Source organism: Catharus ustulatus, chromosome 10 (genome assembly GCF_009819885.2).
Source record: "Catharus ustulatus isolate bCatUst1 chromosome 10, bCatUst1.pri.v2, whole genome shotgun sequence".
NCBI lineage: Eukaryota > Metazoa > Chordata > Aves > Passeriformes > Turdidae > Catharus > Catharus ustulatus.
The window spans coordinates 23750484-23821999 of NC_046230.1; the positions used below are offsets into that span (position 1 = coordinate 23750484).

General features: G+C 45.4%; 1 protein-coding gene and 1 long non-coding RNA gene across 9 annotated transcripts; one reads left to right on the forward strand and one right to left on the reverse strand.

Moving 5' to 3' along the window:
- Positions 1 to 7651: 7651 nt before the first annotated feature.
- Positions 7652 to 50805, reverse strand: LOC117000604. 5 transcript variants are annotated; one of them, XR_004418825.1, is made up of 3 exons: positions 50386 to 50805; positions 10293 to 14088; positions 7652 to 9470 (listed from the first exon to the last, which is right to left on the reverse strand). It is a non-coding gene; the product is annotated as an uncharacterized LOC117000604 (long non-coding RNA). The 5 variants fall into 5 exon arrangements; XR_004418827.1 differs by lacking the exon at positions 50386 to 50805 and having other exon boundaries at positions 10293 to 11739; positions 12558 to 15457; XR_004418824.1 differs by lacking the exon at positions 50386 to 50805 and having other exon boundaries at positions 10293 to 10597; positions 11472 to 15457.
- SLITRK3 (SLIT and NTRK like family member 3) lies at positions 50056 to 56959 on the forward strand. Of its 4 annotated transcripts, none has more exons than XM_033068375.2 (2): positions 50056 to 50142; positions 53181 to 56030. In XM_033068375.2, the coding sequence occupies exon 2, from the start codon at positions 53199 to 53201 to the stop codon at positions 56028 to 56030; it is 2832 nt and encodes a 943-aa protein (XP_032924266.1). In that variant the 5' UTR covers positions 50056 to 50142; positions 53181 to 53198. The 4 variants fall into 4 exon arrangements, with proteins under 4 accessions (XP_032924266.1, XP_042635529.1, XP_032924264.1 ...); XM_042779595.1 differs by lacking the exon at positions 50056 to 50142 and adding an exon at positions 56429 to 56959 and having other exon boundaries at positions 51187 to 56237; XM_033068373.2 differs by lacking the exon at positions 50056 to 50142 and adding an exon at positions 51187 to 52237.
- The last annotated feature ends 14557 nt before the right edge of the window (positions 56960 to 71516 follow it).

A 71516-nucleotide genomic window follows, 5' to 3' on the forward strand; every position in this document is an offset into this window, starting at 1 on the left:
GATTAACCTCTCTGTGCCTCCCAGCACTTCCATGCAAAGATCATGGAATTATGGAATGTCTTGAGTTGGAAAGGTTTCACAAGGATCATCCAGCCCAGCTCCTGGCCCTGCACAGACCCCCCAGCAATCCCACCCTGTGCAGCCCTGGGAGTGTTTCCCAAACCCTCCAGGAGCTCTGGCAGCCTTTGGGCTGTGCCCATTCCCTGGGGAGCCTGGGCAGTGCCCAGCACCCTCTGGAGGAAGGGCTTTTCCAGGTGAAACAAAAAAACCCTCCTTGTGGGAATATAAGTGGGTGGAAATGCTTTGTCAGTGAAATAACTTTTAGAGGTTACTCCTCTGAGAGAGGTAAAGCCACTGGTGACCCTCACACAGCGTGTGCTGAATTACTGATAACTTCTCCATGGGTTTCAGAACTCCAGATTTGGGCCCCCAAAAATGTCCAAAGCCAACCCTAAAAACTGAGCTCCAAACTACCCCTAATACACACAGCTCTTGGGGAAGATCTTTGGATGAATGCAACCAGCAGAGCAGCACTTTGTAACATCTACTGCAGATTATAATGAATTCATTGTCAGGCCTCCTCTCCACTAATCCTTCCTGTCCCAATCCAACATAATCCAGTCTAACAGCTCCTGTTCTGGACACATGAAGCCCTTTTTAGCAGTGGTTATCTTCACATTACCAGATAATATTGGCTGAGCCCCTCTTTGCTTCCCATGGCCAAGATTTTGTCACTAAATGTACAGAGTTTGATTCCAATGTATGAATCCCTGTCTCCCTTGTGTGCCCTGTCTGGGACAGTTTCCAAGCTGCAGCAATTCCAGGATTTACCATGTCCAGTGACAAAAGGAATCCACACCCAGAAATCAGGCATTTCCAGGGTCTCTCTGCTGGGGTGGTGACTGTGTGTGCCAAAGTTTGTGTATGGAGCCACATCTCCCATCATGGTGAAACAACCAAAACAAAGGATGGAGTAAATCAAGTCTTTAAAGATTTTTTTTTAATGTAAGAGGTCATTGCACAGAGACTGGTGGTGACAATAAATTTCAATACAGGGATTGTGTGAAAAGCACCAGAAAAACCAGGGTTAAAGAAATACCATTTTTAATTGCTGTGGAAGATGGAGGTCAAATGATATGAAAATAAGATGACAGGACAATAAACAACAGAATGAGAAGCATGAAGAAATGAGGCAAAATATCCTGGCCAACATCATTGCAAAGCCAGTTTTAGATTGATAACCAGGATATTTTTAGTATCACAGCTATGGATGGTCACTTGCAACCCAGGATTTTTTTTTTTATTGGATTGATGGGGACACTCTAAAAGAATTGTTGGTATTTTATGTGCTTTTAGAGAATTGAAAAGGCAGTTTATGGATTAGTTTGAAATAAAAAACTTATGGCAGATGAGTTCAGCTGCTCATTCACTCCATGCACTCAATTATAGTGCCCACAGTGAGTTGTGTTTTATAATTTCACTAATACATCAGAATTGGTTGATTTCCCTTCATTTCCAGTGTCATTTTGAGCTTTTATTGGATTATTAAAAAAAATCAAAGCACCCAAACCCCACTATGTGTATGAAATGATTTTATTCTCGATGAAGATTTTAACATTGACTGAAAAAACTTCATTTATTCTTCAGCATTAGATGCTTTTAAAAGACTGATTTAAAAGTGTGTCACTGACAACTGCATTATCTAATCCATATATTGGGTAAAGAACAGCTGTGCATGTTTTCCACCAGAAAAAAAAGTTTGTTTTTTCCCTCATTTTCTAATATTTCTTTTAAAACTGTGCAAGGGATTGAGAGGAACCTCATGAGATTGGCATTTAGGTGTTGTCATTTGGAAATGAGCTTTTTTATGATGAGGGATAAGAATAAAAATCAGGCTTGTAGGGGGGGGAAAGGAGAAGTCCTTGCAAATGGTTGTGCCAGCTTTATACCTCTATACCTTTATACCTCTGCAAGATTAATTTCTCTACAAAGTGGAGAGAGAAGCCATGTGACTTTTCAGATGCTGATAATCTATTTATTTATCATCTTGATGTAAGAACTAGAAAACCAGAGCCTCTGATGAATTTCTCATTCAAAGCAGTGATAGCTAATGGTGGTTAATGTTTTCTCCTCCAGCTGCACATGTGCTGGTCTTGAGAGGTTACTAAATGATTTTTCAGGAAACACTGAATGATTTTTCAGGAAACTGCAATATTCTTTACAGTTGTCATGCTCATCCATAAGGATAAAGTGGCTAATCCAGCCTTTGCCAATTCAGCTGAGTGGAAGGGGGAGAGGAGGAGAGGATCAGCAGCAACTCAAAAAGAGAAATTAAATAAGCATTGGTCATTTTGGACAGAGCACCCTTTAGGAGAGCTTGGCTGCCCAAGGGTTTGCCTGCACTGAGCTGGGTTTGAAGTGAAAATCTGGCTTTGATGGAGCACAATTATCAGCTGAGAGATGGGAGGATTCAGTGGCCTGAGTGTGTTTAAAAACATCCACCAGGGCATATGAGCATGGCACCAGCAGTGCTGATCTTAACCTTGCAGAACTGACTAATTACCTCTCCCTTTCCCTGTTGTCTTGGGCAAACAAATTGCTACCATTGTTTTCTGAGATCATGGAAAAATCCCTGCAAACAGAACATCTGCTTTTGATTAAACACATGCAGAGAGATTTCAGCAGATACCCATTAATCAAACTTAAACTTTGTTTTACCTCTTTTTTAATTAGTCAGTTATCACAAAGATCTACTTCTGTTCCTATTTATCAGTGGTTAAAGAGGTACAGGGCTATGATGTCGTTAGGGAAGAACCTGAAAACATTGAAGACATTATTTTCCCATATATTTCCCTCACTTGTAAAATTCATTTTGGTTTAATTTTCGAAATGGGTGAGCAGCTATTTGAGATAACACAGCCAGGGCTGAGTGCTTCTAAACCCAGCGCTTGCAGAGGTCCATCACTGCCAGCTTTATTAAGCTCAAAGCTGAGGAAAGAATTATTTTCTGCCTGCAGAGTCTATGGCAAAGCTGATTTGGGAGCCTTGGGAAGAGTCATATGAGGGAAGAGCTGAAGGAAAATTTTCTGTCTCCAGCTTTTCTGAGTTTTGGCAGAATTAGCTGAGGAGTCAAAGCTGATGATGCTTTAAGTGTGAAAGTGCTAGAATGACCTAAAATGCAGGGTCAGAATGTGCTAATTAGGTAACAATTAATGTTGAGTGACCTCTAGTGGTGCTTTCTCACAGTTTATCCTCAGACTGGGATCCTTGACAGGAACTGGAGCTTGGGATCTGTATTTAAGAGCCCTCCCCCACCAGTAGGTTAAACAGTCTGTAAAAAACGGGATTTGATTTTCTGATAAAAATGGGGTTTGTTTTTCTGAGAAAACTTCTGATAAATTGAAAAAGAAAATTTAAAAATTTGTATTAATTGCTTTGTGCTAAAATCCTTTATTGTCACACTAGGCAGAGCAGCAAACCAGAACCCACCCCTGGACACAAGTTTTGATATAAAATTATTTTTTATTACCCCAACATTTGAGAAGACTCCAGCTGTCAGAGGGTCAACTGTGAGTGCTTTGTGGTGATTCCATTTTCCATATTCCATTTCCCATATCCCACAGGAAGGCAGGACAATCATTTATTTGCTAAGTGGCCATCAAACACACCAAGATCTGTGCAAACACCAGTGGCTCTGCTTCTTTCCTGAGCCCTTCTCTCTCCTGGGATTCTCCCACTGGCATTTGTGCCATCAAACCTCTCATTCCAAAACCACACCTGGTCCCCAGGGATGTGCCAAAGGATCTCCTGGAGGTCACCTCTTGTGATGAGAAGTGAGAGCAGACCCCTCACTGCTTATGATAAATTAAAAAAAAAAATAATAATAATCCCACGAGGTAGTTCCTAAACAGGGCAGAACGAGCCCAAATGTCTGGACAAACAGGGTCAAATCTCAGCCTCCATGTGAAATGCTCATATGAATATTAATTCCCAACACCTCCAAGTGATGTTGGGAGAGGCTGCAGCCAGGGCCATCCTCGGAATTCCATGTAAATCTGGAGTTTATTCAGGTGAAAAGAAGGCTCAGGGAAGACTTTCTTGCTCTCAGCCTGACAGGAGGTTGTAGCCAAGTGGGGGTCAGGATTTTCTCCAGGGAACAAGTGACAGGACAAGGGGAAATAGCCTCAAGTTACAGCAGGGAAGCTGCAGGTGGATATTAGGAAAAAGTTATTTACAGTAAGAGTTAAGCATTGGAACAGGCTCCCCCGGGAAGTGGTGGAGTCACCATCCCTGGAAGAGTTCAAAAAACAAGTGGACATGGCACTTAAACTCCATTGTTTTTAGTGGGTTTGATGGAATTTGGTCAATGGTTGGACTTGACGATCCTGGAGATCTTTTCCAACCTTAAGGATTGTGTGGGATCACCTGGGATGGCCTTACAGCAGCTTCCCCACAGACCAAGCTGCTCCCCAAAGAGAGATAAACAGATATTGAATCACAGGAAGCTCAAAGGATTTGCTCAGGGTAGCAAATGATGGGGATGGTGGCAGTGACCCTAAGTACAAGCTTCAGCTAAACCCAGAAAATATGATTTTTTCAAACCTTCCAGAACACCAGCCGGGCAATAAATGAACCCCCTTGATTATCCCTAAATTCTTACCTGAGGGTGAATCCTGAAGCACACCCCAAGCAGAAATTGTTGACGTTTGTTGTGGATGAGTGAGGGGCAGTAAAACACCTCAGAGGCCTGGTGTGCAGCAGGCGAGGAGTCCAACCCGTAAAGATTTACTGTGCTCACCGTTACAGCCCCATGAAAAGCCAAATATACGAGTTAGTTCTGCTGGGCAGAGCTGCAGGTTTTCAATCCGCCCAGGTGCTGCCTTCCAAACGTGTAAATAAAACTTCAACACCTCCCTGCGAGCGCACCAGGCCTCGCCGCGACGCGGGGCCTGGCCTGTGGCTGCCCATTCCCGTCTCACATGGAAAAAGTCACTTTTTATTCGCTTTCCTTCCATGCAGCAGCTGCTGGGGAAGATTTTCAGTGCAATCTCAGCTGACTGATGCTTTCCCTCACACCAAGATGGGAGTCTACAGACACTGGGGGGATATATGACATAATTATTTTGCCTAATGGAAAAAACATTCATTTCGAAGGCAGTCCTAAATTATTGCTGCCTTAAAGGCAAATGCTTTCATATATTAAGGATTTGGAAATTGGGTGATTAGTAGAGTAAATCTTGAGTAGGGAGGGCAAGAAAAGCCTGTGTTTAGTCCTTTACTTAATTCAGCACTGAACAACTTGCAAGAATTTAATCCTCTCTATATTTCTTTTTCATTCGTGCCCTGCTTGTTTTATGGGCTGAATATATTTGTTTCTTCCTTAATTAATATCATTTTAGCTCTTTAATTTCATGAATAACAGAGATACCCAATAGAACTCTATGAGCAATGTAGAAGTTCTGCTAAAAATCAAAAAATTGATAATTTGAATAATCTGGAGGTGAAAGTATTACTATAATTAAACCTAACTCTGTAAGGTAAAAGGTCACAGTCATTTATTTTTAAAATATGCTTATTAATTCTCAGTTGTTTCCTAATAGTCTTGCTTGGCTTTAATATCACTTTTATTATTTTTATTATTATTAACTCATTTGGCCCTCAGACAAAATTGTGATGCTTTCAAAACACACAAGAGACAGAAAATGTCTCTGTAGCTTTATGGCAATATAAAAGTAAGTAATTTGATCTGTTCCTCTAGAATCTTGCTGCCCTGAAAAGAGTTTTAAATCTATTTTACTTTCAGTCAACGGTGAACTTTGGTGTGACACATGTGAGTTTGCTCTTAATCCATTTTGTGGTGACCTGCTCCTTTATTGCTCTCTGCTCCAGCGTGGGAGAAAGATGGTTAAACACCATCAGGAGCTGGTGGAAATGCCTCAAATGAAATTTCATCTTTCAGAGCAAGGCAGGGCAGCTCTGAGAGCCAAATTTGTCTCTTGTCAAAGGAGAGAGCTGCTCTTGGGAGGCACTGACTGCAGGCAGAAAGAGGCACGAGGAACTTAGGCAAGGGTTTAACTCAAAAAAAGGCATAATCTGAACCTCTTGGTTTCACTCGGTGATGATTTAAGTTTGCAATTGTGTGGCAGCCGATTCTCAGGTTTGTATTAGGATCCAAAATTAGAGCTTTCCATTAAAAACCTTCAGCTTTGGAGCAGCTCCTTCTTAGGTTGCCACTGTCTTTTCAGTCTGTTTTGTGGGGTTTGATGGTTATTTTTTTAGCTCATCAGAAAAACAGCACTGAAAAATGGACTTTAAAAAATAAACTCATAGATAAAAAGACGTTTATGAGACTTTCCAGATATATGAAAAGAGTGGAAGACTTCAAAACCTTCTTATTATGAGCAGTATTTTATGCAACTGCTGTCGAAAACACATCTATGCAAAGAAATTTTTACTGGTAAGTAAAAATACAGTTTAAAGATTTATGCTGCAGTTGCAGTGCTCAGCCTTGGGTTTTCCAAAGGCAGCAAGATGGATTCTGAAGTCCTTACAAAGCCTCTGCAAAACATCATGTGCCTACCACAAATTCCTGCTTAGAACAATTTAAGTTGCAAATAAGGAGCCAGCCCAGAAATTCTGCATTTTTGGCTTGCTTTAAATGACTGTCCTTGTTGTTATGGTAATTCTACGAGAAAGACTTTCAGAAATCAATTTGTTGTTTGTGTATAATTCCCCAAACTGAGAAAGAAGCTGCTGGGTGTTGGGTGGATGAAGGAACTGCCAGTGGTGAATGTGTGGAGCTCAGTTTAAGCCTCTCAAATGTGGCAGCATTTAAAAATCAATAATGTTGGTCACACCATGTTCACAGGCTGGGAGAGAGTGAGGATGCTAAAGGCACTGCTTGGATCATCCCAGAGGTTATCACACAGCGTTTGCCCCAGAAAATGGGATGCACAAATCCCAGGAAGGGCAGGAGCACTGGAAGCTCTTGGTACCTTCGCTGTTAAAGCTGTTAAATTACAAAAATCGGGCAAAAACTTGGAGCCAGGTTGAGAAGCAGCACGATAATGCCAAGGGGAGGAGTGAAAGCTGGATTTACCAAGCCAAAAACTGTGCTGAAGGAAAAGTGGCAAGAATATTTCCACTTGTTAGAGGTATAATTGTGCAGAACACAGGCAAAGGCACCGTGCAAAAGCAATAACAGGCGTTGGAGGAGTGGGACTGATTGTACATGTGGAAGTCAGGGCAGGTTCTGCACTCTGTGTGCCCATTAAAATCCCCAAACCACAGGATTTACCTCGGGAACTGGCAGAGGGAATAGACTTTTCCAAACTGTGCCTGCCCAAAGCCTGGCAGCACCGTAGGAATCAGAATTTTAAAAACACACTAATTCTGACTGAACTCACACATTCGTGCCTATTGAAGTGGGAAAGATTACCCTGGGGGGAGCCAGTTACCTGCAGGATTTCAAAGACGAATGGATTGAATCCTGCAGAGAATAAATAGTATTTTCTGGTTTTTGGATGACATACTAATACCTGGGAGGAATTCAGACGAGTATTTACAAAACCTTGAGGAAATTCCGGCATGTTATAAAGCTATGCTTTAAAGCGAACAAAAATAAGATTGTAGGCATAAGATTTTTTTTTTGCAGCTCCCTAAAACCAAGTTCCTTGCATAAGCTTCAGGAATAAAGGTTTTAAAAAGGAAAATAAAAACTATGGAGCATGCATAAGTGTCTCAATGTTACCCAACTTCTGTTGTTTTTATCCATGTGAAAGGTTTCTTATGGAAGTTCCAAATTATCGTTGCTAATTAGGTTGATGTTTTCCTGATAAAGGAAACATAAAATAGAGCATTAAAATAAGATTTTTCTGAGGAAAAAAATAAAAAACCTAAGAGCTCTATAGCATCCCATAATTCGAGACCATTCAGGAGAACCTTAAACCACAATATCCTGAAGGAAAATGGGCTGTTGCTTCATAAGACTCTAGCATCCAAAAAAATTCCCAGTTATTTGCCTTTTGGGTAATTTTCAAAATCTGAAAATACTGTGAGGAGAACCTGGAACACATTGTATGGAGCTCAGAGTTATATACTAATGCAGTACAGAATATGGAAAATATGGAAGCTAAAACTTTCATAAAACTTTCAAAAAACTTTCATAAAAATTGTGAGAGCCCCTTTTGTTATCTCCGTTCTCTCCCCAGACTCAAGGGAGATGGGGTCCTGCATACTTGAGTACAAACTTGTGTCCCGTGCTCAGTAACATGGAGGAAAAGAAAACATTATTGTCCTCAGTTAATTGCTTCTTTGTGACAAACACACTTCAAAGGCACTTTAGTCTCAAGTGCATCTTAGCAGAGAAAAACTCACATTACTGATTTTAACCCCCACTATTTCCAGCCACCAAGCTGAATGAATTCCACATAATAGAACCTGCACATGTGGAAGTGGAATGTGAAATTAGTTTGGGGTTGGGGTTGGGGTTGGGTTTTCTTGGTTTGTTTTGTTTTTTAAAGTACTGTTTTAATGAGGTGTTTAGTTTAGCACATTTGGCTCCTCCAAATTACCTCAAGGGGATTCATATGTTAACGAACTCCACAGCTGTTGTTTGTGAAACCAGCCTAGCACAAGCAGAGCATGTTGTGCAAAGATTTAAATGCTCTGTTGGAGAGGTCACTGCACTCCTTTGTCTGCTGTCAGTTATTAATAATGTGCCTAATACTTAATATTAAACAGTGAGCTAATTTTTTTTTGGCATCAAATATATTCTAGGTGAGTTCAGTTTGGGATTCAACGCCTGGGTCTACAGAGGGAAGCTGCAATCAAAGGATGACCTGATTTTACGGAATTGATGAAACATTTCGGGCTGGGGATGACTGGTGATGAAGTTTCAGGCTCTGGAGGTGGCCTGAAGAGGCTGCATTGAGCAGAGAGAACGTTTGCAATGATAATTGTTTTATAAACATGCCCCGATATGCTTCAAAAGCTTTAATTCTGGATTTCTTAAATTAGGCTGGCTTTGCTCCTGGCAAGCAATAAACTGTTTTCATTTTAGATGTCACTTTACATTTAAGGAAATTAATAACTGGGAAAGAAAAAAAATCCCGTTTGCTAAGTTAGGGCAGACAATCCGTTTATTTCAAGTATCCAATTAAAATCCACAGCTCTCCTCGTTGAGCAAACCCTGGGTTTTTAAGGTCTGGAGTGACAGAATTTATATGCTAGAAGAGTAATCCCAGTTCTTACCATCTCACAGAAGCAGAATGTGCTCTGCTGTTCCTGGAGCCCACCTGGCCACATCCCAGCCTTGGAAAATCCCGTGGGCAGCAGGTTGTCCAGAAGACTTGGGTTAGGGACTGCTGCTTCCCAACCTACTCCCACATGGCACATCCCATGGCATTCTGGCTCATCGATGGTTTCATCATTTCAATATTTGTGTTTGATTTCCTCCGTGTGCTTTATTACTGAAAATAATGAATGATTTAATAATGAATCATTAGCATCAGAGCAGCCTCTGCTGGCTGGTGGAGACAGAGCTCTGATGCACAGCCCCACCGAGGATTTCATTTGCATGGACCAGGCTTTATTCCCTCCCTCAAAGGTAGCAGCATTTAAGTGCAAGGAATGATATTTTGCCTGGAATTTAGGCAGAATATAAAATAGATGTCCAACGGGAGCATTGCCAAATTCAAGCACTCCATATTGGATGAGATCAGGGCTTCTGTCAAACAAATGCAAATGTGGTGTGACTTTCTTGCACACAAAGCAAGAATTTCATCTGAGCGCCCATGACACGGCTCTGAAAACATAATTAAGCTCAGACAGCAGAATAAAACCTTTGCCTTCCTCAAGACAGGGAGGTTACTAATTATTGTAAAGTGGTTTTGTTGGTAAATCAAGTTTTTGGAAAGATTTGGCATTGCTAGAAGAGCCTTTTTAAAAAGAGAATAATCCGTGTCGAGCGAAAAGACAATAATGCTTTTCCAAAATCGAGTCATTTCGCTTGGGAACAACGTGGGATCAGTGCAAGCTCCCGCTGGTTCAGAGTTAATTTTTAAGATTATGGGATACTTTCCATCCAATGCCACCTGGGAGGGGTGGTTGGGATGACATTTAATGTCACCTACAGTGGCTGCTCAGCAAATGGTCCTCTGTCCTCGAGGCAGGGGGGTGAAATCAGCCTTCATTTAACACAGGCCATTGAAAACCAGCCATGCACAGGCTTCTCACTTAAGCAGATGAGCTGGATGCAAACGGATAAACTGGATTGCTGATATTGTACTCACCCTCTCCCGTTTGCAAGCCCCATTTCCAAATGTCCATTGAGTTGGGATAGATGTGAGAATTTTGCATGATTTTTATTGCTAGCTCTGAATAATGGAAGTGCAGCAAATGCAGCATGTGGGCCGTTCTTCGGACACTGTGAACATTCAGCTCAAAAATATTTGTAACACAGTGAATAAGAGGCTGTTCCCTTGCTCAGCATGGAATTAGAATGACTGCCAGTCGGGGATGAAGTCACCTTCCATTTCAGGATCTTTCAGTGAAAAAGGACGAGTTTTCTGTGGATCTGGATTTGTCATGTGTGTTCCTGAGGAAATGTTAAGAAAATGAATATTTCAGGAAGGTGGAAGGCTTGGAAATACATTTACATCAAACATTTCAGGAAGGTGGAAGGTTTTACACTCTCTTCTCCTTTGTTCAGTGCATCCCAGCCCAAATCTTCTCCAGAGCACAGCCCTTGTCCCCACTGTTACTTCGCTGTCCCCCAGGACATGTCAGGATTTCCAAAGGGAGCTAGGGCTGGGAATGGGTCAGCAGAAATCACAGCACCCCAATAAATCACCTTGTTCATTTATGGATTCCCCAGAATAGAAATTAAAAGAGATTAGAAATTCAGGAGGGGATGGATGGATGGATGGATGGATGGATGGATGGATGGATGGATGGATGGATGGATGGATGGATGGATGGCAGGTACTAGAGGTACACCAATATTTCTAAAAGTAGAACCCCCTGACCAATGTTAAAGTAACAAAATTAGGTGTTCCTTTAATGAGTAATTCCAATTTTCTAGATATTTCTCAGATATTTCTAATAACAAAAAAATAACAAAAATATAATGACATCTGAAGACATAGCAGGTCCTGTGGAAAGCAACTTTGTCAAGTCTTTTGGAAAGGAAGAGAAATGGTGATAAAGGTGCAGACTCACCTCATTTGTGGCCATTTTGCAGAGCAGCAACACACAGAGACATCTCCCCACTTATATAAACCACATTTACATAACCCTTGTTAGACCCTTTTAAATACTCCCTGACACATCCCCACTGATGCAGTGCCATCTCAGATAAAAGCCCAACTCTTTTCCTGTATCAAAATGCACTCATTGTGCAGTAATTCAATGACACGGCTCTTCCTCTTTATGAGCTCTGAAAATATCTCATTAAGAGTTTCACAAATTACCGCCATAACTTCTGCTGACGCGCTCGTTCCTCCTCGGCTCCAAATAAATCCGCTTGACAACTTTAATGGAACAAAGCAGGGCTTCCCCAGGCTGTGATTCAGCACTCAAACACCTCGGTGGCATCTCGAGCTCGGAGGTTTGACAGAGCCAAGGTGTGAGGTGCCACTTGAGACGAGCTGGGACGGGAGCGTGAGGGAAGTGTGGGGATGTTTTTCCTCCCCTCTCGCGGATCTACGGTTTCAGCACTCTTCACCATCTGGTGGAACACTTCAGAGAAGAAAACAGTTCTGCAATATCTAATTTTGCCATGTTTTTGGAACATCATTATAATGATCTTTGTGTCATTTAAGTGTGATTACTCGTCCTCCAAGGCTTTTCCTGTTTACACTTAAATAGTACTGGAGCATGGCCAGATACGCTTGAAATGAAATGGTGCAAAATACTACATTTTTATCATAAAGGCTTAAAAGCAACATTTACAATTAGGGGACACAGCCTGTACTTTGCATTCTGGTAGGTTTTTTGTTTTGATCACATTGTAGTAGTAGATAAATAAAATTAATTAAGCAAGCGTAATTGCCAGTTAAATTTTACAAAATCCCAAAGAAATGGAAGGCCTAATTCAAAGTGGCGGTAATGGTGTAAATAATTAAGTCAAATTGTTTTCATTTTCATGCTGCATATTGTTTCCTTCAGCGTGTAATGGTACAAGGCAAAGTGTACGCAGTGCTCGAACTAGACAAATAATAGATAAATTTATTCATAAATACTTCGTGGATTGTAATTAGAAGTTCACTGCTGCAGTGTCTATAACACCAGTCTATTTTTTTCCTTCAGTTTCTGTAAATATTTGCCTGGGTAAATCTGTGCTTTGAAGAATGTAGAAAGAAGGAGAATACACCACAAAAAAGTGTTGCAGAATCATCTTTTCTTCTCGGTTTGAGTGGCATCCCGGGTCCCAGCAGCATGCAAGGTCTGTGTCCTCTGCCTGCAGCAGGCTGAGGTGGTGGGTGTCAGATGAGTTTCCCTTCTCTCACTGCTTGGTGCCCTAAATAGAGTTTTTCCAGCCAGGAGATACAAATTACCTGGCAGATCCTGCCAAAAAACCCACTGGACATCAGGGCTGCAGCAGAGATTGCCTGGACAAGGGGCCAGGCACAGCAGTGATTGTGCAGGGCAAACACACAGTGGGAGGAGAATGGGGTTGTTTCTCTTCAGGGCTGGGGAACTTCTCCTCAATTAATTCCTTCCTGTGATAATCCAGGATGGGTGGAAGCTCAGAGGGTCTTTGGGGTCAGCACTCGCCGTGGCTCAGCTTTGAACAGTGGGCAGCGACTCTGAAAGGAGCATTTGGGAACAACCCCCCGTCAGCAGCTCCTGGCTGAAACCCATTTGTGTCACCAACCCTCAGCTCGTTCTCAGCACAGCACAAATTTAATAAAACAGCAGTTTGGAGAATTCAGGCGCACAGAAGCTGAAACCTGTGGGATAAATCTGCCATCCAGCACACTCTCAATGCATTCCCATTGAGTGAAATCAGGGATTGCATTAGGATTACCGGCACTCCCTAAGGTTTGAGGGACCTTATTGTGCCCCAGTGCATCCACCTGAGTGCTGAGAGTGTTGTTAGGTATTGGAATGAGTGGCAGAAGAGGCTGTGGCACTGCTTGGAGCTGCCACATGCCAATTCCTCAACCACCAGAGCACAGAGAGCAGCACCAGGCGCTGCAAACAAATCCCTGCAAAGCTCTGCACGGGGGTCAAAAAGACTCCTCGGTTCTGCTGGTTCTTCCCACGTTCTTCCAGCAGGAGGGAGAGCTGAAAAACACCGCGGAGCTTTCGTTCACCCCTCGCTGCAGTGGAGCAGAGCTTCTGCATAGCACTACTGGCCTCTGCTGCCAGCATGGGAGAGGAGGAGAGGAGAGAGGCTTCCCACACCTCTGCCTCTCCAGAGGGCCTCCTGATCCCTCAGTACAAGCTGCAGGAAAACCAATCTTTCATCTTTACCTTATTTTCATGCTTACAAATAAAGGTCAAGGCTCCCGTGCTGTAGCCGGCGCCGAACGAGCTTTGAACAACCACCCTGAAATGTGATTGTAATTAGTTTCCTTTCAATCTTGATGTGAACAGTGATCTTAAAATGCCAGGACTGTAGCAGTGCATATGATTAACAAGCACAGAGAAAGGCAGTCTACGGAAAAATATGGATAGAAATGAACAAAATGCAAATGTTGCACTGCTTTAAATTTTATTATCCTCCCAGCTCTTCATAAAATACTGTAGACATCGTTTGATTATATTTTTAGTCTAGGGAATTAATTTTTAACTAGGGAACTCGTTTCTGTCTTATGATTACTCTTCTCTGCAATGGCCTGTAGGTCTGAACTAAAAAAAAGAAAAAAAATCACAGTTTTTATTGTACTGATGATGCCCAGAACTCGAATCAATCTCACTTACGTGTGTGCCATGCCATGCAGTATGTGCCAGAGCTGCAGGCAACCTGTGCATCTTCCCATATCAGTGATTTCTCCAGGAGCCAGGTGTAAAGGCTGGCCAGGGGTAAAGCTGTGTCCTCTCAGTGTCACTGCCTGGGAGACTCCTTGGGGGCAGCTGATTCTGTGCAACCAGTGGAGGGGAAGGAAGAACAGAGCCAGTGATATTTCCTGGTCACTCCTCTGATTTCACTTCACTGTCTCAAGAGTAACTCTCAGCAGAGCCCAGGGGAGGGTGAGGAGGAGTTCTGAGCACTGAGCTCTGGTCACATCCACGCACAGCCCCTGGTCCAGCTCCTGTCTGCACCCAGGGGTGGGTGGGAACTGCTCCCAGGGAGGCAGAAATTCCCTCACCCAGACAAAAAGGACTTCAGGGCTGCTCCTCTGCTTGGAGCAGACGGAATGGGAGGGAGAGAGAAACAGAAGAAATTACATGGGGAGTATTTTGCTTGAGGAGCTACCAAGCTGTATTTTCTACCTGGGAAAAAAATTGGGTTTTTTTTTCCAGCTGCCAAGTAAATTCACTTTGTCAAAACACACAAAAAAAATCAGAAGAAGAATAGAGCTAGAAGGCCATGGTGGAGGCACAGAGGAGATAAAACAGAGAAGACTCTTCAGAGGAGGAATGTGGTTTAACACTCTGCAGGTCACTGTGGCTCTCCTGCCCTTCAGGCTGACTTGTCCTGCAGCATCCTGAGCCAGACAGGCAGCAGTGTCTCAACCCTGACATGGTTGTGAGCCAAGACTGCACTCCAACACCTACTCAAACCTTATTTATTCTCTTCTCCAAACAATTTCAATTCAGATTCCCTGTTTCAGAACAGCAGGATGCCTTGATACAGCTGAGAGAGCCCTTACTCAGAGTTTGTGGTACCCAACCCCTCGAGAGCACAGCTCTGCTCAGCTACCTCATCCCACTGCCTTGGGCTCTCACTCTGCACACTGAACTCCACTTCAAATGGAGTGCTGAAAATCCAATTGTTTGCTGTGAAAAAGTTTCCATTTTGTGATGAAAGATGTGACCTTTCTTTTCGGAGTGATTTGTAAACATGAGGTAAAACGCGGGAGCACGCCAGTGTTAACTTGATACTGCCACAGGCTCTGTGCATCAAATATTTCTGCTTTATTCTGAACGTCCTGTTAATGAGAAAAATATTCAAATCAAAGAAATGTCTTTCCTTCAATTCTCTTCACAGTGTAATTTGGAGCTTCAGAACAGCATGCTCAATTATGTCTATTTTATTCCTAAATTAGGGGGGAAAATGTGTCAGAAAACTATTAAGTAAACCTCTTACAACTGTTAAGCAACATCTAGTATTAATTGTTTAATCACTCTTTTATTATTTTTCATTAGGTAAGAAGTTAATAACACACTTGCTCAAAAGATTTCTTCCACAAAACACTTGGAACACCAAATTCCAAAGTCAGGCAGATTCCAATGGCAGAATGTCTTGGGAGATGGGCAGAAACCTCTCCTTAAAAGCTGCTGGAGACATTGGTGTGAGCAAGAAGAGGCATTATTTTAACGTGTTTTGGCACTTCATGGGATGTCTGGTAAAGGCAGGGTTGCAGCAGGGATGTGCCAGTGCTGCAGAGCCAGCAGCAGGTGGGGGCTCCTCGATGCCCAGCAGCTCCCCAGGGTGGGCATGAGCCCTTTGGGCATTGGGTTTTTTTTCTCCCAGAGCTGGTACTTCCCCTCTGGATAAGGATTTATTCATCCCAGCTCCCCTGGGCTGAGTGAACAGCATCACACAAACCCAGTGACAGCACAGCTCAGGGAGCCAGCGTGGGCAGGGGGCCCACCCAGGGGCGTTTGGGGGGCTTGCAAAGCAGGCATCCTCCCAAATTTCCCCAGAGCCATGAAGAATTAATCCCTCAAATATTATACAAGCTTCTAGTATCAGCTAACATGGCACAAACCAAAGGAAACAGATGGTCAGTGCTGTTCCTTTCTTTTTGCACAGGTTGAATTTTCCACATTCACTCTGTGTGGGTTGCATTAGCCAGAGGTTGGATATCAGGGCTCTTCCCCCAGAGGTGCTGGGCACTGCCCAGGCTCCCCAGGGAATGGGCACAGCCCCCAGGCTGCCAGAGCTCCAGGAGGGTTTGGACAGGGGGGGATTGTTGGGGAGTCTGTGCAGGGCCAGGGGCTGGACTGGACGATCCCTGTGGGTCCCTTCCAATTCAGGGCATTCCATGATTCTATCACAGCTTTTGTTCCTCAGCATCCTTAGGGCAGAGTGCTGAGGCCACCAGGCAGGACCTGTGGGCATTTCAGCCCTGAAATGAGCCCTAAGATGCACCTTCCATCTGCACCTGTATTCCCCAGGTGCACCTTCCATCATCAGCATCACTGCTGGCATGTACTGCAATTCCCAAAAAATGCATCTGGACAAAGGCTGTGAACTGATGGGACACTGAACCACAAATGCCTGAATGAGAAGAGTCTTGAAAATTCACTCTGCAAAGACTGGGAGGACAAAGGACCATGGATTCTATGAATTGCTGACAAAACACGAAGTTTTTTCTCGCATCTATAGATTTCTTTTTAGAATCCTGAAAACTCCTGGTTGTCTTGTTTCTCATAAGGAGGAGAAGCTTCAAGTCCGCATGTAAATTTGTTCACAGTTCAGCAGTCAGATTTTCCTAGACTATCTCCACCAGCACCCCTGAAACCCTTTTTAATACCTGGAATGAGGATCCCTTATCCTAATTTCTGCCAGGACAAATTGTGCCCAAACACACCATGGCTCTGTAGCTATTCCTGTGGGTTGGAAGTTGCCATCTAGGTCAGGACTAATATTTATAAAAATCCAGGTATGGCAAGTTCTGCACCTGAGCTGCCTGGCTTATATTTGATTTTTTTCTCCATAAACATGCACTTATTTCCTAAACCTTTTTTTAGAAGTATTACCATAAAACAGCTCCTTCAAGAGCAATAACCAAGTCTCCATATTTTCAAGTCCATCAAAAAGACTTTGTCACATTGCAAAATAGAGGTGTCTTCAGAGATAAGCCTCTTGCTCCCTAAAATAGTCCCTCTCTAAACATAAATACAGAGTCCAAACACCTTCCTGAGTAGTTCACAATTCTGCTCATATAAAAACTGTTTACAGCAATTCCATCAGCTGTCAACTGACAGCACTTCTGTACCAAGTCTGTGATTAATCCCTCATGTGAAAGTCACGAGTTATGTCAAAATAAATGACAACCAACCCGTCTCACTACTCACAGCAGGGGAGGAAATGCTGAGAAAGAGGAGCTGGGCACAAAAACCATCGACAGGACGAGGACCAGGTACAGAACAAGGAACTTTCAGATTTCCACTGGATGCTGTTCCTGGGTGAATTCACATCCATCTGTCAGCCTCATTTGCAAGCACGCTCCCTGATTCGAGCTGATGGCAAGGATCTGAGTCAACTAAGTGAGTATTTTTGTTAAATGTTGTCTGTCACATCCTGTTACTCCGCGCTGGGTTCCCCTCCACACATCCACGGTGTGGTGTAACACAGCATGATGCAGCAGGGATGATTTCATGGGACATGACAGAGCAGCATCGCTGCAGCTTTTGGAGTAAACACCTGCTTTTAGCAGTGATCTCACATGCTGGAAGTGGTTTCCCAAAACACCTAACCTGGGTCCTGCTACACTCCACTCTGCTCTTTGTGTATCTCTAATATCTTCCATAATACTTTGGTCATTCTCTCTGATTCCATAAGCCATGTTCCCTTATAGGGTTGGGTTTTCATCATTTTTCTTTTCAATAGAAGTTCAAAATAAACTTACAAACTTACAAAATCTGGGAGAAAAGGAACTACTCCAAACCATGATGGAGACACATGGAAAAAGTCCTTATTATGGAAGGAAAACTCTGATTCTATTAACAGCAAAGAACATATTTACAGGTAAAAATAACAGGAACAAAGTTTAGGAGACTTGTTCTTCCTTCAGAAACTTCAGCACAATGTTAGAAGTGAAATCTGGGTAAAAATCTTCTCTCCTTGGAGAAATACGGACACAGAAAAGGCAAACATTTAATTGTTGATTTTGTACTTGCAGATGTAGGTTTTATGAATGGAAACATTTGCAATTAAGAAAAAAAAAAAGCCAAGGTTTGGGTGACCCTTTCCAGAATTTTGCTTCATTATCCTTGACCAGACTGACAGAAATATTAGCAGTAGGGAATAAAACTGCTGGTTTAGTTATTTAAAAACTGAAGTAATTTATTCATCTTGAATAGATTCTCTCCTTCCAAAAATCCTTCCATCTGCATGTGAATGCATGAGAGCTAATTAAATTGGCAGCCATGGCTCTGTACTCTCATTTGGAGGACCTTCATCTCAAGCTAGAAGAGCTTCATCCTCCAGGAGCTCCTTGGAGAAGAGGGACAAAGAATCAAATACAAGTGCAAAGTTCAAAACAGAAAAAAAAAAAAACCCAACAACCGAAAAACAACAAAATAATTAAATTTGGATCACCCCAGTCTTCTCAAAGGGAATAAAACTGGTCCCATGAAGCTCCAGAGGTGTTTTCTGCACAGTGGAGCTGGCAGAGGGATTTGGAATGTTCTTTGTGTACCTGGCACTTGTGATGGGAAAGCCACAACTGTCCCTGGGTCCCTGTCAGGATCCCACCTGTGCTTCCTACCCCTGGCCAGGACAAGCTGCCACCTGGCTGCCTGGCAGGCAAGCCCAGAGTTAAATTTCAGAGAGGGATCACAAATCCTGGCCTTTGATAGCACAAATGGAAATGGCCCCAAATTGCAACAGAGGAGAGGGGTTGGATATTGGGAAAAATTTATTCAGAAAAAAAGAGTTGTCCAGCTCTGGCACTGGTGGAATAATCATCCCTGAGAGGATTTGAAAGATGTGTGGAGGTGGCATTTTTGGACAGGACTCAGTGGTGGCCTTGGCAGTGCTGGGGGACTGGTTGGACTTTTTAATGGCTCTCTGCTAATGTAAAAAATTCCTCTGTAAAAAAATGCAAAAATGAAAAAATTGACTCTGTAATTCCATAATTCCATGAAAGACAGGCTGAGCTTCTGGTCAGCAAGGAGGAGAGGGCCTTGAGCCCTGCCAGGAGGGAGAATTATTATTATTATTCTGCTGATTATTGTAGCAGAAGTGTCCTGCCAGGGGGACTGTGCTGCTGTGTCACCCTGTGGTGGCCCTGGGGACCCCGGGGTCCCTCCCTGAGCACACACAGCCCCAGCAGGAGCTCAGTGCTCCTCACCAGAAACAGGAGCCACACTGGGATGCATTTTCTCCAAATGCACAGCACCTTTTGACCTTCAGTAAAAATTAAACACTCGGAGGGACTGGGCAAAGCAGATTTTAATTTATAATAAATCAAGGCCGCCGTTGCCTCTCTTTATACAAAGGCCCCGAAGAGCTCCAGCTCCCTGCGAGCTGGCAATGTATTTTAATGTATTTATTTGATGATGCATTCATTCTTTCATTCATTCATCTATTCAGTCATTCATTCACACACTTGTTCATTCATCCCTGTCCTCTTGCAGGAAGAGAACATAAGCCAGCAGTGGCATACTTCTTCACTGTCCTGATTTACAGCCACAGCTCTGAGTTGGTATCAATAAATCTCTTTGGCCCTCCTCAATCCAGCATTATCCCTCATTAGTGACTGGGATTTAAAAAAGGGATTAAAAATAATATCAGATTATAGATAGATGGGTAGATGTGTGTATTGGTTGCAGTGCTTTGATTAAAGTGCTGGGTTGCTGGTGGGTTTTTTCTCTTTTATTTAAGATCTCTCATATTCACAGCTCTCTGGACCTTGCAATTATTTTCACAAACAGTCCCTGATGTTTTATTAACTGGTCCAATAATTTTTTCTATCAGTGATGGATAATAAGGTCCCCACTGCCCTCCCAGTGGTGGCTGATGCTGAGGGGAGCTCTGCTGAGCCTGGCTCTCACCTTTACGTTCTTTGCCTTTGGGAGATTTTTGGTGTTTTCTGGCTCAGGGAAATATTTATTTTAAAATATTTAAAAATAAGCTTTGTGGGGTCATCCCAGCTCTGGCTGTGAGACTGTGTGGGTTGTGTCTAGAATTGCTTCCCCATCACTGCTCTTCTCAGCCCAAACATACACATTTTATCTGCCTCTGAGCATGCCTTAAACATGGGAATATTTTCTCTGAGGAGGACTGAACTGAAGGAGAGTTACTCTTCGAGTTGGGATTACTCACCCCCTAACAGCTGCCGGAACAATTTTTCTCCCATATCTCTGAAATACTCTAATTAATCTCACCAACAACTTGCAACATAATTTTGTCCCTAAACTGTTAACCTTGAAAAATATTTGACAGTGTATTACCATCTCAGAAACTTGTTCTCACAGGGAATAGAGTAAATCCATAAATATCCTGGTTTCTCTCAAAAGTCACAGAAAGAATAATTCTTTGTTTTCACTCTTTTTTTTTTAATTTTTTTTTTGTCCCCTTTGTTTTATTGTTGACCTGATGGCAGGAGATGCAGGAAAGAAAGAGGCCATGTTAGAGAAAACTAACCAACAGCAGTTTGGTAGAAAAGGTGGTTATATATTATGCATAACATAGTGTTTTTTATACAAAGGAGCTGTCCCTTGCATTTCTTTCTCATTTGCATGTCTTCAGGGCACCAGAGGACAGAGACACTGGGTGGCACCAGCTGCCATCTGCAATCGGGTCACAACTGGTCCCTGGTAAAGAAAAACAGACAAAAAGACAACCCTGAGTCCAGGGAGTGCAGAACCTGAGCTGGCCCATCCACACAGCTGCTGCTCCCCAAAAATCAGCTCCTGCTCATGCCTTCAGTTTTAGTTTTCATATTTCCAGACTCTGTCCTGCACTGGTGTGTGACTCTGAGCTCCACACAAAGTGTTCCAGGCTCTCTCCCAGCTCAGGCACACAAACCAATCCTTTTCCAGCCCCAGAACCAAGGACACGCTGCAGCTCCACCCCAAAAAGTGCAAACAGGGAATGGAGGAGAGAATCTGGGAGGGTGGGACTGCAGAGCCTGGAGCTGGGATGGGACAATGAACCCAAGGTGGGAATGGAACAGAACTGATGAAAGTGTGAAACTCCTGACTTGGGTCCACGTTTGGGCTCTGGCACTGCCCAGGGTGAATCCTGTGAAGGGTTTTAATAAATCCCTGCTTTGTTCCTGTCACTCTGCCCAGCCTCTGTCCCAGATGTCACCCCAGGAAGATCTTGCAAGAGATTTTCAGAGAAATCCTCCATAAAAACACTGCTGCAAGCCCAGATGACCACAGACAAGAGGTACAGTCCAAAGAGAGTGGCAGAAACACCTCCTGCCCTGTTCTTGCGGGCTCCAGAGGTGTCCTGATCAAAATTTGCAGCAACTTTTCAGTCCTTTTTTATTTGTCCACACTGCTACTGGGCTAATTCTGCTGGTGGAAAGGTTCAGGAGCTCCTTGGAGCTGTTCCTCCTGGAAAATAGCATCTCCTGCCCAGGTAACGCTGCTCAGTGAAGCACTGGAGCTTGAACACCTCCTGTGATGTGGCTGTTCAAAAAACACAGAGAAATCCAGACCTCTCCTCAGAAAATCACCTTGCTGCTTGCGCAGAATGACAATGTCACCAGGTTATCACCATGTTGTCACCATGCCCAGGTGCCACATTCACTTGGGCTCAAACACCCCCAGATGTGAAGCGCTGAGATTCTGCCCTGACACCAGTGACTTTACTAAAGCCACAGCACTCCTGGAGTGTGGGAATACAACTAGAGAGCAGAACTGCCAGTACTGCTCAGCTTGTCACTACCGATGTGGATCTGTTAGCCATAGTAGGCCCAAGCCTTGGCGGGAGTGAGTAGGCCCAAGCCTTGGCAGGAGTGAGTAGGCCCAAGCTTTAGCAGGAGTGAGTAGGCCCAAGCCTTGGCAGGAGTGAGTAGGCCCAAGCCTTGGCAGGCATGAGTAGGCCCAAGCCTTGGCAGGAGTGACTAGGCCCAAGCTTTAGCAGGAGTGAGTAGGCCCAAGCCTTGGCGGGAGTGAGTAGGCCCAAGCTTTGGTAGGAGTGAGTAGGCCCAAGCCTTGGCAGGAGTGAGTAGGCCCAAGCCTTGGCGGGAGTGAGTAGGCCCAAGCCTTGGCGGGAGAGAGTAGGCCCAAGCCTTGGCAGGCGTGAGTAGGCCCAAGCCTTGGCGGGAGTGAGTAGGCCCAAGCCTTGGCGGGAGTGAGTAGGCCCAAGCCTTGGCAGGAGTGAGTAGGCCCAAGCCTTGGCGGGAGTGAGTAGGCCCAAGCCTTGGCGGGAGTGAGTAGGCCCAAGCCTTGGCGGGAGTGAGTAGGCCCAAGCCTTGGCAGAAGTAAGCAGGATTTGGAGAAGGAATGCAAAAGATAAGAAGGTACTTGGTACGGAGTGCTTAGCCTGCAGTTTCTAGGAGATTTACGAGAAATATTTTATCTACCTGGCTAGCTTAGACAAGGCCTAGATTGAGCAATGTTATCTAGTTACAAGTAAGCAATATACCTTAGTTACACGAATATTATTGGTGCGCTATTTTTAGTAACAATAGAAAAAGTATATAAACTTTGCTTTGTGGATCAATAAACGGCTTCACAGCTCCTTGCAAATCATGAAGACCCCATCCCTTCTTTTCCACCACCGTCACTGGAGAAGTGGGTAGCTTTAATTAAAGCAATTAATATTTCTTCTGCTGGTTACAAGCTCTGTTCAGTTGAACAGCCTGGCACCCACTGTTGATAACAGTGATGGGCCTCTCCCAGGCCTGTCTGCTGTTCTTATCCTGCTGCCGTTTGAAACCATCAGGAAAAAAAAAAATAATCAGGAGCTTAAAAAAGCTAAAGCAGACAGGCTGTTTCAGATTATTTCAGTATGTGTGCTGGCTGCACCAGCCAAATGTTCCTGTTAAAACCATAGTCTGATTTTCCCCCTGAAAATCAGGTTATAAACAAAAGGATTAGACAGAGACCAACCCAGGCAGAGAATTTAGATCTGGGTTCAAATATGAGCTGGAAATGATGGAAACGCTTTGGTTTGAGGCCTTCTCTATTTTAATAAAAGTTATTTCTAAATAAGTGTATCCTTTATGTATTTTTATATCAGGGATTAACTGCATATCTTGGGAGAAAACAGAAAAGGAGATCATTATTTTACAATTCAATTTGATGGAATCTGAAGTTTGGGATTGGTAGGGAGAGCAAGCACAGCTGCATTTCTTATAATTTTCCCATTAGAATATACCAATTTCCACACTGCTGCTTCCTCATTTTTGTGTGTTTGTAGGTATTATTCTCATTTTTGGATCTAGCAGCCCAGAAACTTGAAAAGAGAGAGTTTGGTTTGACTAAAGGAACACTTTTTCACTGAATCCAAACACTTGTTCAGCTTGTATGTGCCAATCTTCACATAAAATTAAAAAAAAAAAAAAGGCTATATGACATTATAACACGTTTATTATGTTATAATGTGTATTCCCCAAAAAGAAACTCTATATATATCATATATTTGTAAAACTATACCTCAAAGGGTTCCAAGAGAGATTTTGGGCAAGGGCCTGGAGGGACAGGACAAGGGGAATTGTTTCCCATTGACAGAGGGCAGGGTTAAGGGATAACGGGAGGGAATTCTTGGCTGGGAGGGTGAGGAGGGGCTGGAACAGAATTCCCAGAGCAGCTGTGGCTGCCCCTGGATCCCTGGAATGTCCAAGGCCAGGCTGAGCAGCCTGGGACAGTGGCAGGTTTCCCTTCTGGAGTGCTGGATTTCCTCCTTGAGGGGAAGATTGCTTTGGTTCACTCCTTTTCACAAACAACAACACATCAATCGAGGCTTTTACTTCTCACTAAACAAAGGGACTAAGATGAAAAAGAAAACCCCTAAAAAAGCTTTTCAGATATTTTCACTCATTTAAATCAGCTTGTTCTAACGAGAGCTATTCCATCAGCAGCACAACACCAAACCAAATAAATATCAATGTATTTATCCCAGGAATATCTTTATTCCAGGGATCTGTCACTGCAATTCCAGCTCCTTTGGGAGGATTTAAGATTTTGCACAGAGTTCTGTTTGTCCTGTGTGTGCCACAGCTGCCTATTGAAGCACCAGCAAAAGCAAAAGCTTTGGGGAATTCCCAACAATAAAGTTGAACTCTCTTTCCTGGTTAGTATTCAGCCTCACTGTAATATTTAGCAGACATTTTCCCTTCTCCCAGTTTTCAATAGGCTGCATTTATCAGCATGGAGTAGCAATCAACGTGTATTTGCTCATGTATTTATAAAAGTCAGCTGTGTGCTTCCACATTATTTCAATTCTTCCTTTAAAACCCCTTTGCTTTGTTTGTCTTCAGCAGGAAAATTCTGGGTAGATTTGATGTGTGTGTGGTTGGTGTGCAATAAATCCATGCGTATTGGCACAGGTATTTTATTAATAGCTAAAGTGAATTATTTATGTAGCCCCTTGTTCTACCCCCAGATTTATTTAATATTGGCATTATAGTATTAGATATGTTATCTTTAAAAGAAAAAAAAAATATTATTTGTATCTCTGCACTTAAAATGACAATTTCCTACTGGGAGATAAATTCTAACACCACTGGATTCTTGAGAAAATCATATATTCTGCAAAGCTCTGGAGGTGATCTGAGATCATTAAGCTGTGAATGGACAGCATTTCCAAAACTGTAAGGAAAGACCATTCTGATCAAAATGAACAGAACAACCACGATTTATCCTGAGTGGCCAAATCACTGATGTGATTGTTTTGTCCCTCCAGCAATACTTTTCCAAAGTAAAAAATGCAAAAATGACCAGTCCTGAAGGAAAGCCTTGAGAATTTAACTCTGAGAAGTCACAATTTGATTTATTTAGTGTTGCTTTTCTCAACCAGTTGATTGCAGCTCCAAAGGGTCGGGAAAAGCAATTAGAAGGCACAAGGCACTTAAAATCTTATTATTTCCCAAAATAAAAGTCCAGCTCCTACTCTCCCATTCCATTTATGCCACAACCCCCCAAACACCCAACTGCACCACAGAATTGGGAATTATGGTCACAGATTGGAGGGAATTTATTTTACTGGAAAGGGAAGGGAATCTTAAACAAATTATGCAGGAAATAAAGGCCCACTTAACTGGAAAGAGTGAAAAATACTGGAGGAGTCATTCAACAAATGTGCAGATTATGCATTAATTTATCTCCCCTCCTTATCTCATTGCCTTGTCTCATCAAATAGTTAAAATACTGTGCATCCTGACATTTATATCAAGCCACAAATTATTTTTTAATAATATCCAATTCAGGAGAGCACTTTGGGATTTGCCTGGAACCCACTGTCTCCAACTTAATGGGCATTAACTGTCCCAGCTGAGTTTCTGGAATAAAATCCATTGATCTGTGTCAGTCAGGATCTTGAAAACTGAAGACCTGATGTTTCAAATCCCAGTCTGCTCATATGCATTAAAATAAACTGGAAGTCTTCACTGGACTTGGCCTCAGGCTCTGACAACCCCAACTCCAGCTAAAATTCATTCCAGTAAACCTCAAAATAAAACTGAGTATTTCCTTGGCAAGATAAAAAAAAAATGAGATTATGATTATGATATTATTGTTATTATTTTCATTTATCATTATTATTGCTGATATTATTATTACATAACCCTTTCTCTCTGTTCAGTGGACTATCCAGCCTGCAGCAGCAGTTGGGGATTTCTGTTTTACAACTCAAACACCAAATGCAGTGAAACAGAGCTGGTGAGAGCTCAGGAAAATGATTCAGCGTTGAATGGATTCATTCAGGACCTTCTCCCTGTTTGCTGGCACCTATGGAACACGTGGAGATCAGCTGGGCTGTAATTATTAGACAAGACCAAGAATGGTCTAAAATTCCCTGGGGCAAACACCCCAAGGAGGGGAAGGATCCTTCTGGGGGCTACAAGTAGGATAAATGGCATTAGAGGGGAAATGGGATTGAATATTAAGAATCCTTTCCCAGAAGCAAGATCAGCTAAACTGAAATAGTCCCCAGGGAAAGGAACAGAAATGGGGCAGTTTGGTGTCTCTAGTGCTGGAAACTCAGAGTGGAGAAGAATTTTACATCTGCCCAGAGGTGTGAGGGCATCCTAAACCAACCTCACTGAATCCCTGGCCTTTCCAACAGCCTGGGTTATCTGCAAGCAATGTGGATCAGATCCCTAATTCCCACACTCTGATACCTCCATTTGTACAGGGTAGATCACAGCAGGTGTGCAGAATTAATGAGACACTATCATTAAATTTAAATTAATTTCTCTTTTTTCAGATATAGAAAATTCCCACACACCAAGTGGGGTTAAAAAAAACAAGAGTATATTTGTTAATGTTCCTCAAGAAATGCTTCTCCAGAGAGGCCAGAGTCATAATTAAAACTACTTAATCCAATCCCTTGAGATCTTTCCTTACATGTTTCATGTCCCAAAGCAATTAGAAATATAAACTTATTTAAAGTAAATCTGTCAGGAGGAGAACTGGACTGGTTTTCTGCTCAGATCCCAGGGGGACAGGCTGAGTCTGACTCCAGCTGTGTCACTCCATGAAATCAGGGATGAGGAGGAGAGGTTTGGTGCCACAGAGGTGGGCGAGCTGGAGGAGGAATCTCCCACTCTGGTGAGTTCTCCAGAGCCTAAGGAACAGCAGAATAAAGTCTGGCCTTTACTAAATCCCCAGTCCTGGCTTTTAGTAGGATCAGCCTGTGTCCTTCTGCTACTGCCGACAATGGAGATGATATTTCTTAGTGGCTCTAACCATGCAATCCTCTCCAGTTCCCTACTTTGGGCCTGGCTTCATTTGTGATTTCCCAGCACAGCGTTTTTCCGAGTCAATAATCACATTTCCATTTTAACAGCATGGGGCTGTTGACATTGGGCTGTGTGGAAACAAATCCTGGGATATCTCACCACCTCAACCTGCACATCCAGGGGGAGAAGCAAAATGCAGTTCTTTTTCATGAACCAGGCACCAAGGAGATGAAATTTAACTTGGCCATAACATGATTGTTCTTAATATTCCATTCCATTCTTCTTCTCTTCTCTTCTCTTCTCTTCTCTTCTCTTCTCTTCTCTTCTCTTCTCTTCTCTTCTCTTCTCTTCTCTTCTCTTCTCTTCTCTTCTCTTCTCTTCTCTTCTCTCTTCTCTTCTCTTCTCTCTTCTCTTCTCTCTTCTCTTCTCTTCTCTTCTCTCTTCTCTTCTCTCTTCTCTTCTCTTCTCTTCGACAGACCAAAGGACCAACAGAGGTGCAGGGAAGAGCAGGTGTGATTTGGCATGGCCACACTTCACCAGAATTAAAGGAGAGCAGGAAAAGTCTCAAATTCTGGTGAGATTAAGAAAACCAGAGGCAGCAGAGACAGAAACTGTGGAGTAATAATTTGAATTTTGCAAAGAAGATGCCCCCACCAGAGGCACAGCCAACAGCAGCCTCGAAGTTTTCCTGCTCAAATGAAAACTCCCACAATCTTCAAGCGAGGGCAATGATAAAACATCAGTCCCAGCAAATTACATTACTTTTGTTGTTATCTTAGGAAGTTTGAAATGTCTGAGGGCCCAATACACACAGGTGTTTGTTTATAGGTATGAATAGTAAATGCTAGATAATGTAAATTATGTACAGAACACCAATCCTCCCCAGACAAAGTGAATTACTGAGCTTTGCACCAGCTTGGTACCAGCTGATGTCAGCATTGGCAACGCCTTGTCCTTGCACTGGAGGACTTTCCATGAGAATGGAGCTCCTCAGCTGGTCCAAAGGGATTGAAGGACAACTCGTGGGGTAAAAGAGAAACTTGAAAAAAACCTTGGAAAAGGCTGAAGATTTGCTGCAGGGCTGTATCCAAAAGAAAGTAAACACACATGGCTTCGTTACACAGCTCACTGCACCCAGGCAGGGAGATGCAATCCCCATTCCCTGGCCACATTCTCCATCTCATCAGTGCTTTCTGTCCAGGAAAGCCAATAAAATAAGAATGTGTGTTGCCAAGGTGAAGTTTCGAGAGTTACAATTTTAAATTTCCTATTAGGGATAAGGTAAGATTTACGAGTGATATACTGATTTATAAATATGTTTAGACAGTGAGTATTTTTGGCTTGAGGCTGGAATCAGAAAGCTCAGTTTAAAGAAAGATTTTTAAAGGTTTTGTGGTAATAAAATAAATCCAACTTATACTTTCAAAGATCAGTCTGACTGTATAAAAGATGATAACAGCGACAGTGGGAAAAAATGTTTCTTATATCCACAATGCTCCATTATTTTCTCATTAACTTGAGTTTTAAAGGGAATCATATTAGTGCCTCCAGAGGATGAGCTATATAAACAAGAGCTACAAATTTATCTGTGCATTAAAACGAATGCTATGGTAACAGGTTTGATTGCTTTGGCTGCAGTTTCAAAACCTAAAGGGTGTATTAGCCCGAGATAATCTCACCCTTGGGTCCTTCTATATATTAGATCTCCTACCTCTCATCCTGGGAGACACAGCCTGGCTAATAATGCTCCCCCTGCCTTTGGTTTGTCACAGCTGAAACCTGCCTCTTCCAACTTCACACAACACATTGCCTAAGCCATTTTATTTTGCTCATTCAGAATCATTCCTTTACAGCTGGAGGAGCTGTAAAGATTTATTTCCTTGGACAGCAGGGACGATTTCCTGCAGCTGGTGGAGCAGGGGCAGTGCCAGCCTTGGAGGCCAGTGATGGATAACCAGGTGTTGGCTACCCCAGGCTGGACTTTATGGCCTCCACAAGGGGAAGACTTTTTTTCACAGTCCATGGGCTCAGAATTCCCTGGATTGGAAGGGGCACACAAGGATCACCACATCCAGCTCCTGGCTTGGCACAGCACCATCCCATGAATCCAAAATGTCACTGAGAGAGTTGTCCAAACACCTCTTGAAGGCTGAGCTGGAAACCACCCAACACCACATTCCTGTGGCCACCTCTTGGCATTCCAAGCCTTGCTGAGATCCCTCCCAACTCACCAGGGCACGATTTGGGGCTGCTCAGGCTGTGCTGTCATTCCAACCATCTGTGAGAAACTCCTGTGGGGTTGCTCTTCCATCAATAAGTTGTATTTTTAAATCCTTCCTTTGAACTCCTATGGATGTAGATTTAGTGGATGCAGGATTATTTTAGCCTACATCCATAATTTTTGGGTCATCACAGCAATCCCTTTGAGAATCCCATCAAAAGCTGAGCTGCAGGTGGAGAGGGATCCTCAGGCTTTGGCTGGGTGCTCTGTGGTGGAGCAGAGTTTGGAGAACAGGACACAGCATCCAATTCTTTGCACTGCAGGTGAGGCTCAGATCCCCATAAAAATCTGGGAAGCTGAAGGCATTATCCACTCCCAGCAGCCAAAACCCCTCTCAGAAGAATCCCACACCTCCCAAGAGCTGAAGGAAATCAACCTCTCAGCTCATCCCCTCCATGGTGGGTGGGTCAACAGCTCCTCCTGCTTTTTTCCACTCCTCCACAGCTGCCCTGTGGTTACTGCAGCACCATTATCCCTGTTAGTGATTTTCCTGGATGAGCTGCAGCAGGCTGGCACTGGGGAGTGATTTACAGGTGATTCCTTATTAAAAGAAAATGCTGCTCCTTTTTAACCTCTACAACAAACCCTGGGGGTTTGCAAAGACCCCCCAAGCTTGAATGGCTTTTCCATTCTGTTCCCAGGATAAATTGCTTCGGAGCTTGCCTTCACCTGTCACTTTGCTGAGACACTTCTGAGTGTCATAAACTCCTACATCTCCAAGCCAGCTGTTGAGAGGATCCCTATTATTATCACAACGTTGTCAGCGACAATAACAACAGTTAATAAATGATGATAGGGACATAAATGTCTGGTTCCTGTGTACAGCTTGTCATTTGCAGTCAAATCTAACACTGCTAAAGGAGTCTTTGGAGTGAGTGCTGAAAAAAGGGATCTCTTCTGGGAGAGGGCTCTGTTAAAAAGGCATCCATGTTTAATTCCACTTAATCTTTTCCAACTTAAATGCGCTCATAAAAAAGTCAGCCTGAGCCTGTACTTGTGTGCATTAAGGATTTCTGAATTTAATAAACCTGTCCCAGCCTTCAGCAGGGTGAGAAGGGAGGGTTGGACACACTGACTTGGGCACTGCTACCAAAATCTTGCTTGGGGACAAAATCAGGAGTTTTGACTCTCAATTCAGAGGCAAACAATACAAAAAAAGGAGGTAATTTGTGTACAGGTTAATTCTGCTCTGAACACAAGGTGACATTTTTGCAGGGCTTTGTTGCACGGTGGTGAATTTTTTCTGTTTTGTATGGGTTAAAATCAGGGACTCACTGATATTTGCCTCAGCAAATTGTTTATGGGGTGGTTTTTGGTACCTCTCATGCAGAAAAGAATTGAAAGTGGGCATGAGAAGGAGTTTCTGTCACACCTGAGGGAGACACATCCCTGCACTCTGCCTTAGCCCTGTAAATATCTCTGCAGGAATCTCCCTCCCTTACACACGCCGTGTAGATTTTGCCTCTTGCAACATATTAAGCAGCCTATGTGGATGAATTGGATGAATTATTGATCCTGTGCAGGGGAGAACAGGGGGAACAGAGAGAATATTCCAGGATGTGATGGAGCCAGCACAGGTTTCAGGGGGATGCAGGTGCAGGGAACGCCATGGTTCAGGCACTTTCTTTCTCACTGTGCTTGCTTCACCCAAGTTCTGAGCCTAAGCTGATAAAAAAGCCTCTACAAATTATTTAAGTGAGAAGTTCAGCTCTGTCTTTAAATGGAAACTGAAATTCCTTCCTTGTAAATCCAAGCCATGGGGAGATCCAGGTTTTTTGATCTTTTGATCTTTTGTAGGATTCATTGGCTGCTTAATTTTTTTCCAGTAAATTATTCTTTTTGGCTGGCAGGGGAGTCCTTTGTCTTCCACATCAGTCTGGATTTTCCCACTTCAGATAATTTCATCAGAGCTCATTCCTGCATGACTTGAGGCCTTTTTACCTAAACATTGCCTCCAACTGACCACAGGTAAATGATCCAGCAAGGCAAAAAGTCAAGGAAAGCAATAATTCCATCCACTTGGGAAAAAATGGCAACTGCAAGATATGGATCTTCTTCTTTTTGTATCTTTTTCTACCTTTTTAGAGTTCTTTTTTATGTGTGTGTGTGTGTGGATGAAGGTCAAAGCCCATTTTGTCCAACAGCACAGACTTCTGTGCTTTGTTTTGTGTCAACTTCATGTTATCAGTTTCTTTTCCTTTGATTGAAGTGGAACATCAAACTGAAAATCACTCCTTCATCTCTTATACCGTGAGTCAGGGAGAAAAATCTTTACACTTTTTAGGAAATAATTGGGCAGTGCTGCAACAGGACCTCCTGAGAAAATCGTGGTAACAGCCTGTCATGGGCTTTGAGAGCAGAAAGGAGAAAATTGTTTCATGAAAACCTTTAAACAGTTGTACCTGCAGCCTTCAGGTGAGCGGATTTCATGTGGGCAGCGAGGAATAAATCAAGCTCTTACATAATTTTTTTTTTTCAGTCTGCATTGTTCCTGTCCCGAGCTCTACAATTTTGCAGATCATTTCGAGACTTTCAAAACTTGAATGTTATTTTTAGCCCCTAAGAAGTAGCTTCCACATAAATAGTTGTTGCTAATGTATTATAAACTAGGATTAGCTTAATTAGGGACTTCACAGGAAAGCAATGACTATTTAAGCCCTGAAAACAAGCTAATTATTTTGTATCACATCGTTGCTAACACTGTCCTCAGTTCTTCTTAAGGTGACTGTTCAAAAAGATGGATGGCAGACATGCTAATTAACAGATTTCTTGCCATCATGTTACCAGTTTTTTTGTAATATATTCAAATTCCTCTTTTATGTAACGCTTCAGATATATTTAAATATATATATATACGTTGCTGCTCAGGTTATTTGACAGCCCAATTCAGAGCTTTTTTAAGGCTACATCACCATCAAAGTGCTGCTAGATCCAAGCAGCAGTGATTTCTCCCTCTCTGCTCTGCTGGAAAAGCCAATATTTTCAGTATTTCCGCCACAAATTTTCATAAATTCCTTCTATTTCTATTACTTCATCCCAATCAATCTGAAATAAAATGTTAAATAAATCCAAATTAATAAGGAGAATTTGAGGATCTAAGCTTCCAAGGGGCAAGATTCTTTAATCTGAAGCCCCATCCCTTCCCAGTTGTCCTTTTCCTGCCACTCCCCCTGTTAATGTTAAATTCCAGGGAAAGGAAGCCCATAAAATCCACATATTTTATAGAGTGCAATGAAATTTAATTTATGTCACTTTTCTGTAAGCAGTGTTTGGAATAATATGGAACATCCAGCATTTAATTCTTACTGCTCTCTCCCCTTTTTTTGCAGTTGCCTTTTCTTTAAAATCACCTTTTATTTTTCAATTCCTCTGTCCTCACCTTTCATATTCAATATTTTTTTCACTGTGGCAGCCTCTGCACATTCCTTCAACTTCCCATGCATTCCCACACACCATATCCACATTCCAAGATCCCACTGGTGGGTTTGCAATTAATCACTCAATTTATCCTGCCACACCAGCTCTCACAAAGTGACAACAAAAGGTTCCTGGTTAGAGTCCTGATTTCCATAAAAGAGCACTGGAACTGAAGCAGATGAATTCTCAGCTCTGCTTTTAACTGGCTCTGCCTCATCCTGAATTTCCCATGGTGTTAGTCAGTGGAAATCCTGCCTTGGAAAGAGAATAAAATGGATAAAAGCAGAGATGCAGAACACACTGTTTCAGGAAATACAGATATCTCCATTTCAGGCTGAGGAATGCAATCCCACACTGTGGTCAAGTGTCCAGGCACTGCTGTTAGGGATTGTCAAACCCAAATTATTGAGCTGGTGCCTTTCACAGGGTCCCTGGGAATGGAGGTTTTTCACTGAGGACAGAACATTCCAGCTCTGCAGCATCCCTGCTCTGGCTTTTTCTCCATCTGAAGCTTCCCATGGTGTCATCTGATCTAATCATGGCTTGGTAATGCTGGCTCCAGAAGAAATCTGCCACAGAAAATGAGAGTTCCTACATCTGGCTGCTGCTGGAAATGCTCATGAATTACAGCCCCAGCCAGCACTGAGCAGCTCTGGCTCTGTGGAAAGGCTCTGAAGGGAGAAAAATTCCATTTTATTTTCATTTTGTATCAGGGCTATCCTCAGGATGGTCCCAAGCACTTGGAGGAATATTAAAGGTAGTGGGTCGTCACAAAGAAATATATATTTTTTTTTCATTCTCAGAGCCACAGCCAGGCAGGAAATGGCACAGTGAGCACTGGGGACAGCCCCTCTTTTGTACCCTGAGCTCAATTCTTGAGGTGAATTTACCCCTGAGCTCAATCCTTGCAGGTGAAGCCCCTGAGCAGCCCTTGCTGAAGCTCTCCCATGCTTCACTCCTATTTTCCACTGACATTCCCATCAGCTGAGCGTCCCTGTCATTATTATTCTCACAACTGGATGATTATTAATTTTATGCTCCATATTTTGATCCTAAAGCAGATCCTAAGCCTTCATTCCTTACAAATATCATCCCCAGCTTCCTCCCAAAGCCAGCTCTGCACCCTGGGGAGCCCTGGCAGCTCACCTTTGGCCAAGGACCTTCCTCAGGTGCTTCCACTTGATGGAACAATTCATTTTTTGAGGTCGCTTACTGACATTGTGATCCCATGAGCATAGTGGGAGTTAAATATTTCCTTTTTATAATTGCACATTTCCCATGCTGGAAACAATTTCTGGATTCTATCCCCAGTACCATATTCTGCATCAGAGCTGAAACTTTGTGATGGAAATTAATTACAATTTTCTGCATGTCTGAATTACAGATGATCCAAAAAGAAATCAGTTTAAATGTGATTTTTGGAGAAAAAAAGTAAATGTGGTTCTGTGATCTCTTTTGTAAAATAACTTTTCATGTCACCATGAAAGTTTGTTCTCTGCCTAAAAGTTCTGCATGGCAAAACCATGGCTACAGAACGTGGCCTTTCAAAGTAATGTACATGAGATGAAAAATATCACATCAGCTTTCAGAAGAGAAATCTGAAAAGAACTTGGAAAAATAAAAGCATTTCCAAGTCAAATATTTGAGATGAAGTGTTACCCATGGGAGCTTTCTTCATAAATACATAAAAGCAGCTTTTGGGGAATGCCCATAATTGCTGCATTACATATTCCTGCACTTGGCAAACTGATGCTTGAGTTTGAAAATAAATCAATTTGGGCTTTTGCAAGCGAGAGGGAGAGGCAGAAAATACATTTGTGTTGGGCTGCAGTAATTATTGGAGCACATCAGCAACTTTGGGGGGTTTAAGTTCGCCAGGAAGGGCTTTTGTCCCCAAACACCCAAAATCAGGACAAATGAGGAGGGCAATGGCAGGGGATGTGGATGTGCTGCTGAGCCATCCCTTGCTCAGGGTATATATAGATATATTTATAGATTTATGGAGATGCTCAAGGTGAGCCAGGAGTGGAACTGGAGCTGCACACTCAGCCTGGAGGGGACACACAGAGCAGCCTTATGGGAGGGGAAGGGAAGGAGAACAAAGGAACCACAGGGACAGAGGTCGGGTCCTGTGGCCTGAGGAGGAGCAGGAGTGGGTTGGGCAGCACTGGAAGAGCAGCTGGATAAAGGATGAAGGATAGGGATAAAGGACAGGGAGCACAGAGCAGGAGTTAGATCAAAGGAAAGCCTCTCCTCTCATCCTGACAAAGGGCTCTGCTGTGCAGCCCTGCAAAGGGAAGCGGTGGGAGATGATGGATGGGGCTCAGAGCTGGGCAGGAGGTCCTGACCTGCCCCTGTTCATCCTGCCCCACACCTCCCTGCTGCCCCTGCATCATCCTCACTGCTTCCCCTGCATCATCCTCACTGCTGCCCCTTCATCATCCTCACTGCTGCCCCTGCATCATCCTCCCTGCTGCCCCTGCATCATCCTCCCTGCTGCCCCTGCACCATCCTCAGTGCTGCTCCTCCATCATCTTCACTGCTGCCCCTTCATCATCTTCACTGCTGCCCCTTCACATCCTCACTGCTGCCCCTTCACATCCTCACTGCTGCCCCTTCAGCATCCTCACTGCTGCCCCTGCATCCTCCCTGCTTCCCCTGCATCATCCTCCCTGCTGCCCCTTCAGCATCCTCCCTGCTGCCCCTACAGCATCCTCACTGCTGCCCCTGCAGCATCCTCCCTGCTGCCCCTTCAGCATCCTCCCTGCTGCCCCTGCATCATCCTCCCTGCTGCCCCTTCATCATCCTCCCTGCTGCCCCTGCATCATCCTCACTGCTGCCCCTTCATCATCCTCACTGCTGCCCCTTCACATCCTCACTGCTGCCCCTTCACATCCTCACTGCTGCCCTGCATCATCCTTCCTGCTGCCCCTTCAGCATCCTCCCTGCTGCCCCTTCATCATCCTCACTGCTGCTCCTTCATCATCCTCACTGCTGCCCCTGCATCATCCTCACTGCTGCCCCTTCAGCATCCTCACTGCTGCCCCTGCATCATCCTCCCTGCTGCCCCTTCACATCCTCCCTGCTGCCCCTCCATCATCCTCACTGCTGCCCCTCCATCATCCTCACTGCTGCCCCTTGCATCATCCTCCCTGCTTCCCCTGCATCTTCCTCACTGCTGCTCCTGCATCATCCTCAGTGCTGCTCCTCACCCAGCTCACCTGGGCTGCCCTAATTCCACACGGGAATGCTGAGAAGGGTAAGGGGGTGTCAGCCCTGGCACTGCTTCCCTCAGGAGCTACAATTTATATGAGTCATGTATGGGCAGTTTTGGGGGTTGTGAGCTAATCCTGGAAACATCCACTGGATTTACCAAATGGCAAATTTACCTGTCCTCTGCAAGGCTCTTGGAGTGCTCAGCACTTTCCCCATTAATCCTGCACATCTGAGGCATGGGACACCTTTAAACTGGTTTGCAGACACAATTAACTGATCCTGCTCCTCCTTCATCGACTCACTCAGGTAAATTCCAAACAGAAAAAAAAAAAACAAAACCAGTTCTCTGTTTTGATTGTAAGAGATTCAAATCCAGTTCAATAGATTTTTTTAATGATGTCCTGCCAGAGTTTATAATAATTCTGCCTTCCTTCTCCTAAATCTGCCCAGTTTTGCCAAATCCCTTCCAGCCTGGTGTGGTTCAGGCTGGTGCAGGTGCCAGGAGTCTCTGACCATGTGCAATGTTAAGGTTTCTTATTAAATCTTCCAAAAATTTACATGCAGGGTCATGCCTTAGGGAGAATTCTAGACATCTTAAGAAATTTTAAAAGCTGCTGATAACAATAACTATTGACAACCAGCACAATTCATTGTATATTTGTTTACAGTTTTATAAATATATGTGAACTTTCAAACTCATTTATTGGTTTTAGTGACATGAATAACCAAGGGCATGATTTATAATGATTTGTCATCTGGTATTAGATTATAAAAAGTTTAATTAATTTTTCATTAGCCACGGTTAATGATGGGCTTGTTAAGCATCTTGAGGTGAAGCCAAGAGCTATTAGCTGTATTAAGAACCAGTTTCAAGAACATTACTCCTTTTATAATCCCCAAAATGAGTTATAATGTTATTTCCCCCTTTCAGTAAACTGGTTTAAGCTATATAGACACATTAAAATCTATCCACAAGTCAAACTTTGAGGCAAAGTGATAATGTAATAACAATTATTGACCAATTTTTCCACCAATTAAAATGAGATCAAACTTCTTGAGGATACTTAAAAATCAACACATTGGTTTATCATGTAGAATGAGTGACTATTTGTAGGAATTAGCTGCCACAAGACTTCTGCTGATTGCCTCAACTATTTAGTTAATGAAAAATAAATTAGGGTTTGTAAATTTATTTGAAAATATAATTTGACTGAAAAATTCCTTTGTTCTGCTCTGGGGCCTGTGCTGGGTGGGAAGGCTGAGCATAGCAGAGGTTGTTGGGGAAGGATCCATGACTCAGAGAACTTGCAGAAGAATAAGAGATACCTGTGAGTAATCAACATGGAAAAATGTGGGGGGAATAGAAATTTAAATTATTTTCCTAGCAAACTTTCTTTCGATTTCCAGGAAGAGAGAATACATTAAAAATGAAATGAAAATCTTAAAAATAAATGTCTAAACATAGAGTGCAGCAAGATGAATACTCTTCAAGCTTATTTTAAACAGGTGGGAGGAGCAGGCCTGTGGAAATCACTGGGAAACGTGCACAGAAACTCCAAATCCTGTGGGTTTGAACAGGAGCTCAGAAACCTCAATTTCAGCCCCAGTTTCAGCAACCCTTGAGCATAATGTACATTTGACAGAGATGTGTTTAACTGCTGTAAACAGCTGCAGGAGGTGTTGGGGTATGGCTGTGGCTGCCCAGCCCTGGAAATGCCCAAGGCCAGGGGAACAAGGGTTGGAGCAGCCTGGGATGGTGGGATGTGGATGATTGGATGGTGCCTCCCAGCCCAAACCATTCTCTGATCCTGGTTTATGATTGTGTGATATTTCCTGAGGTTGGGAATCTCTGCACAGAGCTGTGCCAGTACCCAGCAATGGAATTATTTATTGCCAGGGGGGCTGGAATTAGGTGGGCTTTAAGGTGCCTTCCAGTCCAAGCCATTCTCTGTGACACAAAGCAATATCTGGAGGCTCTCTGGTCTCCCTGATTCCCCGAATTTGTGGCAGGATGACCCTGAGCAGCCCCTGCAGCTCTGCAGGAGTGCTCAGTTCATCCCTGTGCTCTTCATCCTGGACAGCGAGAGCAGGCACTCCAAGAGCTCAGACACAAGTGTAAGACCCTCTAAATGTCTTGCCCGAGGCAATCTGTTCCCTTTCACAGCATTGTTGAGGAATCAGGGCTGCTCTCAGCACTTCCCAGCAGTGCCAGGGCACGATTCTCACCCCAGATCCGTGCAGAGATCCCAGAAACTCTGGGGGCTGCTGCAGACCCATCCCAGCCGTGTGTCCTGCATGTTCCAGCCTCTCTGCCCTTCCCGTGGGATCATGGAGACACCCACCATGAGATCTGGCAACTGCACCATGAGATCTGCCAACCTCAACATGATATCTGCCAACCCCACCATGAGCCCTGATAACGCCACCCTGAGCTCTGCCAACCCCACCCTGAGCTCTGCCAACCCCATCATGGGATCTGGCAACCTCATCCTGAGCTCTGCCAACCCCACCATGAGCTCTGCCAACCCCACCATGAGCTCTTCCAACCCCTCCATGAGATCTGTCAACCCCACCTGAGCTCTGCCAACCCCACCCTGAGCACTGCCAACCCCACCCTGAGCTCTGCCAACCCCACCACAACCTCTGCCAACCCCACCATGAGCTCTGCCAGCCCCACCATGAGCTCTGCCAACCCCACCCTGAGCACTGCCAACCCCATCATGAGCACTGCCAACCCCACCACAACCTCTGCCAACCCCACCCTGAGCTCTGCCAACCCCATCCTGAGCTCTGCCAACCCCACCATGACCTCTGCCAACCCCACCCTGAGCTCTGCCAACCCCACCCTGAGCTCTTCTCAAAGCCCAGTGCAGACCCTTCACCTCTCCAGCACCTGTGTGGCCAAATTCCACCCCAAAACTAAGGGCAGGAGCCACACCTGAGTCCCTGCAGGGGCAGAACTCGAGCTTGCAGGACCTTGGAACACCCAGCACGGGGTCCCCTCTGTGGCAGAGCATCCCTGTGCCTTGATGTTTCCCTGCCAGGACTCACCCTGCTTAGATTTGCTTCTGAAATAACCACCTTCAAATTATTCTGAAATTATTAAACGTATTTCTCCATATTCCCTTTCTTTTTTGTTGGGTTTTTTTGAGTTAATAAAATTAATATAGCTATATTTGGCCAGTACAAACAAGTAATCACTGTAAATTATAAGGCATAGGATGGAAAATACAGTTTGGTGCTCACAGCTCTTGAGCACACAGGTACCTTGGCACACAGGAGTGGAAGGAGCAGGAGCTGAGGTGCACAAATTTCCCTGATCCTGGCCTGTGTCCCCATCTCTGAGCTTGATGACACAGCCTCAATAACCCTGCTTCACCTCAGGGCTTTGCAGGAGTGGAGGTGTTGCTGAAACTCTGCAGGATTAGAGGAAAGTCTTGGTGACCTGTCTCATGGAAATTACAGGGTTCTGTTGCTCCTGTTAGCAGCAGTGGGTGTCTATCATTTGTTAATCAGTCTTTACTGAATACTACAGTGGAAAGAAAGAAATCGCAGATTTCACAGCTAAAAATAGGGGGAAATGTAGATGGAGCCTCCTGGGTGTACACTGAGCTCTGATGGACCTGGAAAGGGAATGTAGGACACAGCACCTCTGCCAAAGCAGCAGATCTGCACCTTCCATGCATCCTCTCCACACTCCCCTCTGCACCCCACAGCTTCCATGGCCCTGACAGAAATTTTTGTGGTGCAGACCAAAAAAATCCCAACAGCTCTGGGGATGCTGCAAAGGGATATTGCTGAAGCTCTGGTGGAAACAAATTCCAGCTGGTTGTAATGAAGTGCTGCTCTGTCCAACGAGGCTGGGCAGGAGCTGTGCCCCTGTGTCCATCCAGGGAACAGAAGGATGCTGCACGACAGCTCAGGACTTGCTGGATTGCACAGATGTCACACACAAGCTACTACAATGTCCTCAGGGAGGGGGAAATCATTTTATGACCTATAAACCACAGAAGAGAGCAAGCTCAGAGGCCATTGGGGGTGAAGATGGAGCAAATGTGCAGTGCTAAACTCCCAGCCTAATGTGCTGTCTGCATATTCTGAACTGGAGGACTGGATTGAGCAGCCCTGCCAAAACGACAGTGAGGAGGTTGGAAATGTGTCCCCCAGTGCTGGGGATGTGCTTGGCACTGTCCCTCTCACACCACCCACCAGGGCTGTGCCCAGGGGACACAGAGCCACGGCCAGCACTTCCCAGAACGTGTCAGGGCAGTGAGGGATGGCAGGAAAAATCCCAGGAGCAGCACCAGCCCCGGCGCTGCTGTGGGAATTTGTCACGGTGACACCACGGTACGGAGAGTCCTGCATGGTAATGATTGGTTTACAATAAAAATTACTTCAAATGCTGGATCAGAAAAAGGATGGTTCAGTCCATCAAATCACTGTCAGCTGCAAATTAGGCTGCCCATCCCTAGGCAATGGAGAACATAATTGGCTTTGTCCATGGCTGGGTTTATTTTTATCTGTTCTGTTAAAGTCAGGCTCTTGCCTCACTCGCACTGGCACAAACAGAGAAAAAAGGCCTTGGTGCAGAAAGGCTTTTTTGCTCCTTCCACCTGCAATAAATGGGGCAAGTTACCTTGGATTGCTAAAATTAGCCAAGGATTCTTCGAGGGATTACCTTGTGTCAGAGCCAGGCTACCTGCATGGGAGGAAGCAGGAATAAATGGCATTTTGGTGAGAACAAATGGGCTTCCAGGAGCCTTAGACTGAAACCACCTCCCAAGCCAAGCAGCCAGGGCTCTAATCCAGTCCTCAGGGTTCCACAAGAGAGGCTGGAGGAGGTGGGAACCTTCCCCAGTCCTGTGAGAATCACATGCAGACAGGGTGGGAATGCACTCCCTCCCTTCCCTGCTCACCTCCAGGTGTTCCTCCCAGGAGTGCTGATGTGAGACCAGGTTGGGACTGAAATAACACACCAGAGCTCCAAGCCCTCCCCATTCCCAAAGTGCCAGGGACAATGGTTTTTGCTGCTGGCAGCTCCTGTGCCACAGGCTGGAGTAGAAGGAGTCTCCATCCCACCCACGAGACTTTCCAGCTCTCCCTCAAATTCCTACTCTATAAACTCCAAATATCCCCCTCTGCTCCCCTCCCTGTGCACAAATTGAAGACCAGGCCCTTCCCTGGGTGGCAGAGCTTTGTTCACATTCCCCTGACACTGCAGGGTACAGAGAGACTCAGAAAGGGAGAAAATCCACTGAAAAAAATAAATATAGCTGACTAAGTAGGAGGGGGAACAATGTCTGTCATCTTAACCTGTCTGTCATCCTAACCCAGAGAATTCTCTGCTCTACTCCCTTGGCCCTGCCTTTATCCCCCTCCAAATTTAGGGCAATTGGGGAGCACCTGGGTACCTGTGAATTGCTCTGCTGTGCTAAAGGCTTGTGAGAAATGAGGGGATGCAGGCAGAGGGGAGGTTTAGCTCAATTTCCTGTTGCACCAAGTACAAAAGAGCTGTCTATGAGTAGCTCCTAGGATTGTGCTCATAAACAAAGGCCAATAATTCAGAGTGAGAGACCTCTATAAGGTACAAAAGGCTGGAAATAATTAATAATCATTTACTGTCCACCTGCTCCTCTAGGTTTGTGTCTCAGCTTGACCACCTTGCTGTATGTGCATGGATGGCAGAAATTGTGGAAATGCCAGGAGCTGCTGCAACTTGAAGTATGAAGCAAAGAATAAATTTTAAAAAAGCTTAAGAAGATGCATAAAATAATAATCAAGGCTTATGAGGAGCTACTGAAATGTAACATTGTTGTTATTGCAATTATTGTTGTTGTTGCTCTTGGTGGTGATGATGATTGTTGTTGATATCATTATTATCATTAAGTAGGTGAAAATCACACAGAGCAAGAGGTTTGCATCTCATCCTGGGCTGTCACTAACCTGGAGCCTGAGTTCCTTCTCAAAATAAAGGAAATCATTCTGGCACACCAAAAATGCCTCAGTAAATCCAGCATGCTGAGTGTCCCAGCCCAGAGCTCTGTCCCAGGGGTGCTCAGGGTGGGTTTGCCCTCATGAGGCTCTCGTGTGACACTGTCAGCAAAAGTCCTTTCAGTCCCCTGAAATCTCCCTAAGCAGCTCTAATGCCCTCAGATGTGCTCGCTGTGGCTCACTGGGAAGGCTGCACGAGACAAAACATTCATTATTTGTGTAAAAATAGAATTTCTTTTTATGATTCCGACGCCCGTGCGCGGCTCCGCTCGGGGTGCGCCGCTGAGAACTTCACTCGTGTCTCTAAAGTCTGGAGAGGAATCCAGAATGTGACCCTGCTCAAAACTGCAAAATGGAGATCAGAAGCAAAAGATTTTTACCTTTCTCTGTGATTGAATCCAGCTGGCCTCCTTCTACCCTGCCTTGCAGTCATTTCCAGATATGCAAATGGAGGGAAGGAGATGGTGCTGTTTGCATCTGCACTGCACACCAAAAAATCACACAATGCCTCTGTGCTCACAGGCTTGCAGCAGTTTTGCCATTCTGCTGCTATTTTTTGATCCAGCTCAACAGGACAACGTGTTTTAGTCTACATTTGAAATAAAGGAACCAGTCTCTACCTGAAAATTTTAATATCTACAGGATTTTCAGGATGCAGAAGAGCAAGGAGAGGTGGGAATGGAGCCCTGGCAGGGAGTTCCAGAGGGCCTCATCTCCTTTGTGTATTTAAGCTCCAAAATTGTTCAAGTTTGAGGGACTCTGCAATGGCCTTTACATGAGGCTGGCCACAAATGGTTCGATCAGGAATGGATTGTCCCCAAAAAAGTACTGCTTAAATGGCAAAATAAAAGATTAGATTTTAAACAGCGCAATTTCACAACTTAACAATGCTCTCTTTAAATATTAAATTAGCAAGAAAAAAGGTTTTGCACTAAATCCCACCTAAAGTCCCAAAGAAGTTTCTGAAGCACAGAGCTGGTTTAGCAGATGGGGTGCAACCCTAAAATCAGGAAAGGGAATCAAGGATCAAATATTGGATCTGCCTCTATGGCTTCTTCAGAAAAAACAGTGAAAATGGCCTGTTACCATTAATAACCTTTGGGAGAACTGCACTAAGGATTGAGCTGAATTTATTAATGCCGTGGAGTTGTAGGTTTGAAGAGGAACAATCACAGATAGATTCACACACTCTGGTCACTGGTTGGAAGCTTTTCTGTATAAAGTTTTGTTTCTCCAATATCCTGCACAGAGGGAATCTTGGCACACCCACGGTGTAAATTATTATTATTATTAATCCTTATGTTAGAATATTTCCACCTTCAGAGTAACCTCTGTGGGAAAGTGTAGAAGCTTGCTGGGAGGTGAAAACAGCTGCTGTAAACCTATTTTCATTGATTTTTTTTTCCCTAAAAGGGTTAACACAATAAAACACAATTAGCCTTGAATTATCCTGGATTTGTTGGCTATTTAGCTTGAAACATAAACATCACCTTGGCTACACCCTTTGCAGTGGCATCATTTCACTCCATCCCTTGGAATCACTCAGCAAGGAGAGAAGGACAAATCAGCCAGCACCAGCTCGAAAATGTGCTCAGAATTTAGCAGCCTGATTGCTGCTGACCACCCAGAGGACAGGTGTGACACATATTTATGGGCTTGATTTTAAACCAATATCCCTTCATTTCATTTATGAGCCCATTACATGTTTTATTTTGACAGTTCCACCAGGGTGTTCCCGCAGTCTCCTGGCCATAAACTGCTCACAGTGGGATGTGGAGTTTATTATTTGGTGTGTAGGCACTGAGAACCCCACAAGCTGATGAGCTCTGGACAATTTATTCATTGGATTTTAAGCCCAGTCAAATCAACAGCTAAAAGGGAGCCTCGCTCACACTCCCTGGAACTGCAAACATTTGAAAGTGGGCAGGAAATTGTTACAGATTTTACATTCCAACATTGCACTCATGCCTAAGATCTGTATTCAGGAATCCCAGCGCTCAGAGCTTGTTGTAAATCTGCTTATTTGAGATTTTTTTTCCCCAAAGTTCTGGTTTCTGGAAGGTGACTTCCCGAGGAGCTGGGATTTCCCAGCCAGCCAGAGAGAGAGGGATGGTGCAGAAAGAGAGAAAATGAATGGAAAATAAAAACTCTAAACACAAGAACCTCAAAAAATTGAAGATGTGCAAAAATAATTCAAGAATGCAGATGTGCAGGCACGTGGATGTTTGTGTATCCATAGTTCCATGTATATACTATATATACACCTCCCAGAAAATGATTTTAGCCAATTCCAGGAATTCAGGGCCTGGATATAAAATGCCCAGAACATGACTTAGCCATGTTGATCTAGAAACCTTCAATTCTTTCATGTTACATTTTCTATGTCATTGTTTCAATTGGAATCCGGTTCCAAATCTGCTTTTTACTGGCTTTGCCTTCTGTGTTTATTGGCAATATATTTATTTCAAGGAGTGTAGTCCCAAACAATTTGTCCCTCAACATGAACAGCCACAGGATTATGTGACTCCTTAGCCAGTCTCTGCCATCCTCTCCATGACAAACATCTTTCTAATATTTTATATCAATCTTTCAAATTTAAACCAATTCCTTGTTCTCTTTCTGACGTTATTTGCAAAGAGCAAAGTGTTCCCTTTGTTTTGCAAGGTATTTTTGTACAATCCAAAAGTATTTTCATGTTCTTTCCACTCTTCCATTCAGAATTATCCTAATTTACTCTTTCCTTGGTGAGTCTGACTTCCTGGACCTCTGATTCTCTTTACATCCACATGTAATGACTCCCTGGATGCAGTGACCAGAAATGGCACTTCCCAAAATTCCTGGGGAAAGAAATTTGGTCTTTTGCAAAATTGCCAAAAAACCCACAGAATTTGAAAAAGAAAACCAGTAATTTTCCTCTATCAACAGAATTATATCAGAGAAGGAAACAGGGATGTCCTGCATGTAAAGTTACCATGATATTTGATTTCTGGTGGCAATTTCCAGAAGGATTCCTGGCTGGTGGGAAAGAGGCAGAGCAGTTCTCTTCCAGAGGCTGAGGAGGACACTCAGGTACCTCAGCTCATTCTGGCTCTCACCATTTTATAATTTTAGCATAAGAAAAATTATATCTTAAGTGCCTGCTAATGAGTTAATGCACCAGGCACTGGAAACCCAAGTATTGCAGTGTTTGGTGTTAGGAGAGACCCACAAACTCAGGGCCCAGATCTCTCTGGCCATTTTTGCAGAGCTGCATTAGTCCAGAGCTTCCATTAGGGATAAGTGAAATGGGAGTGAGTCAGCTCATCTTGGGTGAAAGATCATCTCTGATTCCCAGCTTGGGGCTGCTGTAAAACTTTGTGATTGGGAGCAAAAACAAAACTTTGGCAAGACTTGCAGGAGCAGAGATCATTGTCACCATCCCCTTCATGACTGGTGATCTCCTTTTTCTGTGAGATTAAAAGGGCTTCACCTCACTGCCCCTGAACCATCAGCTCTGTCTCCATGTCCTCAAAGAGGAATCACAGAGTGGTTGGGGTTGGAAGGGAAATTAAATCTACACCCTGCCATGGCAGGGACACCTCCCACTGTCCCAATGTCCAGCCTGGCCTTGGGCACTGCCAGGGATCCAGGGGCAGCCACAGCTGCTCTGGGCACCCTGTGCCAGCCCTGCCCACCCTCCAGGGAGGAATTCCTTCCTAATATCCCATCCCAGGAAGCCATTCCCTGTGTGCTGTCCCTCCATCCCTTGGGAATTTTCTCTCTCCTCCAGGCCACCCTGAGCTCAGCCCAAATCTCCTCCTGTCCAGGTGGACAATCCCAGCCTTTCCTCCCTGCTCCATCCTCTGCTCATCCTGGTGCTCCTCTGACCCATGCAGGGAGTGGTGCTGCCAGGGATCTTAGGAAAAGGAGGAGAGAGGGAAGTGGAGGAGGAACAGCAGTAAACAGAAAATTCTGGCACCACTGGGCTGAGCGGAAGTGGCACCATTGACATCACTAAAAGTAGGCTCAAGCCTGATCTGAAAAGCAATTTAGAATATGAGCTTTTCTTTCCAAATGAGCAGTAAGTGCCTTCCTTCACCCAGAACTCGGTGCTTGCTATTACATTTTAAATTGATTGGCTTTATGGCCCAGTCCTGGGGAATTGCCCTAGCATGATCTCGTCTGGCTCGTGTTTCTAATTCTGGCAACTCTAAATCCAGATGCCCTGAAAATCCAAGCTGTTGCTTACAGCACATACTGGAGGCTAATCTCCATTTTTGTGTACTCAGGCAAAATCCAGGAATTGGGATGTATGGAAGATTAACCCACAAGGTGAAAAGGAAAGGAAACCAAAGGAGAAATTGCAATAAAAAATGTCCACGTGCAGAGTGTGGAGGCGTCAAAATAAACCACGAGCATTATTCCACAACAAGAATTCAAACAGTATTTTTGCATTATCTAAGATTTTTCTAATGGGAACAATGAAGTTGCCATCTGAGGGTGTGTCCTGCCACAGGGTCTGTGGGCAGTGGATGGAGAGATTCAGAAATCACAGCTCCAAGCCCATGCTCTTCCTTGTCCATGCCTCATGTTCAGCCTCATTTAAGAGATTAAAGCTTCCACTTGGGCTGCCAGGTGACAAGAGGTGTCTCTGCTGAATAAAAAGGGCTAAAAAGGATGCAGCACGTTGTGGTGATGGAGGAAAGGAGGCTGTGGACAGACGGAGGTCGGACTCTTCTCCCACGTACCAGGTGATAGAACAAGAAGAAACAGCTTTTAGTTGTGCCAGGAGAGCTTTGGATGGGGTATTATGAACAATTTCTTCACCAAAAGGGCTGTCAAGCACTGCTCAGGGAAGTGGTGGCATCACCATTCCTGGAACTGATTTAAAAATGTCCTGATGCCCATTAGGGACATGGTTTAGTGCTGGGTTAATGGCTGGGCTCGATGATCTTAGAGATCTTTTCCAATCTAAGTGGTTCCATGACTTGGAGGAACTGGGGGAGCCCTCTCAGGGCTGGAGTGGGGCTCTCAACTCTCAGTTTTTATGGGAAAACATCACCCTGAGGGCATTATTTTGCCTTGGATCTGTGCATGAAATTCCAGCTGCTGCCAGAGGAAGCTGTGCATGCCCACCCAGGGCTGTGAATCATCCCAGGAAAGGCTGAGGAGAAGCTCATATATAAGTGGAGTGTGGAGTTTTTTTGACAGTGGCTATAATAAATATCAGCACATTTAGAAAAAAAAGAATAAATCTGTGGGCTTAAAGGGAGAAAAAAAGCTACAGCTGAGTGTGGATCACTAGAATGAAATACCCAAGGCTGTTGAAACATTAGATAAAAAACTGATCTTGAAATGTCAGGAATCAGTGTGGATAACAACTGTCAATTTTGTCCAATAAAACGTTCCTTTCATTTTGCCTACTTTTCTCTTTTATTTTTAATAGCTATCCATTAAAAATGTTGCATTCACAATTTGCTGGTATTTGTGGTTCTGTTTTAATGCTGTCTATTAGTTCTTCCCTCCTTTCCTTTTAATATTTACACATATCATCAAATGCTGGGCAACATATCTCTGCTGGAAAAAAAAAAAAACAACCCCATGAGTGTAAACCAATTATTAATAACTTGCTACTGAGGGCATGGCTGGGCTTTCTGTGCTGCTCCAGTGTCCCATTGAGTTTCAAGTAGCTGAGGACACTTTTGTGTTAGAAATAATCCATGTTAATATCATTTGGTGCATTGTTGCATCAGAAAATAGCACAGCTGTCCTAAAAAAAATAAAAATAAATCTACAGTTGTACCTTAATAAATAACTGATAATGAGGGGACTAAGAAAAAATGGTGGCCAGGAGCATCAGTTTGACATCAGCTTGTTCAGCCTGAAGGATTCCAGCTGGAAAAGCCCAGTTTAAAATTCTTACACTTCCTCCATTTCACATGCACCCACCAGTGCTTATGCAGCTCAAATAATCCGTGCCTGTACTTTATAGATGGCGTGGCAAATGCCAGCAGTGTATGGGAAACAGGATCCAGCCTTCAGCAGAGCAGCCAGGATGGGATGGAGGAACCTCAGAGCACCTGAGCCTTGGGCTGAGCTCTCCCAGGACCCTGCAGCAGTCAGGGAAACCTCTGCAGTGGTTTGAGGGGGACAGGACAACCCCCTGCATGCAATTTGGGACCCCTAAAACACCACTGGGACAATGTGACAGAGACTTAACAGAAATAGTCTCTTCCAGAGAAGGGCTAGAGGTAAATTCCAGCTGATGATTGTGTTTCTCTGTCTGTGTTTGATAAATTAATTAAGGAACAGGGAGGGAATAAGAAAAGTGAAGCCTCATAAACTGCTTCACTAACTGCTGCACAGAGAAGACTCTCAATTATGATTTTCCTTCCGTCAACATTTTCCAAACCACCAACATTTCTTCTTCTTCTTCTTAAATAATTTCTAATATAGAATCCCAAGGATATTTGAAAGCCCTCTAAAAATAAAAGGGGAAGGGGAACCTCAATATTGAATATGAAGACACTGTGCAATACAGAAATCTTAAGGAAAGGGGTCATCAGAGCAGGGAAGGAGGTTAAGCTGAGCTTTGAGCCCAGACTAATGGCATGAGCAGAGCCAGCCTGTGCAGCTGGGAGTGTTTCTGCCCAGGGCTGCTCTGTGTGCTGGAGAGTCCAGCTCTATGCTCTGCACAGCTCAGGCCTCCCCAGAATTCCAGCATTTCCATCTTCCACTGAGGCAGGGAGAGCCATGGGATATTCCTTCTGAGCCCTGGGCCGTGCCCTGCTGCTGGAGCATCTCTCCCTGGAGCAGCTCTGGCAGCCAGGAGATCCCAGCAGGGATCAGTGAGCAGCACATCCCACCCTGCTCCCCCTGCCACCCTGGGCTTCCCACAGCTTCCCAGCAGGGCTGGCCACGGCTTCTGGGCTGAAGTGCAGCTGGAGCTGTGTCCAAACCCTCCCAACACTCAGAGCCAGCAGCTCCAAACTGCTCCTGACCTTAACAAAACACAGCGAGCCGGGAAGCAGCTCCCATTTGTAATAATTACAGCAGAGTTTCCCTCGCCCTTGCACTATTTATTGCTTTCGCCCTTGCCATGGATTGCTGGAGACAGAGAGACTATTAAAGCTCGGGATATTTGTTTGGGAGAAAACTCCCTCTTTTCTCTCCACCGTTGCCACTTGTGCTGGGGAGGGGAGGGAAGGGGAAGGGAGGGGAGGGAGGGGATGGTTCCCACTGCAGGCTGCCTGGAGCACTCCGTGCCTGCTGAGCAGGGACTGCAGCGGGGGGAAAGCTGGAAACAGAGCCTTGCAAGGATATTTCTGCAGGGCACAATAACTGCCCGAGTATCCACCTCTAAGTTGGGTTTGCCTCCCTTATTCTCGCAAGAAAAGATGAATTTCAGTGCTGACAACTGAAGCTGGCAAGAGGCAGCCAAAGGGCACCTGCCAGCTCCCACCCTGCTGACAGCATCCCCACAGCTCCAGGATGGGCTCTGGCACGGAGATAGCTCGCTTGCCAATAATAATAATTATAATTAATAACCGAGTGACGTCCTAATGTTGGTTACATCAGCCCTACCCTTCTCGGGAGCTGCTGCCAGTCACACTCGCAGCAGTCCTGTCCCCAGCAGGGCGTGTGGAGCAGGCACACAGGGCCGGGAGCTGCTGTGGCTGGAGGGAGATGCTGGGGATGGCCCGCGGTGACTTCTGCCTCCTGGCTGAGGGGACAAGGGGACACGGCCTGGACAAACCGCCTCTCTGTGGCGATTTGAGTCTCCTCAGCCCTCTGGGAAGCTGCTGGGGCATGAAGGATGGAAAGAGAGGTGCGGGGCCATCCTCCTCCTCCTCCTGCCCCGGAGCATCCCGCGGGGCTGTCCCGTGTCCCGGCCGGTGTCCGTGTGTCCCGGCCCCCCGCGGGATGTCCGTCCATCCCCCGCTCCGCATTCCAGGGCCATCCCTCCCCAGCCCCCCTCTCCCTCCGCTCTGTCAGCCCCTCCGCACAGCCCGACGGCAGGATGCCTGGCAGGGAACACGAGCGATATTTGGGGGCATTTGGGGAAAGCTGCAAGGCGGGGGCTCCCCCGAACACCCCGACCCTACCCCATCCATGGGGACAGGGGGGCTGAACCCCAAACCCAGCGGGGTTCTCTGCCTTAGCTCGCTTTCCCGAGTTGCTGCCAAACCCTCCGTGCGAGCTAGGTGCAAGAACAAACTGTTGTGATCCCCACCTTGGCCCTTTTTTCCCCGCCTCCCCCCCATTCCGAACGGGGGGTGTCAGTGCACGGAGCCTGCCGTACCCCATGTCGCTCCCGCGTCAGAAAATGAATGATGCAGCAATTTAATTAGGAGGGAGCGGTGCGTCCATATTGCACCGGCGGAGGAGAGCTCGGCAGCCGGGCGAAGATGCTGCGCGTCCGCGGGCGCGGAGGCTGCGCCCCTGCCCGCGCAGAGCGGCCCCGGGGCGGCGGGACCCCGCGGAGCCCCCGGCACCTCCCGCCCGCACCCACCGCTCTGCCCCTCAACTTTTTGCCACCGAGCCGCGGTTCCAGTTAAGTCTCTCCCGGGGTGCGCGGTTGGGGCTCCGCGCGGGGCGGGCGGTGCGGGATGCTCGGGAGTTGGATGAGCGCGCAGGGATGCGCGGGGCTGTGCGCGGCTGCGGACAGCGGGGATGTCCTGCCCTGCCCGCAGCGCTTCTCTCCCGGCGGGCTGAGCCCCCCGCAGCCCCCCGAGCCCCCCGCAGCATCGCAGCCACCAAGTCTGACCCGCGCAGCCCTCCGCGGATCCCCGTTACCTGCGGCGGCTCCCGGGGCGCCCCGGCAGCATGCGGGAGGTGCCGGGTGTCTCCCCGAGGTGCTGGGCTCTGCGGGAAGCTGCAGGATCCCGGCGAGGCTCGGGACGGGCGGAGGAGGCGGTGGAGGTGGGTGCGGGGGCAGCGGGGCGGCCGGAGCGGGACCCCCGGGCTGCTCCCCGCCGCAGCCCTCGGCTGGCACTCGGAATCAGAGCAGCTTTGATTTCTTCCAGACTTGGGCTTTTAGCTCTCTTTTTTTCCCTCCTATTTTTTTTTCTTTTTTTTTTTCTTTTTTTTTTTTTTTGGAAAGGGGAGTGGGGTGGGCGCAAAATTCTGCCCCATCCCGGCGGCTTTTTTTCCTCTCTGATTCTTCTCAGGTTTTTTCCTCCCCCATCTGCTCGTTTCCCACTTCCCTTCCTCTCTGCCAACCAGCCCCCTCCTTCCCTCTTTAAAAAAAAAAAAAAAAAAAAAAAAAGGAATTAAAAAAAAAAAATGGGAAGGGAAAAAAAAAAAAAAAACTGTGTAGTCAGGGCTTCCCAAATGCGCGCCCCCGACCTGGAGCCGAGCGCGCCCCCTCCGTTTGTTCCCCTTCTTGAAGCTGGTTTTCATGACGTGGAGGAGCCTGATCCAGGGCAGAGCGGCAGCGCACACACACACACACTCACACACACACACACACAGACACACAGAGACACGCACACAGCGCCCCGCACCCCCCGCACCCGCGCACGCTGCGCACCCGCGCTCGCCGCCGCGCCCCAGCGCCCGCTCCGCGCTGCCGCTGCTGCCCGGAGAAGGCGGCGGCGCTGGAGCCTGCAGCAGCCCCTCTCCTCTCCTCCCTCCTCCATTGAGTGTGCCAAACAGCAGCTCTGCATCCTAAAGAAGATCATTGAGGGGCTCATTGCATTCCCAGCACGTTTCAGGCTTGCTTCTTTTTTTTTTTTTTTTTCCTCCTTTTTTTTTTTTTTTTTCCTTTTGCCTCAGCTTCAGCAGGAGTAGAGAGAGAGGGAGAGAGAGCCACAGAGAGGGAGAGGCAGAGAGAAACCAGCAATCTTTAAACTCGAGCTTTCTTTTTTTTTCCCCCTTCCTTTCTTTTGCCTTTTTTTTTAAATTTTTTTTTTTTTTTTTTGGTAACGATGTGCTAAAATCTCTCCTGCAAACCGGTAAGTACAACCTTTCTGGATCCCTTTGTTTCCGCTTAGGGTCAAAGACACCCCCCTCTTCCAAAAAGAAGATATAATAATCCTCCTTATTTATTTTTTTATTTTTATTACAGCCCTTGCAGAAGAGAAAGAACTTAAGTGGCTAATATTTTGCAAAGAGAGATTGATACTGCAATGTAGCTCTCGTCTCTCTCCCTTCTCCCCAATTAGATGCTGGTTTTAATTGCAGAGGGTATTTCTCTTTTCGTGCTTTCAACCATCTCCTCTTTCCCACAGGGGAGGGTTTCATTTGCAAGTTGATCCTAAGGATTTCTGTTCCTCTGGCATTTCTCTCCCCTAAATGCATCTTTCTGCTCTTAAGTTTACGGATGGGGGGCGATTTTTTCTAGTTCTTACACGAGGAAGGCAAAAAGGACCTTTTTATTGGGAGATTGAGACTGGAAGCAATGATCGCTCCGAATCATTCTAATGGGCATTTCAGGGATTCAAGGAAGGCTGCATCACCACTGGTATTATTCCCATCCTTAGCGTTTCCCTGTGCCCATACATTTAAAATATCTGGTGAAAGGAAGGGTCAAACCATATGTTGAAGGAGCTGCATCTCATTAGGGCAGTATTATTTTCATCTGATTGGAGAAGAATGGTGTCTTCATTCGCAGCCGTGTATAGTAGGATAGAGAATTTATCGGCTGGTAAGTGTCAAGGTATTTTTTTTTCTTCCACTTTCAGCTTTTTAACCGGGTCTCCTGCTTGGTCCTGGGGGCACAAAATGCCCTAATCCGAGGCAGGCTGAGTGTTTCAATCCTAGGTGCCTCTTCAGCTGTCACTTCCCTTTAGATCTGCTGATCGCATGGGCATGTGCTTTAGAAAGATTAATCATCTCTAAATGCTTTAATCAGCTAAAATGACTAATATGTGGTGTGTATTTATCTGATAATATACCAGTTGCATTAATTCACCGGCGCATTTGCGAGGGGAAGGTTTCCTTCCCAGCCAGGGTGGTTAACCATTTGCTCCGGTAAAGACACTGTGGGGATTTCTGAGGAGAACCGTTCTGCCAGGGACATCAGCAAACCTCGCACATTCCGTGGAACTCGCGTGTGGAATACACCGAGCCGGGAGGGAGGGAGGGATGGAGATTCAGGGCTGGAGGTTCAATAACTTTGGGAGTTTGCATGGATGAAGGATGTGGTGCGACACTGGAGGAATCTGCCCACACTTGGTTGTGTTCCCCCCCGGAGTCGAGGCGGGCTGTGATGGCTCCCTGGGCTAAAATTGCACCGGGGATGAGATCCAGGCACTTCCGAAGCCTGGGAGAAACGTGGAGAGACGCAACACGTTCGGTGTGCTCGTGGTGCTGTGTGGGGCTGCATGTGCTGTCCTCTTTATAGGTGGCATTTACCACGGGGAGGGGAGCAAGGCAGGCTGCTATCGCGTGATGGAGCCTCTAACATCTCTCCAGTATAAATCAGGGCAAGGCTCGCCCAGCCGACACCCCTGGAGTTGGTTGGGAACGTCTGCCCAACAATTGCTGAACTTTCCAGGAGCCCGACATGAGGCCAGCAGGTAGGGGCTTAGCAAAAGGAGAGGGGCAGGGCAGAAATACTGAAATCTGTGTCTCTCTTCCCCTTGCAGTTTTGTAAACATCAACAAATGATGAAACCTTCCACGGCAGAGACGCTTCATAAAGGAAGGATGTTGTGGATAATTCTTCTAAGCACAATTGCTCTAGCATGGACTACACCTATTCCCTTGATAGAGGACTCGGAGGAACTGGATGAGCCCTGCTTTGATCCATGTTACTGTGAAGTGAAGGAGAGCCTTTTCCATATACATTGTGACAACAAGGGATTTATAAATATTAGTCAGATAACAGAGTCGTGGTCGAGACCTTTTAAACTTTATCTGCAGAGGAATTCCATGAGGAAATTGTACACCAACAGTTTTCTTCACTTGAACAATGCTGTATCTATTAACCTTGGGAACAATGCACTGCAGGACATTCAGACGGGGGCTTTTAACGGGCTCCGAGTTCTGAAGAGGTTGTATTTGCACGAAAACAAATTGGACATTTTCAGGAACGACACTTTCCTGGGTTTGGAAAGTCTGGAATATCTGCAGGCAGATTACAATGTCATTAAACGGATTGAAAGCGGGGCATTTCGAAACCTAAGTAAATTGAGGGTCCTTATCCTAAATGACAATCTTATCCCCATGCTTCCCACCAATTTATTTAAGTCTGTGTCCTTAACCCACTTGGACTTGCGGGGGAACCGCCTCAAAGTCCTTTCGTACCGCGGGATGTTGGACCACATTGGCAGGAGCCTGATGGAGATCCAGCTGGAGGAGAACCCGTGGAACTGTACGTGCGAGATCGTGCAGCTCAAGAGCTGGCTGGAGCGCATCCCCTACACCGCTCTGGTGGGGGACATCACCTGCGAGACGCCCTTCCACTTCCACGGGAAGGACCTGCGGGAAATCAAAAGAAGCAAGCTCTGCCCCATGCTGTCCGACTCCGAGGTGGAAGCCAGCCTGGGCATCCCTCAGCTGTCCTCCAGCAAGGAGAACGCGTGGCCTACGAAGCCTTCCTCCATGCTGTCCTCCTTCCATTTCACCGCTTCCTCTGTTGAGTACAAAACGTCCAACAAGCAGCCCAAGCCCACCAAGCAGCCCCGGGCGCCCCGGCCTCCCCCGACCCCCCGTGGCCTGTACCCCGGGCCCAACCAACCGCCCGTGGCTGCCTACCAGACCCGGCCCCCCATCCCCATCATCTGCCCCACCGGCTGCTCTTGCAATTTGCACATCAACGACCTGGGCCTGACGGTCAACTGCAAGGAGCGGGGGTTCCACAACATCTCCGAGCTCCTGCCCAGGCCCTTGAACGCCAAGAAGCTGTACCTGAGCGGGAATTTGATCCAGAAAATCTACCGCTCCGATTTCTGGAATTTTTCCTCATTGGATCTCTTACACCTGGGGAACAACCGGATCTCCTACGTGCAGGACGGGGCGTTCATCAACCTGCCGAACCTCAAGAGCCTGTACCTGAACGGGAACGACATCGAGCGGCTCACCCCGGGCATGTTCCGGGGCCTGCAGAGTTTGCATTACCTGTACTTCGAGTACAACCTGATCAGGGAAATCCAGCCGGCGGCCTTCAGCCTCATGCCCAACCTGAAGCTCCTCTTCCTCAACGACAACCTGCTCCGCACGCTGCCCACCGACGCCTTCGCCGGCACCTCCCTGGCGCGCCTCAACCTGCGCAACAACCACTTCCTGGCGCTGCCGGTGGCCGGGGTGCTGGAGCACCTGCACGCCATCGTGCAGATCGACCTGAAGCTCAACCCCTGGGACTGCACCTGCGAGCTGGTGCCGCTCAAGCAGTGGCTGGAGGCGCTCAGCTCCGTCAGCGTGGTGGGCGAGGTGCTGTGCGCCAGCCCCGAGCCGCTGGCCCGCCGCGACCTGCGCTCGCTGGAGCTGGCCGCGCTGTGCCCCGCCGCCCTGCGCCCCGCCGCCGCCGCCGCCGCCTCGCCCCCCGCCGCCGCCGCCCCTCCGCCGCCCTCCGCCACCGGCGCGGCCGCCTACGAGCTGCCCCCGGCCGCCGCGGCCGTGCCGCTCTCCGTGCTCATCCTCAGCCTCCTCGTCCTCTTCTTCTCCGCCGTGCTGGTGGCCGCCGGGCTCTTCGCCTTCGTGCTGCGCCGCCGCCGGAGGAAGCTGCCGTTCCGCGGCCCGCGGGCGGAGGCGGCGGACCTGGGCGCGGTGCCGCTGCGCTGCCCGCGGCTCTTCCCCGAGGGCGGCGGCGGCGGCGGCGGGGGCGGCGGCGGGGGGGGCCCCGGGGAGCGGTCCCCGGAGAAAGCGCCCCCGGCGGGCCACGTCTACGACTACATCCCGCACCCGGTGACCCAGATGTGCAACAACCCCATCTACAAGCCGCGGGAGGAGGAGGAGGCGGCGGGCGGCGGCGGCGGCGAGGCGGCCGAGCTGCTGCGGGGCGGCGGCGGCGAGCGCGGCTTCGCCCACCCCGCTGCCCCCGCCGCCGCGCCGGAGCCGGGCAGCAGCTACCGCACCTTGCTGGAGAAGGAGCAGGAGTGGAGCCTGGCCGTGTCCAGCTCGCAGCTCAACACCATCGTGGCCGTGCACCCCCAGCACCCCGCGGGCGGAGGGCTGGCGGCGGGCGCGCTCGGGGCGGCGGCGGCGGCGGGGGGAGCCCCGCGGGACCGCGACCGCCCGCCGCCCTGCGCCGTGGGGTTCGTGGACTGCCTGTACGGCACCGTGCCCAAGCTGAAGGAACTGCACGTCCACCCCCCCGGCATGCAATACCCGGACCTGCAGCAGGACGCCAGGCTGAAGGAGACGCTGCTCTTCGCGGCCGGCAAGGGCTTCCCGGACCACCAAACCCCCACAAGCGAATACCTCGAGTTAAGGGCCAAACTCCAAACCAAGCCGGATTACCTCGAAGTCCTGGAGAAGACCACGTACCGGTTCTGACCGCCGCCCCGCCGCCCGCCCGGCCCCGCCGCCCGCGAGCAGAGGATACAGCTGTGCGCTCTGCCCCGCCAGATGTGCGCGCTGCGGGGCAGGGCCCTTCTCAGATCAGTAATCGACGAAGTGCCTTCGCAGACTTTTGCCAGCAGATGTTAATCAATCATTATTTTTTATACTGAAACTAAGACTTTGACTGTGCCATGTCTAAAGGTATATTATTATTATTATATTATTATTATTATTATTATCGGGGATCTTTGTATTGATCCTGATTAAGTAAATTCTATGTGTGTCTCTTTCTCTCTTTTTTTTTTTTCTTTTTCCTTTTCTTTATTCTTGTTGTTTGTTTTGTTCGTTGGCTCTTTTTTATTTTTTTCCTTTTTTTTTTTTTCCGTTGGCAGTAAACTTCCTTGATAATTTCCCTTGGAGGGGAGGGGGAGGGAAGATGGCATTTTCTGGCCTGCTTTCTTCTTGCCCATCATGGCACAGATTCTGTACATTTATTTAAAAGAGGAAAAAAAAAAAATTAATAATGCAAAGAAGCAAACGAGCGCAGTTTGCTGCATGCCTGGAAACTGCAAGAGGGAAGGGAGGGGAGGGTCTTGCTCGAATGTCTCACTCGTGTCTCTCTCCCTCCCTCGCACGCACACTCGTCACCCTCACCCTCCGCGCACCCCCCGCCAGCCCAGCCCCTCCGGGGGGCTCGGGGGTCGCGGGGGGAATCCCGGGGGCGATCCCGGGGGCTGGGGGAAGCCCCCCGGAGCCGAGCAGCCCAAAGGATGTCACCACGTGGCGCGCACACCTAGGGGATGCTCAGTGACACTTCATCATGACGCCATGGTTTTTTGGAGGACATCCGCACTTTCCTAATAAAAGCGACATGCGAATATACAGAGAAAAAATTATTAAAAAAAAAAAAAAGGAAAAAAAAATCAAAAGCTAATGGGCACCTCTCACTAACAGCTTTGTAGGAAGCACTTTTAATGTTTTCTCTCATGCACCCATACACGCACACACGCACACACACTCAAAGGTACAACAATGTGCATATATTTATTCTGTAATTTCAAGTGAATATAAATTGTAAAGGTAATGTTTAATCATTGTACAGTGATGCGTCTGGTATAGCTTTCCTAATAAAACGTTTTGAAAAAAAAATGCATATATATATATATATATACACACCCAAATATATATATATATATATAAATACAAAGCTTGAACCTGAAACTTCAGCTTCCCCCACAGAGATTTCCTTTCCTCCATAACCTTGAACGCTATTTTATTAATAACAGTTCGATGCACTGTGATGTTAACAGAGAAAAAAAAAAAAACCAACCCTGTACAGCGTCTCTTGCCAAGATACCACCCGAGACTGTCACAAATCCGATTTGCGATCTGTATCCCTGACAGTTAAAAATATCGGGAAAATTGGGAGCGCATCCCGCCGGAGCGCTGGTTCCCGGCCTGCCCGAGGCACCGGGAGGCACCGCAGGGATGCTGCCGGGGCGGGCAGCGGGGTGAGCGCTCGGAGAGCTCCCAGCCCTCCGGAGCGGGGGTTTAAAGCGCATTCCCGGTTTGGAATGGGGGGATGCGATCTGGGAAAGCCGCCCTGCTCCCGCTGCAAGCGCAGCCACACCAAAGACCATGGGATTGCCCTGCCCGGGCGGGTCCCGGTTGGTATCTTGTCCGCCTTGGTGTCTTGTCCCCGCGTCCGGGGTGCTGTCCCTTTGTCCCCGGTTCGTTCCGGTGCTGTCCCCCCGTTCCCGTGCTGTCCCCCGTTCCCGTGCTGTCCCCCCGTTCCGGTGCTGTCCCCCATTCCCGATGCTGTTCCCGTTCCCGGTGCCGGCCCCGCCACTGTTGTGTCCCCGCGGGTCCCGGGCCGGGCGCGGAGCGCGGCCCCGCGCGGCCGCCAGGTGGCGCCACAGCCCCAGCTCTGAGGGGGCCGGAGCGGCCGGGCCCGATCCCGGGATTGATCCCAGACTCGATCCTGGATTCGATCCCAGGACTGATCCTGGACCTGATCCTGGACTCGATCCTGGATTCGATCCCGGGACTGATCACAGGGTTGATCCCGGAACCGATCGTCGACCTCATCCCGGGATCAATCCTGGATCCGATCGTGGACCCGATCCCAGGGTTGATCCCAGACCTGATCCTAGGATTGATCCTGGGTCTGATCCCGGACCCAGTCCTGGACCCGATCCCAGGACTGATCCCGGGGTTGATCCCAGACCTGATCCTGGGATTGATCCCAGGATTGATCCTGGATCCGATCGTAGACCCGATATCCGGGTTGATCCTGGGGTTGATCCCAGACCTGATCCTGGGATTGATCCTAGGTCTGATCCCAGACCCAATCCTGGACTCGATCCCAGGACTGATCCTGCACTTGATCCTTGATTCGATCCTGGATTCGATCCTGGACTCGATCTTGGACCCAATCCTGGATTTGATCCTGAGACTGATCCTGGATTCTATCCTGGACCTGATCCCGGGATTGATCCCGGACTCGATCCTCGATTCGATCCCGGATTCGATCCTGGACCCAATCCCGGGATTGATCCCAGACTCGATCCTCAATTCGATCCCGGATTCGATCCTGGACCCGATCCCGGGATTGATCCCGGACTCGATCCTCGATTCGATCCCGGATTTGATCCTGGACTCGATCCCGACCTGGTCCTGGCCTACAGCCGCTCCTGCCCATGGGTTCCTTATCCAGCCTGGGCACTGCCCTGCGGTCCTTCAGATCATGAGGTTTATCCAGAAATTCCCCGTGTGCCCACAGGAAATTATATATCAATATAATCTGTCTGAAGAGCCGCCAGGCTGGTTTGTCCAGGTGAATTGAGGTTATTCCCCCAAAGGAGCGGCTGGGAGCGCTCCTGCCGCTGCCCCAGGGGACCGAGGTCTGTCCCCTCCTGGCAAAGGGACATTCACAAGGTCACCCTCCTCTGTCCTTGGGGACAACTCGGTTTCACCCTGCACAATGTGTTCTAACAGCGCTAAATCCGTAAATACCTGTTGTCCCCACCATGTCGCTATTTCCAGCTCCTACTAGGATGCTCATGGTGAGATTTTCTCTTGGAGAGTCGTGTCCCCAGCCTTGGTAGCAGCTGTGTGTGTCTGGAGATGAAGGGACAGCTCCGTCTGTAAATCTGGCATCACCCTCCATGCCATCAGTACAAATATTACACGTTGGAATTTCCTCTGTTGAGTTGAGATTGTGTTTCCTCACTGCTGCCTTCAGCTCTGACCCGTTGGGGTTTACTCATTTGTTTGTTTTGCTGGGTTTTTAATAGATAGTGGAACAGCATGGACGTGCTAAAAATATTAAACATGCAAGTGCAAAGGCCACATCCTTCTTATCATAATTGTAATAATTACATTGATAAGCCTACATGCAAGTATAAATCAGGTTAAAGTACAACCCCCAGTGAGAGTGGTGCTGTATACATTTGGCAATGTCCTCAAAGCCCCAAGTGTTCATACTTGTATCCAAATAGAGTAAAGCCGGTTGCAAATAATGTTTATATTTTAATTAAACTGCAGAAAGGCAAGAGAATTTCATCCTTACTATAGGCAGTGATCTCGCCTGTGGACGGTGAGCAGATCTATTTATTCAGTGGAAATAAATTTGTTCTATGATAATGGAATTTTGTATTAAAAGAGATAATTTTTGGCTTATGTTGAGTTATTTTTCTTTCCTTGCGTAGGAAACTTCCTTTCCCTTGTGTACTGAGATGATTTGGGGATGATTTGCTCTGGAAGTGTTGACAGTGTCTAAGTGTGATGTTTAAAGGGTGTTTTGATGACTTTTATTTTGCTTTTCCATTGTGTTGAGCTGAGGCTGAGTGTGTAGCAGCATTCATTTCCACTGCAGGAAGCAGAAGTGGATCCATCATCTCTGACCTGCTGTGGGTGACACTTTGCATGCTCCAACCCAGGTTCCTCCCAATTAACAGAGAGTATTAATGATAATTCTGTCTTTATTAGCAGTAGCATTGGTAGCATTAATGCTGCTGGGAAGGAATCTAATAAAGTCAAATGATGTGCAGTTGCACTAGAGCTGTTTGATGGGATACTGTGTGAAATAAATATTTTTTAGCTGATTTCATGGTTGTACAAGTACCTGGTGTCAGCATGAGCAGCTCAGCCTGTGGTAGTAAAGCCTTCAGCAAGTGTTTGGTTTATTCCCTCACTGACCATTGAAATTCTTCCTACAGGTGGAAAAGAGCAGCAAGGCCAGGTAAGCCCCAGTCCCAGCCAACAACTGCACAAAGGGAAATGGAAAGGATGATTCTGGTGCTCAATTATTGGTGCTTTTTGTATTTTCTGGATATTGTCATTGATGTCACCATCACATTGTATCCTAGGTTTAAAAAATTGTTTGGAAATGGCTTCATGGATCTCTGGAGTGTATCAACAGTGATAGAAAGATGTCAAATGTTATGGTATGAGTAATAACCTGAATTTTAGAAGTCCTGTTGCCTACTGCTCTGGTTAGAGTGTTATTGGAGAGTGAGATTATAATTTCTTAGGAGATTCAGTGAACAGGAGCTAAACTGTGGCAGCTCCAGATTTTGTCAGAGACCTTTCCAGGCAAAGCACAGCTGATTTGGTTTTAAGCTAGAAATGTGTGAGTTTGTCCAACTTGTGTTCTCTCTGAGAGCTTTGAGAGCACCAGGAGGGAAAGGTCTCTCCAAAATGTGAGGCTGTTCTTCCAAAGCACTTGTGTGTGCCAGCAGCACTTGATGAGCTCTGCGCTGCTTCCACTCGCTTCAAGTACCCACTTCAAAACAAAGATGTGATGGTTCGGCTGTAGGTTTAACAGAAACGTTCACATGAAGAGCAGTGTGTAGAATTTGGCCTTAAGTGTGGGAGTTCCTTGCTCAGGACATTACTCGACCACGGGTGCCGCTCCTGGCAGCGCTCCAGAGTCACTCCGGAGTGAACTCGTTCCAGGACTGCCCTACTTCCAAAGGCACTTGCTTCTACAGCATGGATTTGTGGACACTTGGAAATCAGGCTGCTGTGTGCTGCATATTCCTCTTTTCTGAGTTTTTCCAAGGCTTGGTTTTCAATCTGTAGCTGAGTTTCTTAGTGAATTTATGTATGTATGTATTTATGTGTACACAGTTCTGTATTTATGTTGTGCACAGTGCAACACAGTTTTTCTCCATGGAAGAAATGCAAATCGACCCAGGATGTAGCTCACAACAGCTCTTTGTACAAAAATTCCTATTTTTTAATTCTGGTGTGTGTGGAAATACATTTTTTTTTTCCAGTTCTTGAAATATTTCTGGTTTGATTGGGCAGTGGAAGAATTGGAATGTGCTTGGAACAAACCCTTGAGTGGGAATGGAGTGGAGGCCCAGTTCTGCTCCCTTGGAAGCCAATGTTGAAAGACCACATTATGTTCAGTTTTAGTCAACAGACTTGAATGAAGAGCAAAATCTCTCAGAAAATTACAACATCTATTAAGTGGATTCAAGTATTTTGAGACAAGTACTCCATGGGACTGTTTCAGAATAAAATAAGTAATGGTACAGAGAAAATGGGTTTGCCATCAATTTGGTAATTCTCTGATTGACTTCACTCAAAAATTAACCAAATAATCTTTCAGGCTTTTGATTTTAAAGACAAATTAATTTAGCTCCAATGCCATTGGTGACCAACTAGCCAAGAAGATTATTAATGTAACAATTGTAAATTATTTGGAAATACTTTATTAGTGTTATCTTTTTCTTTGAGAGCAAGAATATGAAGGTCCCTTCCAAACCAGGACATTCTGTATTTCTATGACTGACAGGCACTCTCAACTGTGTTTCCTACAACTTCTTTAAAATGTCTTTTCCTTAATCCTTACCATTTCTCAGTTGTAAAATTCTGTCATTATCTCATTTTTGTTCCGGTTGTCGGGGCAGTTTGGGGGATTTCTGTGAAAGTTTTGACTTTGTTGCACACAGAGTTCCCCAGGAGGCTGCTGGGGTGACACTTGTAGGTTATTTTTGATCCCTATGGAGGTATTGGAAACACTTCCCTGTGGTGGCATTTTCTCTGCTTAAATTGGTCATTATTGTGGGGTTTTTCAGGATGGTGTCAGATAATTTTTTGGGGAGAATGAGAGGCAAAGGCGCAAAGAGCAGAACTGTAGGAATGTTCTGTCCCATATTCATACTGGGTGGTCTCTGTAGGGTGGATGGAGCATCAATTTTGATATTTTTGTATGTTAAGGATGTTGATCTGAAGTGTGGGGTTATTTTTAGGCATTATTTAGAGGTTTGAACATGCAAAACTCATCTGTTAGGTGCCTTAAAAAGAACAGATCCTAACAGAGGGCAGAGCAAATACAAAATATTAATGTCAGAATCCTATCCTGAATCTTTAATGTCAGTTTACTTTTCCTAACATCTTTATTTTTTCACTAGAATTTTCTAAATCTCCCAAGAATATCCTATATATTCTGTGAATCCTGAGGAGATATTTCAGGTTAACTAAGGACTCACTCTTTCTGTACTTGGGACTTCCAACAAATGCCACAAATACCTGTGAAGGAATATCCTGCCCATGGCACGTGGCACAGTAATTTGGCTTGTCCTTGGAACATGGTGCCAAGGAGGGAGGTTCTCTGCAGTGATCAGGGTTTGCAGTAGGGCTTGAATGATTCCAAGCAGGAATTCCTGAATTGGGATAAATCACATTTGGAATGGGAAGGATTTCGTTTGTGCTGCTGCTGTTGGTGGCACTGCCATCCCTGCTGGTGGTGGTGTCACCTGGCACCACTTCTGAGGAGGGACTCCTGCAACAGTTATTCTAAAAACCAAACAACAAAAAAAGGCTCAAAAAAAATTGGGACTTTTTATCCTACAGGGATCTTATCTGAAGTTTCCCCAAATGTTAGAGTGTCATTAATATACTGCTTATGGGGGGTTTATGCATTTCTTTCTTGCTTTCCTTTGCTATTCCAGAGACAGTAGCTTTAACTTTTTTAAGTTTACACCTTAAAGAATTATAGGAATTCATTTCTTGATCATTTTTTCAGGCTGTACTTGTTTAAAACTAAGTCAGTCGCAAAGTAACTGTACTAAACAGAGTTTTATAGAAAGATACACAAACCTTTGGTTTTATACTTTGTGTCTAAATTATTTTATGTGTTTAAATATATATATATATAATGTCCATTATCTGAATAACCCTTGAACCAAAGCCTGTCTTTGAACTTTGGAGGCTTTTGCTTTGCAAATCAAAGTGAATTCACAGTTTGGTTGGGGTTTTCTTTGTTCTGTGATTGTTCAGTTTGAGGGGGAAACATTGCAGTGTGAAAATTCTCATAGTAACACTTTAATTCTTGTGTTTCTTTTCTTTGGAGAGTGAAGGAGCTCTGCTCCAAAGAGCGTAGGAATTACCACTCAGAGCTGAAATGTCTTCACTCTGCTGTGCCCTGAGAGAGCCCAGCATGGTCTGACTCAAAGGGAGATGCTAGAAATTCCCATTAGTGAGATTCCAGGGTTGGGTGGGACCAGCTAAGCTGCTCCACCTGACAAATCCAGTCCTTGGGGTCCTGCACCACTGGATGTACCGGCCCCAGTGCACTGGGAGCACAGGGAAAACTCATGTTGTGGTGCCTTGCTGAAAAATGAGCTTTTCACAAATTAGGCATTGGTAATGGATACTGGTCAGTGAATTTGTCTGTCTTTTTTAGGGAACACATCCAGGTTTCTGTGGTGCTGTTAATCTTCCATGCAAGGGCAGGACTGATCAGTTGTCCCCAAAGCACTACTGGAATAAATCTGTAGCTAAATGCATTCTTCTTAATCAGAGACACATTTCCTGTGGCATCACTTCTGTTATGTTTTCTTGCAGTGACCCAAAATCCTGGCTGCTTTGGAAAGTGGATAGTATTGGCAAGCAAAGAAATATGGCAAGTAAAAGTCTTTTTTAGATCCAGTTGATGTCAGTGTTTTTTTCAAAAAAAGGGCAAGTCACAGCCCTGAGGGGTCCTGAGGAGGAGTTAAGGCACTGATTAAGGCAGAGAGTAATTGTTCAAGCCATGCTTAATTCTCCCCTTCAGTTTTAAACCAATAAAGAATTGTGGATGGATCTAATTGATGTAGATAAATCTATCTATGTATTCCTCCTGTTAGCAGTGGGGGGCTGTGACACTGCAGCCAGGGAGGCTGATGGAAGGAGTGCAATGGTAAAGCTGTGACAAGTGGGAATTTTGCCAAGGCTGACAGTGAGAACAGCACCTGAAAGTCAAGTGCCTCTCACTGCCTTGGAGACAGCCAATAACTACATGAAATTCTTGTTTTAGAGCAGGTAACAAATAGCTCCCAGATCTTATTTTTCCTGCCTTTGGCCCCAGCTCTCACCAGCCTGCAAGTTGCTGCCATTCCCAGAATTGCTTTTACCTGTCTGCATGCACAGATCCTCCTTGGGCTGAGGACACCCCCTGAGCCCTGTGTTTGTGCCTGGAGTGGAGACCAAGTGAAAACACAGTTCTTTCTGTTGGGTTTTTCTGTAGAGTGGTGTTTTGCACCTCGAGACTTCCCTCTGCCCTGCCTGGAGTGCCCTCAGCTTGCTGGCAGCCACAGGCTTTGCCAGCCCCTCCGAGCCATCCAGAGTCTGCCCAAGCCTTCAGAGCACAAAGCCCTGATAAGAAGGATCTCTAACAGGTACGCACCAGGGAGAAGGAGGAGATGTTCCTAAAATTAGTTGCTGTCAGCTCCAAGCAGGAGTGAGTGTCACGGAAACGCTGAGTATGTGCTGTATATGCTGTGTGTGTATCTAAGTATGTACCTATAATTACACTACTGAAGTGTAAAATTCAATCTTTGCAAACTTCTGGGAGATTCAGGAGTGTGGCTTGCTTTGGACTGTAATTAAAATATGGGCATTTTGGTTAAAAATAGCTCCTCTCTGACCTACATTGCTGATGTAGGTCAGTGGAGGCACTTCTCAGACATATTAGCATTTTTGACACTTAATCTTAGCAGCATATTGCATCTCCTAGAATAGGTTAGAAGAGGCAAGGCAGGAGGAATTGCTGCATCTCGAGTCACCCAGAGAGGTTGCCAAGTTTCTCAGGCACCAGAGAGGCAGAATAATGAGGATTATATTTAATTCAGGCTGGAGAGGCAACCGTGGGGTGTTGAGCAGAGGCAGCTCAGATCATCCTGGCTCTGTGGGGGAGGGAGAATTTATAACTCTAGCTGGCTCCAAAGCAAGCTGTGTGTGCATTTGCGTGTGTATATATATTTATATATATGTATATACAAATCTGGATGTGTATATAACACCCTGTGTATATATGTATGTATGTACATGCCTACAGTGTACAAAATGTGTATCTATAGAAATGTATACATTTATATGAATTTCTATTTCTCTATATAAATAGTCATGCCACTACGGGAAATCACATTTCCACAGTGTGTCCTTTTCTGTAGCAATCCCCCAAAAGAGAAGCTGCTTCCATTAATGTCATATTGGCACAAATGTCTTAAATTTTCTTTTCTGTTTAGAAAGGAGTGGTGCTTAGTGGCTGAGCACAAGCCTGGAAGGTTTTTACTCTTCCAGAGGACTTCCAGTAAATCATGAGTTGCTCCAGAGCTGTTCCACATGTGTGAAATAAAGTGGTGGCCAAAATGACTCAGGGCTGGTTTTATAGGCAAAGGAGAGGGGTTGTTGACTGTGCATTGGAAACCTCTGCTATGCTCTCAGAGTTTTGATGGTGAAATATTTGCACTGCTAATTACTCTGGTTGCTGTTAATTTCCCAGCTATTGGCTTGAACAGGGAAAAAAAAGAATTTCCTGCTCTAAAGTAAGTTATCTGAAGTCTGATTATGTTGCCTCAGTGATATATGGATTTCCATTTAGGGTCAGGATGTTGGGCTGTAAATCAAGAATCTGAGCTCAGTGAACATCTAGTTTGGGATGTGTCTTTTCTGTTCTAATTGATTTTAAATAATTTCAATTCATCATCAGAACAAGCTATACCTTAATTCATGATATGCTCAAAGAATTTCTCATTCATGTCAGGGTGGATTTGCACTTGACTTCGGTGGGGTTGAACGAGGTCAGAGCATTTAATTTAGCACTGGCATAAAAACAATCTTGTAGTCGTGCAACTATTAATTCAAATTGTAATTTTGTAATAAAAGCAGCCTAAAAATGATTTGCTAGTTATGTATTCTATGGTTATAGCACCTCTCTATGGACAAGATGTGTTGGTGTTGGTTTTGGTTTTGTGTTGCTGATCCTTACTCTGGGTTTAGCCCCGAGTGGAGCCAGAAGCAGCTCAGCCCCTGGAATACCAGACCATAACATGCTGCATTTGAAAGGAAAAGCTACAAAGTACTGATGCCTCAGCACTCCTTGAGCTGTGTGCCTGGAGTGCTGGCTGATTGCTGAACTGCCACATGCTTTGTGCAAATATTCCAGCAAATGTAGGTCAAGGGGATTTTGGCTGCCTGTGGCAGAGCCCTTGTACAGTCCTGCAGAAAAACCTCCTTGTGCCTCCACCCTGACCATTGCCAGGCTGTCCTGCTTCTTGGAGCAGGGTGGAAATGTCCTGCTGCCATCATTTGGAAGCTGAGATGTTGTCAGGAGAGAAAAAAGGGATAATGGATTATTCCTTCCTAAACCCTTCACTTCCTTCAGGGGAGAGACAGACAGACAAACATGAAATCATCATGGAAATCAAAACAAATACCCAGAACATATGACATTGAGTGAAATGTTTCTCCTGAGCTTCTGGATTGTGTTTTGCCTTATTATTTCATCTGGGGAAAATCAGCACTTTATGGAAAAGTACTTCCCAATCTCTTTTGCATAAACGTTACAGTGAAACTTCTGTGATGTATAGCTGCCTGTTCAAGAAAATGGGTCATTTCCATACAAATGTCATATTTCTATGCAGAAAATATGCTGAATTCATCCCCTATCTCCTACTTAAAGCAATCCCTTTGCTGGTTTTGTGATTTCAGCATATTTGCCTGACTGGAGACAACCAGAAGAGAAGAAAAAAATGATTATTTTTTAATTAACTCATGCAGGCCTAATGTCAGACCAAGCACTTTAGTGCGGTGTCTCTGGGGCACGCCCAGGAATATCATCCTCCAATTTTTTGAGGCTAATTTTTTTTTTTTTGAGCAGAGTGAACCACAAAGCTCAGAGTCTGGAGACTTAGGGAAAGAAGTTTTTTCTGATGTCACTGTTAAAGAAGATGCCTGGATGTCCATGTCCTCAGGGGAGGAGCTGTTCACACAGGAACCCACAGCCTGGAGCCAGCAGGGGAGTGATGAGCTTTGCAAATCTCCTTGCACTCTGCACGATGAATTTCATCTAAAATGAACCTGAGCTCCTGGCACTGCTGCTCAAAAGAAACCACACACCCACCCTGCCTCTGCAAAGTTGAATTTTCCATTCCACTTATATTTGGGAAAGGAATTGGATTTTAGGATTGGAGTTACAAACCAGGTGGATGCTAGAGATGGGCAGCCAGAGAAATGCTGTGACCCAAAGCCTGTAGGTGCCTGGTGGAAATCCTTAGAGTTGCACTGCTCCCAGCACAGTAGGGGACTCCAGAGATTTGGTACCTGCTGCTGGACCTTTCTAATCAGCCATTAGAATTTCTTGAAATAATTAAGATGAATCTGCCCAACTTCTCACTCCTGTGAGTGAGACTCAGCCAGCAGAGTTCTTGGGCTGCTCCACTCTCTCAGAGGTGTTTTCACCCACAGGAATGTAAAGAAGTCACTGCTGTGGGATGGCCTTTGGTGGCAGAAGTGTCCCCAGGCCCCTGGACAGGCTGTTAATTCTCAAAAGGTTTTCAGGCTCCTGTTCAACCTCTGCACAAGCTTCTACACCCACCTAAAAGCGGCTCTTGTGTGCTGGAAAAACGTCTCTAAGGAAATCTCCCTTTATCAAATCCTGCTTAAACCAAATAAAGCTATTTCCCAGTAATAATAAGGATAAAACTCTATATAGCACATTTTATTAATAAATAAGCAGGTATTGACCACCAAGGTCTGGAGTATAAGACACAACTCCTAATTTTTCCTCCTCCTCCATCTATGAATCTTTTGGCTGCAGACTCATCCAATTTTGATGAGATATAATTTATTCCCAAAGCAGCAAATGGGAAAGGAAAGGGCTCTGAAGAGGTTTTTGTCTGGAGGAGAGCAAAACATTCCCAGGGAGAGGCCTCTCCCACCCACTAATCCTACCTGGAGCTTTGGGGGATTGTGTTGTATATAAACACTGAGATATTTCGAATTAATTAGAGTTTAACTGAATTAAACTAAATTCCTAATTTCCTGTCTCCATGGGGAAAACAGTGAAAATGTATTTTCTCATAAAAATGTTATAATGTGTGTTATTTGATGTCCAGATCCTCTATTTAATGGAAATTAGCATATATACAAAAAAGGGGGGAAAGTTTGTTACTGTTATTTCTTTCTATAGGAAGGTATTTTAGGAATTAAGTAAAAATTAAACAAACAAGAAATTACATTATTAATACTGAAATAATTTTAGCATAACAAAATAGTGCACTATGGTAATAAATCACTGACAAATCTGGATAGAGATGTGTTAGGATTAAGTTCTGAACACTTAAGACTGGGATTAAGTTCCTGAAGATTTTTCATCTTCAAAAATTCTCCATTGAAAAATATCTGCTTTTAATTGGACAGCAAAATCATGAGGCTGACTTTTTTGTGATTATTTGGTAGCTGAAAGAAATGTGACTCCTTGAATGTGACTTCAAACAAAAACCTTTTCCATGTTGTTTTCATCTTAAGAAATATCCCACATTTCCCATCTGAAGGCAACTCTCTTTTGAAGCATAATGAAGCTTTCTGAAAGTAATACTTATTTAGAAGAAAGAATGTTTTTAACAAACCTTTCTATTCATAGAAAGAGCAATTTATTTATTTTTTTTCTCTTTTATTACCAAACTTTTATGTGCTTTGGTTTGTGTCAGTTTTGTCTGTAGGGAAAAAGTGGTACTGTGGAAAAAAAAACCTCTCAGGCACAGGAATTTTTTTTTTTTTTTTTTTAACTCAAAAATGTTTTTCTAAAAGATATTATACATCTTAAACTTAGTAATTGATGTCTTTAAGGGATAAATAAATGTTTTATCCCTGGAAGTGTCCAAGGCCAGGCTTGGAGCACTGGGACAGTGGAAAGAGCTTTAAGGTCCCTTCCAATCCAAACCATCCTGGGATTCTCTGATATCAAGGATAAACAAAGGAATGAAGTATTGAAGGGAAGAATAATTAAAGTATTGGTGGAAAAGGGCTTAAAATTTTTAAAACTGTGTTTCCACTGCCAGAAATGTGAGTGTAATCAACAGGAGCTTGCAAATGCTTAATCCTTTGGAATTAATATCCAATAATTTTCTCACCTCTGGTATTACATTAATCCCAATGCAAACTGACTGAGTTCATGATCTTTGTTGCTGCCACCTTGTCATTACTAAAAATAATATTTGTAGCAGGTGAAGAACTGAGAATAGGAGAACCCAGAGAAAAATTGCGATTACTTTTTATTTTGTGTCAGGCAACAGCACACCCAAAAACCGTTCTATGTATGATTAAATTAGTGAAATAACTGTAAAATTGAATTAGTAATTATGGAGAGAATGGGCAAAGAGGCTGAATGGCACTCAGCTGTATGGTCCTGTCCTTGAGTGGCTGACACCAAAAATAAGATTTTTTCCTGAAGTTTGACCCTTTTACACATCCTATTTTTTTCCCCACGGAAAAATGTGACTGCAATATGAGGAGAATGGTCTCGATGGCCTAATTTATATTTATTTTAGCTTTTGTGCCACAACTCTTGTCCTGAATAACCCAATGGTCCTTGAAGGAGGGCAGACAAACAGGTTTTCATCTGTTTATTTGTGCGTGAAACAAAAAATGCGCGGAGAGGCTGAAACTCCGCGCGTGCCTGGGACAGGGCTGGCAGCACGATGTTCATGGATAAAGGAATTCTCACTGGCAATGTCAGAATGCTCAAATTGGCCCCCGGGAAGACAAAGGCTGCTGTACACACCTGCAGCTGTGGGTAAACGAGAGAACAATGGCCATTGTTCAGTTGTTAATGCACCGAATTTCTGTCGTACCTTCATTACTGGCTGACTTTCAGTCCCTGTAATTAATGTGCCTGGAGTGGGTGGATCTCTTTACATTCGCCTGTTTCTTTTCACAGCTTAATCAGAGCAGGAGAAAAACTTAAAATTAAGATTCCCTGTGTTTTCCAAGTTTCCTGGTGCTGTGATGAGCTGGTTGGAGAGAGCCCAAACAGGGAGAGGAACTTCTGGAGATGAATTCATGTTTGATCCTGAAACTTTCCAGTTGCTTGTGTTTCAGGCTGGTTTCCAGTTCTTAACTTTGCAGCACCTTGTAAGGAAGAAAGAAAATTCCAATATTCAGGAAAATAAAATATTCCCAAACTGTGGAGCCATGCAGCTGATAGCCAGTACATTTCCTAGGAAACTGTGCCAGGCCTCACCACCCTCTGAATAAAGAATTTCTTCCCAATATCACAAACTGCAAGATCAGGCCTTCAGTTTCTATAGGTTCAGGTGAGTGTAATTTAAAGTAGAATTTACCTACAATGGTTTCCTGGAATTAAAAAGCAGCATTTCGTTCTGCTTTGAGAGTGCAACTCGATGACATTCAGCAATACAAGAAGGGAAATAACAAAAACTGTTTTTACAGTGGTTTCTCCAGTTCAGAAACCTACAGTGGCAGGTACCCCACAGAATTCCATCCACAAGAGCACCCTAACAGAAAAAATCAGGCTGGTTTTTAGTGCTCCTGTTTGGCTTTAAGCAGACAGGGAGGATGCTGAGACCAGTCCCAGAATCTGGTGAAAAATTGTCGTGGATGGGGACATTGAGTTGATATTTAGCAGTGAGAAACATCCACATTCCATTGGATCCATTTCCTTGGATAACCTGGAGCTGCTTTAATGGACTTAATGGAGACCAGATATTCTTTTATCCAGGCAGGGCTCTTAGAATTTGTTGTAAAAGTATCAAAACACATTCCTTGTAGTGTTTTACCTCAGCAACCTGAAGGGAGGAGTCTGCAAAGAACCTGTGGGCCCCATCCTTGATGCAGCTCCCTCCCTTCCTTGCCACAATCTCAGCATCCTCAGCAGAAGCAACCTTAGCCACTGTCATGTTTATTATGGCTCTACATATTTCACATTAAGTGTTATTTACTGTAACTCTGCCCATAAAGGACTAACAGCATTATTGGGAGCTGTCCTTTGCATGCCTGATGTCAGCTGCAGCTGCAGATCACATTTACAACTCCAAACACATGCAATGGAGAGTCATAAATTATACAGGAAACAACACAGAGTAATGAGAGACGTGTCAGCTCGAGTTTCTCACTGCGGAGGCAGCACTGTGGCAGGCAAGATTTATTTACTATTCCAGCCACTGGCTTTTTTGCAGTCAATAG

Bases quoted from the DNA above. Each gene is read 5' to 3' on its own strand.
- SLITRK3 (XM_033068375.2), top strand. From the start codon at position 53,199: ATGATGAAACCTTCCACGGCAGAGACGCTTCATAAAGGAAGGATGTTG.